This window comes from the organism of the source record quoted next, unplaced genomic scaffold (assembly GCF_019419815.1).
Source record: "Pyrus x bretschneideri cultivar Hongxiangsu unplaced genomic scaffold, Pyrus_bretschneideri_v1 Contig124, whole genome shotgun sequence".
Lineage (NCBI taxonomy): Eukaryota > Viridiplantae > Streptophyta > Magnoliopsida > Rosales > Rosaceae > Pyrus > Pyrus x bretschneideri.
This window is the reverse complement of record NW_025999418.1, coordinates 500,208-565,639: the sequence shown is the minus strand read 5'-3', so window position 1 is coordinate 565,639 and position 65,432 is coordinate 500,208. Positions and strand designations below refer to the sequence as shown.

Here is a 65,432-nt window from a genome sequence, read left to right as displayed (position 1 = left end):
GGCTGTATTTATAGGCTAATTTTGCACAATTTCTGAAGGAAAAGGATTGCACAATCCCGTGGGAAAAGGGTTAAGTCTTGGCAAAAACCAAAGGGGAATGGGAGAAGGAGTACATGGCTAGGTTTTAGGGCCTTCTAGAAGGATAGGGGCGGGATACTTGTAGGGGGAAGATAAGGTGTTCTAGAAAGAGTGTTTAGGGCATATTCCTAAACCTAAAGGGACAAGAACACACAACATAGGTATAGAGGAAGGATTACAACTCCTAAACCTACAAGGAATGGCCTACATGCGGCATACAAAGGGTTTATGCTTCTAGAATCTGAATTAGGTGTTTAAATGTATAACTAATCCCTTCTAATTAGCTAGATTTAAGTCCAAACCTGATTTGGATAGGATAAGATAGGATAATGTTAGAGTTAGGAAAGGATAAGGTTGGTTAGGATAGGATAAGATAAGGTTGGATAAGGTTCCTTATTTCTTGCTATTTCCTTATCTTCTTTGCATTGGAACTTCTTTCTCCAGATTTGTAGCCTTTCCTAGCCCTTCTTGACTTCAATTTCGTCCATCCTCATTACTCCATAGTTAAGCTATCCAATCCATGCCCAAAACTGCTCTATTTAGCTTCAAAATGCCCTTTCTTGCTTCTTTTGCCATTAGGATCTAAAAACATATGAAAATAGCTTAAAAGACTAAAATAAATAGTAATTAACTCACTAAATGCAAGGAACAACATAACTAAGTAGCATAAATATGCTCCTATCATATAAGGTCTCTTAAATGGTAACATAGTACCACTCACACAATGATGCGTGTGCCTATTCCCTTAATCAAGTTGGATAAACCTAAAGTCGTTGCTAGAGATGTGATTTAGGTATAAAGTTAGTGTGCATAGTATCGCATTCATCCAGACAACTAACTTTTCCACATTCATACCTAATCATGTGTTTAATTGAATTCAGTCACATGTATACAAGAAACATGATTCAAGTAACTCATATTCAAGGGCAATATTGATAAGATTATCCATAACTAAAACAAACACCAAACTTGAATCCAAGAACATAGAAAAATGTTCACAAAGTAAATGGTTATACTAAAAGGCTTTGGCTAATAGGGTCGTCTGTGTCAAAATTTTGCTCTTCCAATGGTGTTTGATGGAGCAAAAATTAGTCCCACATATTGACTACGAGAATGGTACTCTTCAACCACATTAGTAAGGGGCAAGAATAGGTGTATAACCAATGATCTCTTCCATCAAGATGGAAGTAGCTTCTACAGGGTTGAGGTTTGGGGATATTATCCCTTATTCTTGAAGTTTTAAGTCTTAGGAGTCAAGGATCACGTTTTAGGCATAATGCCCAGCCCTTGGTAGGCCTTGATCTACCATATGTTGCGAAAACAAACCTTAAAGTGGGTGAGAGATAGATGTGTTCGAAAGGTTTCGGCGCGAATCTTGGGGAGGTTTGTTTGGTACGCCTCTATTGAAGCAGAGTATACATTTCGGTGGGCCCCAGCTGAAACTGGTAGCACTAGTCGGTAGACTCCAGCGGAAGCTAAGTCTATATTGTTATCTCACATTTGTGGTAGTAATCAAATCCAAGAATTTGATAAACTTTTGTTCTCTACATTGCTGCTTCAAGAGCGAGTTAGAAAAATGAAGGACGAGAAAAGTATTTTTTAAGTCAAAATTCAATCGGATTTATAAACTTCAGAATTGTACTCATTCATAGACGTAATCATGGTGTGCTTCAGGGAATGTATTTTATAATTAAATGGTTTGTAGGAGTGAGCTAAAAGAGCGATGGAATCCTCGTTCAGGAGGTATTCCATTTGTAATGCTTCTGGCATAAGTCTTCGCATGAAGATCATGGTGAAGGCTTATTCAACTCTTCCATGCTATTGTTGGCTTCAATAGTTTCTCAACTTCTTATAGTCGAGTGGGGGCGTCACGTCTTGTATCCACATAAAGTGATTTCAATTTGAAACTTCCAAAACAGTGAAATCGAACTTGTTACGGTGATTGTGGTTTAGGAAATAAAATTTCCATATGCATCAAAGTTAGAACAGACGGGTTCTAAGACATGGTTTATATGAAAAACGTCAGGTTTTCTTGAGTGTATTGTTTTATGAAAACTTCGGGTTTTGATAGGAGCATATTATGCACCTTAGTTTAGCTTGTTCTTGTGCATTTATAGTGTTTTTCCGTAGTAAAGTAGTCTTTTAAGCTAGTTCTATGTGTTTTTAGGTTTTAAGGGCAAAGTATGCAAAAGGATGCATTTTGGAGCCTTTTGGAGCAAATTAGAGCTTGGAATGTGACATCATATGCTTGGAGCCAAGAGGATGGACGAAATTGAAGATTTGAAGATGATGTTTCCTACTTGAACAAGGTTTCCTAGTCGAAGTAGGAAAGCGCCTAATTAAAAGATGAAATCCTAGTCAACAAAGGATTCTTAATTGAAGAAGGATTCCTAATCAACGAGGGATTCCTAGTTGAAGATGGATTCCTAGAAGAATGAAGATTCCTACTCAAATAAGGTTTCCTACTTGATGAAGGAAAGTCAAAATCCAAATAGTCTCAAGTGAAGCAACAAAGAAGTTTTCCAAGTCCAAGAAGGAAAAGGAGTCCAAGATGAAGAAGGAATGACGAAGACAAGGTTTCCTAATCCTAATAGGCAAAGTTTCCAAGTGCAATGAGGAGTCCTTATCCATTTAGGGCACTTTATCCATTTAGGATACCTTATCCTTGTTCTAGAAACCTTATCCATCCTTGCCGTGAGTTTTCCTTGCATTAGAGGGTTTCTAGAAGTCCTAATCTGCCCTATCCTTTAGTGCCGCACCTATCCCTTCTAGAAAGCTGATTTCCCTTGCCTTGCAAGGCATTCTAGAAGCCTTATCACCTCATCTCCTTACCTGCCGCACCTAGGAAGCATTATCCCTTTTTATTTCTGATTTCTAAGCCTATTTCCTGGTGGATTTGTGGGTTATTCAAGTCCATATCTGATTACCCTATGGTTTTAAGTGCCTATATATACTCATATTAACCCCTAGATCAGGGGGACCACCTCTCATACACATTCATTCATTCCAGAAATTCGTCCAACCCTCTCACACACCTTGCCGCAGCCACCAAACACCTTTCTCCTTAGTTTTAAGCTTGCCGCACCATCCCCTTCCCCTAAACACTACTACATCCCTCCATAACCATGCATCCAAACACCTAAGGCCCTAAACCTGTCCCTAGACCTTTGCCGCACCAAGGAGGAGGAGAAGGAAGCTCGGAAGTTCATGCAATTCGAGTTCGCGTCGCTGGAATTTCTAGGTGTTTCTTTTCCTTTGATTTCAATGTTTAATTTCAATTCTCTTTGTTTTGTGCGTATGAGGAACTAAACCCCCCTTGCTAGGGGGATTCGAAATACATTGTTATGCTTGCAATATGATGTGATTACTTCCAATTGCGTTTCATAAGTTGTGAATTCAATTTACTTATCTATGTGAATTACATTGATTTGTGTGTGTTGGTTGAGAGTGCACGCTTAATTATCATGCATAAATGGATGCTAGGATATAAGGAAATTTCACCTAATCGTTATGGAATTATATTCACAAGTAGTAAAGGTTGATGATCTCAATCGCGTTAAGTAAATTCTTGGCATAAGTTTCATGCAATCATAGTAACAAGTGCTTCGTCAACGCTTATGGTTTTCATAGAACTTAATGATTCTTGCTTGTATCTCTATTATGCAATCATGTAGGGGACTTGTGGGGAATGTTTTGGGTTGTCGTATGCAATCATCCAATTCAATAACGTTAGGAAAATCTGAGGGTTAATTAGTGCAATTCACGGTTAATCTGGGGCGTTGAGAATTCATGGTTTATTGAAAAGCAATTAGAAATTGTTTTGTGTGCAAGTATAACATGTGTGGAGATGAACCCCTTAGCTAGCTTCCCATCCATTCAATTCCATCAAATTCGTTTTTACAATCTGTTATAATTCAAAAAGTTTGTTTTGTTTTTAAATTCGTCCAAAACCATCCCCCTTTACTTTGTTGAGTCATAGTAGTTAGAAATCACTTTAGTTTGTGTTTTTAAGTGTCTTAGGTCAAGTTAAAACCAATTTTCGTCCAAAGTTGTGTCTAGTGTTCAAAACTGCCCAGATTGTGTTTTTAAGGCAGTTTTGAGTGTTTTGGTGCTGTTTTGAGTCTTTGGTTTGTTTGGTTGTTTTTAAGTTTAGTTTTGCATTCTTTGAGTCTAGTATAGTGTTTTAAACTTATTTTTATGTATTTGAGTCAGTTTTCAAGTGATTTTGCAATCCCTCCTAATCCCTGGCCTAGAACGATCCCTACTTACATACTTACTACAATTGACAAAAAGAGGGTTAATTTGTGTGCTTATAATTCTCACATCAGGTTTCAAAGGTACTACATTCAAAACTACAGTTTTGAGTTTAGTTATGAACTTTGGGTTCATAAAAGAAGGTACTTGTAAGAACACAAAATATAACATACAACTAAGTGTAGTGGATTTAGGTTGTTCCAGGAACTCAAGTGTGAGGGTTTTGGGACTAAGAAGGGAGTCAACAGTTCAAAGAAAAGAAATAAAATATTGAATCATTAATGTACAAAAGTGGGCTTCAGGCATATAATTTTGGATGTCATGTCAGATTAATGGACAACTGGTCACTTTTAATTAATTCAATAGATAGGACCATATGGGGTCAATTGTAGAATGAAAAATAATATTTGTCTATGCCATTTATTATTTAATGTTGGTTGCAGGCCACACAAGAAAAATAAGGCCCAAATTGGGCTTGGGTTAAATGAATAACAAACCCATATAAATCTGGGTTGCAGGCTCAAGCAAAGAAATAACCCAATAATAATTTTTGGATGTGAGGGACAGCAGCCCAGCATCAGGCTGGCTACGGGCTGAAACAAAAGATAAATTTAGGTGGTTCATGCATCATGAGGAATGTTTTCATGCTTCATAGTCATTTCAAATATCTTATTTTATTTGGAAAGAACCTGATTGGTAGAAAAAAATTGAGCCTTTGAATTTGTAGAAGATCCTTCATGGTCATTTCATATATCTCCAATGTGTTGTATCACATCCAACAAAGAAAAATTAAATTGAATCAATAGCATGTAGATCAATTCAATAAAATAATAAACTAATCATATAAAGAATGATTAAAACGTAATTACTCTCCTGATTGAAGGTCAAACTCTTTGTCGCACAATGTCAAGAACGTGCTGATACCGTTTTGGAGGCCTAATTTACTAAACCATATAACGGATTGAGAGAGAGGAGTGTGGAGAAAACAGATGTGTAATTGTGAGGTGTGTGTTATCTCACCCCATTGTGCCTTTATTTATAGTAGTATGGAAGGTAAATTCCCTACTCTAATAGAATTACAACTCTATAGGATAATATCTAGTCTAAGAGATATCCCAGATATAATAGGTAAATATTAGCCAAATCATTCAAAGAAATTAATGAATACTTTGTTATATAAGAAACAATGAATTTTGACCTTGATAATTAAATAGGCAAATGGTTTCGTATTGATTGAATTTTTGTAAGGATGATCTATGAATCGAGACTTACAAAATAGACGGTTCGGATCGTTAAAGTTCAATGTGGAGTGGGTTCCATTGGTATAAGAGCCAAGTGAGTGTTAATTGAGTTATCATCTTTATAACCACTACATTTGTTCTTCCTTCAGTTTTCATTTACAGTTTATCTTCTTTGTTAGCCTTCTAAGTAGGATTGTTTACTCTCAACCTAAACAGTAAGGCGTGTTCCATACAATAAGTCTATAGGATGGCATGAGCGGAGAGGGAATTTAGCAAATATGCGAGGAAGGTAAAAGCCAGTAAGATTTTTGTTGAAACCTTGCATTTTGAACCCTATGAGTAGATTATTTAGATCTAATTCAACTACCAGCACGAGCTCCACATCTAGTTTATGAAGAATTCCAGACATAGTAAATGAAGAACAAAAGTTAGAATTTCAAACAGATGACAGTGTTGATTTTGGAGATTGGAATATCTCCAAGGTTTCTAGTAAAAACATTTACAAAAGGAAATGGTCACCATGTCAAAACAATTGAAAAAGATTATACTCTTAGTAAAGAACATGAAACTTGTCAGTTATTCACACTAAAACAAATTAAAACTCATAGGAAAGATGGTTACAATTACATTCACATAGGTCTAGTCCAAATAATAGTCAAGCCCTTAACAAGAAAAGGCCTCAATACCACTATTTTGTTATGTCTTCGAGATGCAAGATTCACTGACTATAGTGATAGCATTCTTGAAATGATTGAGTCAAGTCTTTACAATGAACCAATTCATTTTGATTGTTTCCCAGGTCTCATGATAAGTCTTTCAGATCCCCACATGTTGAAAGCACTCACATTAAACATCAAAACTTAAGGGTACCAAGTTCTCGGAGGAGTTCAACCATTAGCTATAATTTTCAGAGTCTACTATAAAGTCACAGGAACAAACATGAATTTCCAAGCCTTAGTTAAAAGTCCTAGAGACCATGCACTCCTAATCCAAACTAATCAAGAAAACGCCAACATCAAAATACCCATAACCATTAGGTGGTCAAATATCAATTTGCCTTTAGATTGGTGTTTGATTAATGAAAGTTAGCCAGTTAGTATCCATAATAGTTTAGTCAACCTAGACAACATAGAAAAATATTTTGACAGAACAGTTAAAATCAATTTTGACTGTCCAACTAGAAAATCTAGTGTCCACTTAGATGAATTAGCCCAGTCACACAAATCTTTAGAACCAAGTAGGAATTCTTTTCTGGATCCACATTAGCCAATATGGTGGGTCGAGATCAAGATTTAATCAATTACTTAGTCAAAAGAAAATTAAAGGCAGTAGAAACTAGCTCAGCAGTCACCCAACAAGACTTAATCAATGGCCTGATTAACATAAAACTAAAGTCAATAGAAATAGCCTCTTGGGTTACTCACCCAAGATATCAGCCCAATACTCAGAACCAAGGATAACAAACCTCTCCAACAGAATCTGATTTTGAAGCAAGTCATTCAAACCATTCAAAGTTCAATGGAAGAAACTCAATGCTGACATCAAAGCCAGAGAATCCTTAACAGTCAACTCATCAGATCGTTTGGAAAGTAGTCTATTGTCTTTGGGAATGAGAAGATTCTTGGCCACCACCGCAACGGTCATATCATTCTTCATCACAGAGTCCCCAATAATAAGGGGACCAATAGGAGATAAAAGGATAGGCGCCATATGTTATCCTGAGGAGACATGCCTACCTCTCCTACAGCATTCAAGTCTAAATGACGGTTGGACGTGCTAAACATTATCAGAAAAGATGAAGAAAAAAACGAAGTACAGTAAGTCTCAGAAGTACGAAGATAAGGGAAAAATTCCTACAAGCAATAACTTTCAGAATGGACTCCTTGAACTTAATTGGTGCTCCTATAAAAGAAAGAGCCAGATCTTCAATAGGGCTGCTTGTTCAAAAATTGAAGAGGCACCACTCTCCAAATTTCGAGAAGCGGATTTCCTGAGTTAAAATTTATTAGCAATCTCCACACGCGACATCAGTTCCTCAGATACCAAGGACAACTTTGCCAAAGAACTCTGACAAAGTTAACACAGGTAAATGTTGAAGGCCCAGTTACCCTACTATTACCCACAAGGATAAAGGAATAGCACCACTGCTTGATTATTGGAAAATCATTATATGTGCCAACCTCTGTGCTCCGTGGCAAAACAGACTTGCAAAAATGCCCAACCTTTCTTCACATCTAAGAAAACAATCCCAACAAGAGTGCTTGCCCAGAAATCGAAGAGGCATCGCTCTCCGAATCTCGAGAACCATATCCCCAACAAGATTGCTTGCTCAGAAATCGAAGAGGCACCGCTCCCCGAACTTCGAGAAGTCGGATTTCATTGAATAAAATTTGTCCACTGTCACATCCCGGCCCGAGAGGGGACCACTTCCCTGGCCCGACACCACCGTAGCACGATCTTGTCCGTTTTGGGCTTACCATTCCCTCACGGTTTTATTTTTGGGAACTCACGAGCAACTTCCCAGTGGGTTACCCATCATGGGATTGCTCTAGCCCCCTTCTCACTTAACTTCAGAGTTCCTACGGAACCCGAAGCCAGTGAGCTCCCAAAAGGCCTCGTGCTAGGTAGGGATGGCAATATACATATAAGGATCACTCCCCTGGGCGATGTGGGATGTCACATCCATAATCCTCACACGCAACATCAGCTTTCTGGATACCACAGACCACTTTTTCAAAGTGCTCTGACAAAGTTAAAACACGTGAACCTTGCAGCGACCACTACATTGCTTTGACTGAGAAGGGTAAACAAACAGCATTACCACTCGCTATTGGGACAATTCCTATATATGTCAACCTCCATCCTCCGCAGCCAGGCAGACCTGCCAAATAAATAAAAAAATGCTCAACCCTTCCTCACATCCAAAATGGCACTCCCAATCTAGCCTCTCGAAATACTCTGTTTTCTTCTCCTTCAATAATACCCATGCCAACCAGCCACATCAGAGCAAGAATATCTCATATCATCAGGGTTGAAAGCAAAAGTATCCCATATCATGCTTTTTCCCTATCTTTTCCTTTACCCTTGCTCTTACCTGCAGGACAAGGAGAAAGAATGCAATCAGTCGGAACCTGAAATCAAACTTTCGATCTATAACTAATTGCCTGGAACCTTTGCCTAGTTGCTTGCCCAGCATTACTGTTTTTCAACAGGCTTACCTAGTTTCATGTGGACCAGTTGCCTTCTAGGCCATTTTCGAGCTAGCTCTGGCCATGTTTTGAACTCCAAAAAGGTAAAATCTTGTTTAACACTTTCCTAGCTTCGTTTTGATATGTTATGGGTTGAATTTGGTTGCGAAACGAGTGAGCTATCGCTGTTTAAAATTTACCTTGAAAATCTGGCCATTTTCTGCAGTTTCCAACAACCAGCGACCAAAAAAAAAAAAACCCGGATCCAAACCCATACACACTAGTCGACCTGTTGACATGGATCCGACCATCCATTTCAAAATTTGGAGGGAATATTCTGTTAACTTTAACAGAATATTTCATCTGAGGATGGAATATTCCATTAAAGTTAACTGTTGATCATTAGTTGACTTTTTCAAAAATTTCTTGGAAACCCTCCTAGGCTAATTTCGACACCCCGAGTTTATTTTTGGCATCTATTTAGTGAAATTCTAAAGTTTTAACGTAGTTAACCACCTTAGGGCTTGGTTGACTTTTTAGTTGACCATTGACTTTTTACAAAAATTACCCAAGACCCTTCTAAGCGTATTTTGACACCCTGATTCCAAATCCACACTCTTTTTTTCCCAAATTAAGTCATTTTAGTTGAGTTTTACTAATGGGTCCCAATATTATGCTTAGGTGCGATTACTATTAGAGACTCTAGCTTTCCTAGTTTGAACGGCTGCGACTTTGGAAGTATCTGTGAGTGGGTTTTTTCTTTTATATAGTATATATATTTGTTTAGTTTTCACATATATATTTAATGATGAATTTTCTACGTGATTGCCATAATTATATTAACGTTTATACGAAAGGTCGTATTGTTGAGAATTATGAAATTATTCTGAATTCTGGGAGATGCATATGTATGCATACTATTATGGGATGCCTTAATTATATTTGCGGCCATGAATAGTGTTATGTTGATTAAAATTATCAATTTACTGTTGCATGAACATATTTACGTTATCTTCTCCTTATGTGATGCATTGATGTTAGTACTCACCTGGGCCAGGGCCAGTCTTTCACATGTATGTTCACATCACACCGCATGCTCACTTTGGATCCATTATAGGTGCCAGTCCTATCCTAGATTGCTATAGGCAATTAGGATTCGTATGTGATGCGGATAGCGCCAGTCTTCACATGCTTGTAGTACACGATCGTAAATCATTATTACACCTAGTCATGTTTGGCACACCCCGACCATAGTCGAGGCATGCTGGCCGACACTTCAAGGTGACGTAATCAAAAAGGATAGTGATACATAAAATACAGAAAAAATTTAAACGAAAGCTAACATTTATTTAATCTAAAGTAGAGAGTGCGCAGTAGTGGGAAGAACGCATAAAACACAAGTGTTCTGAGCATAGATGACAGTATGACATAAGTAGAGAAGTAGAAACTAGTTAAGGTACTTATTACACAACCAGACATAAGCTCCTACATTTATTTGTGGAAATGTCAAAACTGCCAGAGATCCTTCTTACGCCATAGAGAATTCAACTAAGTCCTGGAGGGGCGAAAAATAGAAGGGTGAGTGGGAAAAAATAAAGGGCTTTTGCCGTAAAACACGTATAGCTTCTAGAAAATCATACTACGTATAAGTATGAAATCAAATGTAAATCAATAATAAATCTAGAAATACGCCAATCATAATATCTCAATCGTATCATAAGTAAAATCAAGTGCTCATCAATCTATGCTAATACACGAGTTTATGCAAAGGGAATCAGACATGAACACGAGTTCATGCGAGTACTACATCGGTGTAAGCATTCATGATGAGCAAGTATAATGTATATGAACATGCCATGACAATATATAAATCCTAACAATATAATGGCATTTTTAAAATTAAATAAAACATGGCATGATAGGCGTAAAATTAATCAAAACACTTGTGAAAACTATAAAACTTTATATATATATATATATATATTATATACAAAAACAAATGCCAACTCACTGATTTGTGGTCGGATCATAGCCTCCTAGCCTTGCTTGTCCTCATTCCTCCTCGGGGTAATTCTCACCTATAGGTGAAACAACTATACTAATTAATTAATTAGGACATACATTAAAAGGTTAGGAAAATCCCCCATAGTTTGCTCAAATGGAAGGTTTAAATGTACAAAAACATTCTACTCAACGTCACGAACCTATACGCGTCAACACACGTCGTATTGCATTGTAATCCCAAACTGAATAGGTTTTCCAACCTCTTCTGATTAGCTTAGGTATCCATGACAAATTGCTAGGTGTCACTCATGGTTTGTGGAAGCCCTAAAGGTGTATAATCGCTAAATGAAGAATTGAAAGTAAGTTTCAACTCACAATTGATTTGAAGAGTTTTAATCGCCCACTGCCTTGCTAAAAGGAACCTAATGGATCGTACACTGTGTAAGGTGATGATTGAAGGATATAACAAAGATGAGTAAAGACAATTAAATAATTTAATTGTATATGGCAAGGAATAATTAAAAGCTAATTAATCTAGAACGAAAGGTTCCTTTTAGGCCTTAAGTTAGTTTTGGGTTTCGGGACACAAAAGGGTTTTGGTCCACAAGGCACATAAGGTTTAAGTTGTGTGACAACTAAAAGAGAATGGGCAATTAACCCACTAACAATAGGGAGGCCGGCCATGCTTAGAGAGTGAGTGGGTTTTGGACTTATTACAAGTTTGCCACACCAATGAAGGTAGGTATAAATGTGACTTTATAGCCTTTTCTTCATTAGGGTTTTCTAGGATGAAAAGTGAGAACAACTTTCTCTCTTTTCTCTCTACAACAGTCGGCCACCATGGGAAAATTTACTAGCATCGAATTATTCCATGGTCACTCATCTTCTTCCTCAACCATGCTTGGTGTCGAAACTTAGAGGTCTCCGACTGTGGTGATTTTTGGAGAACCCAATTCTTCCTTCCATATCCAAGAAGACATGGAGCCAAGAAGCAAAGTTCCTGCATCTAAATCCATGGAGTCAAGGAGCAAGGAGACTAAGGAAAGAAGGCCCTCACATGAGTGAATATCCTTTGCTAAGCAAAGAGGTGCTTCAAAGGTATAAAGTTTCTCAACTTACTTTGTTTTGAGTTGAGTCTTGGTTCACCACAACTACTAGGTTTTGAATTTTATGGTTAAAGTTTTCTTTTTGAGTGCATACAAGCATGATTCCACCTTTTAATTGTTAATTGCATGCCTAGATGTTGCTCAAATGAACTAGTTTTCACAAATATTTCCTTTAAGTGGTATCAGAGCCTAGGTCTAGTAGTTGATGAATTGTTTTGGGTTTTGTAGTTCATAGTCTTTGATTTGAATGTTGTAATTGTTACAAGCTTTATTCTTGCTTCTTTGAATGTAAAGTTTGCTTGAAAATTTGCCATCTCAAATGTTGTAGATGTAGTTCATATGAGCATGAATTTTGGAGCTAAAATTTGGTGCCATGTTTATGGGGAAATTCGGCCATATCCAAAGGGTGGATTTTTTGGTTCATGTTTGTCTTGTTAAAAGTGTTTTAAAGTGACTTTTGAAACCCCTAAGTACCCTAGGATATTAACCCTCTTTTGAGTAGTGAAAATTTGAGTTTTATTGAGTGAAAACATTCATGGAGCTCTTATGGGTTTTCATGGATGTTCTTCAATCTTCTTGCTTTGTTCTTGTTGTTCATACCAAGAACAAAAAGTTTGATGTTTTGATTCAAAGTTGTTAGTTGTTTACATAAAGTTTTTGTTAGTGATGGATGGTATGGTTTTTTCAATCAATACCCATACTTATTTTATTATTCACACCATGCCATTCACTTACAACTTTCAATCACCTTTCAAACACACAAATCAACTAACACACACCATCACTACATAGCATGGCCGGCCACCCCTATAATGGGGGTACTTTTGGGGCTTTTATGCAATTATATAAAGTTTTGATACTTTTGTGTTTTTGTACTTTGACCCGAAAGTTTAGATTTTTACATAAAGGCCCAAAATCACTAAAGGACAAATTGTTTTGCTCCTTTAATGAAGTTTTTGCATCTGTTAAAATTTTTGGGTTCTAGTTGTAATTACATGAAGTAGTGGACTTTTGTGGTGTTACAAAGTGACCTCAATAGTTTGTGTTTTGCAATATAGCCCAAAAGGTTGAGGTTGTTGCATTTTTGGCCTAAATTAGTTAAGAACAAAATAGTTTTGTATCTTTAAATGAGAATTGGATTTTCATTTCATTTAGCTCCATCTAAATCAATTCTATGGATATAAAAACCAAATGACAATGTTGCATTCAAGTTTAATTAGTTAAAGCATTAATTAATTATAGAAAGGGTGATTGTGAACCTAAGCCTACAATAATTGAGCTATGTGAAAGGCCATCTCTCAAATTTGTTTGAACCATGGGAATTTGTAGATTAGATTTTGGTTGTAATTTGATATGATCAAATGTTGTAAAAGAGCATAAGCTCTTCTTTACTTTAAAGTAATTTGTTTTGATCAAATATTGTAAAAGAACATAAGCTCTTCTTGACATTGAAGTACTCCTTTCTTGTTTTATTTGATATGCATGAAATTGGAGTAGTAGGGTCCAACGCCCAATAAGAAAACACGCCTTAATGTGAATAAACGCGTAACTAAAATCAATCACCATCCCTAGACCGAGATCCAACACTAGGCTCGTGTTGGATCAAATCAAAGGTTCATAGTCATCCTAAGGCCCTAAGGCAACTATATAGTCCATCAATGAATGCAAAGCTTATGTTAATAGTACCATATACTCATGCCTTAAAAACCATTTTACAAGCATAGTGGGAGTATCATATACTTCTAAATCATTCACATGGACCAATAGTTGTAATAGGACCAAATTGTTTTAATAATATTAAAATGCATGATTATAAGTGATGAGACCTAAAACCCTTAACCAAACTGCTATTAAGTTGACAAGTGTTAGAGTGCTTTGAACACTCTTTCGTGGCCTTTCACCGTGGTAGGCTCCAATCATTTGTGACTCGTACACCGACTTCACCCTATCATGGGGGAGTACAAAGTGCGTGCTTACACTCAGGAGGAGTCCTATATGCATACATTTGTGAAGGTAGGCAACAAGAATGATCAACATCACATCATTATGAGGTTGTTCTTGAACCTCTACCCGAACTTGCATGGTGGGAATGACTTAACTAAGTGCAATGAAGCCAACATCATATCATTGTGAGGCTTCATTCTGTAGAGGCCAAATAAGAAGGGTACTTACATGAGATGTAAATGAGTAAGTGTACTCTCTCATTATTATTGATGCTAGCCAACATCATATCATTGTAAGGTGGGTGTGTTAATAGTGAGCCTCCCATACCCAACTAAGAGTTTCCTCCAAAACTCTCGAATTCTAATAAGGGATATGGAATTTGTCAAAAATAGTCGGTGGTGCTATTTGATTAAAGACCCAGATCAAATAGCTCAAAAATCAATCAATTTATATTTGTTATGTATTTATTTACTGATATATTTGCAAACTCTATCCAAAACTTGACAAAGAAAAGCTAAAGGCTTTAGTTTCCGGACTTGGTACCACAATCCCATAGATTGTCTTGAATGGATTGTATATGTACCTAAGTAGTCTCATCCTCACAATCATCCTATTGATAATGTATCATCGGAAGAACATGTTAGATAAGTCTATCATAAAGAGGACAACAGTTTTAGTGTCATAATTCTTCCATTACAAATCGTTGTATGAAGAAATAAGAGTTGCTTTGAATAACCCTTAGTTAACATAAACACTAGTGCTTGTTTCTTTGTTAAATGAACAAGGAACTTGAGAAGTAAGCACAAGGGCATGGACACTCTATGTGCCATGATTCTTCACTTACAAATTGTTGTATGAAGAAATGAGAGTTGCCTTGAACAACTCTTAAAAGTTTGTAAGCATGTTTAGAACATAATGGTTGACTGACAAAAATAGTCCGTCAACATAGACTTATGATGATTTTGAATCTTTGCGCGTTGAAGTGTTAAACCACTTCAAGAGACGGAAACTGGGCAAGGACTTCACCTTTGTGTCCTTATCCAAATGGTTCACTAAGTTTATTGTAAACTACGTGTCCAAATCGTTTGATGTGTATAACACAATTGAAATAAGTTTCAAGAGAGATAGTGGGAGTTTAGGGACCATGACTATTGTAGTTAATGCAGAAGTCAAATGAAGAAGACGAAATAACTCCAAGGGAACAAAACTTTCTTAATGAAAGGATGGACATTGGAAAGGGTATTTGCAAAAAATGTCTTGCAAGTGTCAATAACACACCTTTTGAAGGTGTTGTAAATTGTTCTTGAATAGTTCAAAACAGTTGGTTCTTCTACTCGAATGCTTGATTCTGTATTAGTAACTATGTTCTAAAATCGTTGTAAAAGTGTGGCTAATAAGAAGTAGAAGATTAATGAGAGAAGAGAAAGTACTTCACATTCAAAACGTGAATAAAATATAGATCTCTGCGAAAGCATATAGCACTTACTTCCTTATATGAACTACCAAAGAAATTGGAAAAACAAAGATTGTCTTTGCATTCCAATTTGAATAAGGAACTTAATTCTATCACTATACGAGATAGATGAAAGTTCTGTTGGACAAGACAATGTTCTTTATTAATGAATGATTAGATTATTGTAATCTGATTGATTGTCTCTATATTAGAAATGATGTGGTAGTTAATTGTTTGGAATATAATGATGCTTCAAACCCAAAAAGGTTGCAAGGTAGTGACTAATCCCACTAAGTTGTGAAACCTCTAAAAACATAAATTACAAGTTGGTCATACATGGATGCTTTGGATCGTTAGATCCAAATCCGATGCCTTCTTGTTCAAATTGTATAGAGGTGAAATGTTCAAATCTTTATTCTTTTGGAAAGAAGAAAGAATCACAAAGTTCTTGAGGATAATTCACTTAGATGTTAGTGGTACTTGTCCACAACATAATACTACTCATGTTGTATAACATTCACTAAAGATCGCTCTCAGTTGGACTATCGTTTATTTTGAATAAACACAAGTCTGAATACTTTGCAAAAGGTTTCAAAGAATTCAAGAATGAAATTTGATGAGTAAGACGTCTAAAGTATTTACTCCTTAGATTTGATTCAAGGAAAAATAACACTGTAGAAGAGTTTCCTTGAAAGATATCAAGGAAAGTAGCATCATAAGATAATGGATTTCTCCATTGGGAGAAGAACAAACTCGAATAAGATGTAGTTCGTTGGATGTTATCAATTACCCATATATAGGGTACATATACTTCTAAGAGAATATGATTGTCAATTAGAAGATCTTCCAAAATTTTCATGACTCCGTAGGATGTAGTTGGAAAGAAAGACAAGTCTTAATCATGTTAAGATTTGAGGTTGTGTGCTAATAATAACTAATATTTGTTTGATAACAATCTTGTGGGATATCCTTAAATTAACCTATGGATATCACTTCTATAAACGAACTAACAAATGTTGTTTGTTGGGTAGTTCATTGTAATCTTACAATAGGATTTGCCTAAGATAGAGCAAATGAACTAGAGATAGAATTCAAAGAATGGGTTCTTTGAGAGACAAGATGATAATCAACAAATATAGCAACCTAGTTCCTACAACACAAGCTCCAAAGTAGTCGAGAAGGATCTACAAACTGTCTCAGTTGAATGGTTTGAACTTTATGACTATGTCATAGAGTTACATCTCTTAATTCGAAAGTAATAAGAATGAAAATCCTTATGACTATATTGAGTGTATATACAACATATACTCAAGGAAATGCTATAGTATCATTTGACCCGAAATAATGAAAACTTCATAGCTAATTGGTAGCTGAAGGTGACTACAATCAACGAGATTGGTTGACTTGGAAGAAACCATCTTTGACGTAGTCTTGGTTTCTGTTAATTCGAAGATTGCTAGTTACAACTAAACGGTGATTCAATGTTCGGACATTATATGGGTTTCCGAAACCATTATCAAGATAGTCTTGATAATATATGTCTAAGACTAGGAATCACAAGACATAATCTTAGCAATCTAGTGGGATCTATAAGTGTCTTATGAGAGAAAGATCAAATCGTTTGATTTCTCACAAAGATGTAAATGAATCTTTTGTTCACTAGGTTTACAAAAGATTAGTGGGAGTTAATCATATTCCTAAATTTAAACATATATATGATATATTAATTTTGGAAATGAAAGGAATTCTTCTTCAGTAAAGTTATGACTTTAAACATTCTATAACGATAGAATGTATATGGGAGACATAGTCTATATACATAGGATGGAAATCTATAATGATAGATTTCAAGATATAATTGGATTATCTCAATTGATAGACGATAGATGTAGGAAGTTTCTTGAATAAAGTTCAAATGAGAGGACAATTCCAGTCAGACTGGGAGTTTCTCTTCTAAAAAGGAATGTACCCTTTCGACACCCAAAGAAGCATAAAGTGTAAATAGAATCCTTTATGCATACATAGAAAGGTGATTTACGTATTTCAGATTGTATGAAAAACATTGATATGAGTTGTGCCAAGATCGGTACAAGACGATATCAGTGCAAGCCCAGGATCAGAACCATGGCAACTGTCAAGTGAGTCCTTAAGTATTTGAGAAATACTAGAGGATAGATGCCTCAAGAATGAAGAAGAATTAGAGTAATGCAATGAAAGCATAAGTGTATTAGATTATGAATCTAATATCGTATCCATCATTGGATTTCTCTTCATTTTGAATGAAGAGACAATTGGATATCTCTTTATTATGACTAAAGAGATATTTGGGTGGAAATGTTAAAAGTAATGACTTTAGTGTGTTCCATCATGCAAAATATATCACCATATAGAAGCTTACAACATTGTTGTTTGGATGGAAAGGTCATTTATGAACTCTCCATTTTAGTTCCAACCAGAAAGTGTCTCTAATATGCCGACACTACGACATTAATAGGGCGATTGCTCAAGCCATGGAATCAAGGTGTCATCAAGATCCGAACTCAAATGAGAAATTGAACCACATGATTGAGAATCATGTGTAATGGTGACGTCGTTATTCTCAAGGTTGCTTCTATGGATAACATATAGATATCCATTGTCTAGGCCTACTACTCAGCCATTTTTTGAAATGAATTCAGAAGAGGTATCATTATTGATGACCAAGCTAATTGGCTTTAGTGCAAGTGGGAGATTGTTGGAAATGTGCCCTAAAGCCAATCATATGATGCTACTTTACGGACATTTCACGTGATAAACTAATCTAGTTTAATATACAAGGCAAAGATTATTGTTTAAAGCCGTCCCATGTACATGTTGTATGCTTAACCGATAAGTCCAAGGAATATGTAATTGGGAGAATGTGATCTAAAGAAGTTAGATTCATGAGACCATTCTTTTTCGTATACATATCCTAAACATTCCTGATCATAGGATTGCCAATTGGGCATTGAAAGTCCGTTAAGATCAGTACGCGCTATGTCTTCTATTAGGGAGAGTGACTGGTCTCGAGTCATTGGTGTGATTGACACCAAGACATCGTAATTGTCTTGTGGTTAGGTCCTTGATCTTTGACTATGTCAAAGTCACTCCGTTAACGGGTGCCCACGACATAGTTGGGGTTAAGCCACTTAGCCAGGGAGGCAAGTGAATGCGCAACAAGGGATCTCTAACCTTCAAATCGTTTGAGGGGGAATATTCTATCATATGATTAAGAATCTCTAACCAGAGTACGAATGAGATTTAGGAAGTCGTTCCAAATCACATTCAAGGTAATCATATAAGTAAGAAAATCACATTAGATAGTAGACATGAATAAACTATCAAACCAAACATGAATAAACTATCAAACCAAACAATGTGGTCAAGAGTATTGTATTAGAGAAAGATCGTATTGCATTGTAATCCCAAACTGAATAGGTTCTCCAACCTCTTCTGATTAGCTTGGGTAGCCATGACATACTGCTAGGTGTCACTCATGGTTTGTGGAAGCCCTAAAGATGTATAATCTCTAAAGGGAGAATTGAAAGTAAGTTTCAATTCACAATTGATTTGAAGAGTTCTAATCGCCCGTTGCCTCGCTAAAAGGAACCTAATGGATTGCACACCATGTAAGGTAATGATTGAAGGATATAATAAAGATGAGTAAGGACAATTAAATAGTTTAATTGTATATGGCAAGGATTAATTAAAAGTTAATTAATCTAGAATAAAGGTTCGTTTTAGGCCTTAAGTTAGTTTTGGGTTTCGGGACACAAAAGGGTTTTGGTCCACAAGGCGCATAAGGTTTAAGTTGTGTGATAACTAAAACATAATGGGCAATTAGGTAGGTATAAATGTGACTTTATAGCCTTTTCTTCATTAGGGTTTACTTGGATGAAAAGTGAGAACAACTTTCTCTCTTTTCTCTCTAGAACAGCCGGCCACCATGGGAAAATTTACTAGCATCTAATTTTTCCATGGTCACTCATCTTCTTTCTCAACGATCCTTGGTGTCAAAACTTAGAGGTTTCCAACTGTGGTGACTTTTGGAGAACCCAATTCTCCCATCCATATCCAAGAAGACATGAAGCCAAGAAGCAAAGTTCCTCCATCCAAATCCATGGAGCCACGGAGCAAGGAGACTAAGGAAAGAAGGCCTTCACATGGGTGAATATCCTTTGCTAAGCAAAGAGGTGCTTCAAGGGTATAAAGTTTCTCAACTCACTTTGTTTTGAGTTGAGTCTTGCTTCAGCACAACTACTAGGCTTTGAATTTTATGGTTAAAGTTTTGTATTTAAGTGCATACAAGCATGATTCCGCCTTTTAATTGTTAATTGTATGCCTAGATGTTCTTCAAATGAACTAATTTTCACAAATATTTCCTTCAGAGGCTGTGTTGGAGAAAAGGAAGTTCGTGCCTCCTTCCTTAGCTGGGCTCGCGGGCCACTGGGCTTGGCCCATATGATAGATGAGAAAGTGAGAGAGGGAGGCATGGGGCCACTAGTCCCCTTTCTAGCTGGATTGGGCTATGAGGCCTATGGGCCAAGAGAGATATAGACCAGGCTGTGGGGCCTGGCGTGGCTGCTGAGCTCCTGCAGTCTTAGGTCGTGGGGCCTGATGCGCCTTTGGAGAATTTCTTCAAGCATGTCTTCTTCAAGTCACAAGGGTGATGATGGTGTGCTGCCGTTGTATCATCAAGGGAGGTCTTTAGGTAAGGTGGGCTACTTCAAAGCTACTCACTTCAAAATTAACTTTGATGATTCGTTCAGAGATTTACTTATAACATATAGGCATGTCATTCCATCTAGGGTGCATGTGAAGCGCATCAAGGAGGGGAGCATTAGTGAGCCATGTAGTGGGGCTCAGAGAGCTATCAAGTTTCACCCATACTACTTAGTGTTGGGGTTTACTTTTCCCATACAGCGTTCTTCCAATAAATGCTTTGCTCCATGAAGTGTGCCCCCACTCAGTGTTCCCTAAATGCGGTTCGTCTTTGACTTGGATTTAATTATCAACAAATTTGTGTACTTCTTTGACATAGGCCGCATAGATGGAGTTGGGTAGCTAGGATCCCGCCACAGTTAAAATTCTCCAATGCCAATGTTAAATTCTCAAAAGTTAAAATTCTCAAAAGAAAATGTTTAAGAGTTTGTGGGTAGCAAACGACTTAACTTTTTAGTGGGATAATAGGGCTATTTATAAGGGAGTGGGTGATCCTATTTGGAGAATAGTGGTAGGCCATATATAGTGTAATTGGGTGAATAATTGCAAGATATTAAGTGAAATAATATTTTACAATTAACATAGCAATTAATCCTAAATTAAATATGAAATTTGGAAGTTACCTTTTGAATAAGGATTTGATGAGGAGTGACGAGAGGGATTTGAATAAATATCATTTTGATCACCTTTGACTCCTCATTGGTTGAGCCTTTATTATCCGATGCATATGTGTGTGAACCCCAGTGTGCCTCAAGTGTAATTTTGTCATTTTCACCCAAAAGTTCGCGTGTCACCTCTATAATTTTCTTGATTATTTTTTACTTCACAACTGGATTTTGGTGACAAGGAGGAAGAGATGTACAGTAGGTGAACGAAAAATCCCATAGTCGCCAACTCTAGATATGTTGCACTGACGAGTCATCTGGGTTAGGAAATCGAGTCGGTCTACCCGATTGCCCTAAATGGGTCTCGGCTCTTTGGTGGGTAGATTTTTCTTTTTGGGCTTGTGGAATTGTTCTTGTCATGATGTTGGTTGTGTTATCTACACTGATGAAATTGGTGCCTCGTTGGTCTTTATGTGTATTACAATTCCTATTCTTAGACGTATCTGAAAAGTGTTCCATGACTAGTCTTATTGATGATTATGTGTGTAGAATCTGTCATGTGACACGATTGAAGTTCTTGGATTTCTATTCGTAATCGGTTATGAAATGATTGAACTTTTAGTTGCCGTGATCGAAATTCTTTTGGCTTTGTAGTATTTCCTGTCATTTTTATCACTCCGCCAAAATAATGGCTTTTTGATTGTCCATGTTGACATTATTTTTTGCTTTGGAATTGTTTTGGTTTGAAAGCACCTCGAATTTAATTCAAGATGTCCTCTTAAAGTTTGTTAAACGTAAAATTTTAATTATTTAATCAAAGAAAAAGTTAGATTAACTAAATTGGAACTATGTTTTAACATAACACCACTTACCTTATTTTGTTCCTTGAAGTTTTTTTCTTTCTTGTTTCACATAAAATTAGAAAAAAGGAACGAAAAGACTTGTATACCCTTAAATACGTGATGTAGTGATATGTACCACAGAAGGACTCCTTATCGTCTTGTTTTCTCTGTTGAGGATTTAATTATCTGTGTTTTTCTCCATCAAGATTCAATTGCCATGGCTTTCTCTGCAAGTGGTTGTACTGGTACCCTCTCTAAGAACCCTTTCTCATCCTTGTCTCCTGTCCCACGAACCCTGGGAAGAAACCCTACTCGTCTTTTGTCCATTAAAGCTGTAAAAGCTACAGAACCAGAAGCCAATAATAATAATACCGAGAAAGCGTCTTCGTCTTCCAATGCTCAACCTTCGACCGCGACCGCAGCTTCTAAGCCGCCTCCCAAGAAGAAGCCTGTCTACTCCAGTGAGCACTGTGTCCTTCAAATTTAATTTCTCTAAGCTAATTGAATTTTATGCAGTTAACTATACAACAGTTGTTTGTTTGTTTGTTTATTAAATTACTTTTATTTTCTTTGGGCAGTGAAGAAGGGTCAGATTGTGAGGGTGGAGAAAGACAAGTATCTTAATAGTGTTAATGTGAGTACAAATTTAATTACTAATTTATTCAAAATTCTTAAGAATAGATATTTTATATTTTTTAGTGGTCGGAGAGTTTATGTAAAATACCCATCATTGCACAAAATGTAAATATAAATATTATTACATGCTTTTTGCATCGTTAGGAGATGGAGTTTTTACATTTTTCTCATTAGAGTAGAAATCACTACACATTTAAAAAATGTATAATAAGATGTAAATGTAGTTTTTATATCGCGGAAGCCAGAAATTAAGCTGCCAAAATCTAGTGTTAAGATTTATATATAATTGTGCATAATCTAAGGTGTATAATATATGCATGTGATGTTCAATTATCCTACTACACAATGATTAATAATTATCGATCGATATCAACCGAATATTACTTTATTTTTTGTTTGGATTTATATACTAATAAGATGGATGTTTGCACAACTTATTTCAGTATCTTTCTGTTGGACATCCACCTTATTACAAAGGATTGGACTATATTTATGAAGACCGCGGTGAGGTATAATCCTCTTCAAACTTTTAATTCCAACACAATACTTGCCTAAAGGATGTACTTTCTTGTCCACTGAAATCTGAAAAATGATTTTTCATCGTATACATATCATATTTGGAATCGTTTTTCAGTCATTCATATGTATGTTGAATAAATGGAAAATTTTATCAAAGTAGTTAACAGTGTTTAAAATATCGGTATTAGTAAAAAATTTAATATGTAAAGTAGTGGATTATCGATGGATATTTCAAATATTGATATTGAAATCGGTTACTTCTGTTGAAAATGATGGAAATTTAAAATGAAATTTTAAGAATTGTCAAACATTAGTTTGGACGAAATATACGAGTTTCTCCTATATTTAACATATGTGTTAGAAATATCGACGATATTTGTCGATTTTAGTCTAAACTTAAGAGTTTATCCAATATAAGGTGAAGTCTAGACTTCAGCCATCATTTTCATGTATTTCTCTGGTTTTTTGGATATTTTCAAATAAATATTGACCATATCAAATAAATTTTAAACACTGGCGGTTACTAAAACCGTCAAATGATCAATGGAAGATGATTAAGCAAATGAACAGTACATAATTAACATTATTTGTGAAAATGATTCTTGTACATGCATTTCCATGTCTTTTGAGTGACTGAATGAAACCTTAATTTTTCAGGTATTGGATTTGCGTATTTTTGAGACAGGAGAGTATGCACTTGTAAGGAAACTTTTTTTTTTTTTTCATTATTTTTGTTTAACTAAAAAAACATTCATTCTATAAAAAGGTAAAAATAAAAAGGACTAAATGACATTAATAATTGTGTTACAGGTAGCATGGGTTGGGGTCCCAACTGCGCCAGCATGGCTTCCAACAGACATGCTTATCAGGGTACCTGCGTGCTTCTTTCTTGCTAAGTTGGAAATTAGACTAGTTTAAAGTATCATCTCACTGCTTGGCGCTTTTGAGCTTGATCTTGTAACTGACTTTTGTGTTATGTTTGCAGTCAGACAAACTCGATTATGAGAGGCTGTGATACAGGATCCAAATGCATTAATCGATCATCACCTGCGGCGTTATTGTATCTTCTTTATCACCTTCTGCTACAACTCTTACTGTATTTTTTTGTAAAGATCGCTCTAGTCGACCGATCAAATGCACACAAACAACAGTATGTTTCTCTGCATTGTACCCAAGGATCGCCAGAATAATTTTTTCCACAAAGCAGACCGGAAAGATAGATCGTTCTATGTTGTCAAATGGGTCAAAACCGAGTGCCAGAGAATGAATCTGAACATGTCTTAATTGAAAGATGAGTATTCAAATATCCTCTTAGCACGCTTGTGGGCATTCATAAGTTCAACCAATGAAGGAAGCGGCTGCGGCACAGGCACCTTCACTGGCCTGTATAACCTTCTCAATCTTTCATTGAAGTACTGTGATGACCCAATGACAATGCCATTGGTTTTCTGAGCTTCTAACGCTTCCTCACCGGGCTTTTCGCATTGTACTTCACTAATACCACTCTCTACCCTGGTCTCTTCCCTCTGGCCCGACAACTTTTCTCCTACTCTACTGTCAACATCTTGTCTTCGTTCATCTTTTATGTACACAGTTTTCTTCTCTTCCTGCTGAATACCCAATTCTTCAAAACCGAACCTAGCTTTACCAAATAACGTGACAGACAATCTTTTTCTTGGAGGAGAGAAATCGAACAACTCTTTCTGGGAAGCAGATATCTTTACCGGTAGCGCTTGAGAATATGGACGATGTTGAGTAGGCTCTTCAGACGCTGGAGAGTCCACAACTTTAATTGATTGATAATCTGTACTTGAAGAAGGTTCCACACTAATGTCTAGAAGTTTCCAAACAGGATCGTCCCAAGATATTTTAGAGCTACAACAGTGCTTCTTAACATAATGCAGCTCCATAGCCCTGCAATTAGGGGTCGTTGAAACAACCCATTTAGGCAGTAGAAGCTGCAGAGAGCACTCTAATTCTTCCCTTGATGAGTGCATTGAATAACAGACATGCCAAACACCAAATTGGTCCCTTACTGCTTCGTTAAATTTCAACATCCTTTGACTTTCATTACCTAGGAATTCTCCCTCGCAAGCATACCACTGTGCTGAAGGACGGATAATGAGAGGTTCAGGCTTTAAGTTAACTTGAGCCTTTGCAACCTTTGCTTTTGCCCTCTCATAGAGTTTTGGAAATCCATCAAGCAGCTGGAAGCGTGAAGATGGATCTTGAGAGACAATTTCAGGAGCTATGACTGCCAGAGCATCAAAACACTCAGGATTGGTCACTTTATCAACATATATCTTCGATCCAAATGTGCGGAACACACTAGTCAGTATCTCTTCCTGACCAAGAAGATCACAAGCTAAATACACCTCGACTGCATTAGGATGCTTCCATATACAATTAATTACCTATGTCAAATGAATAAGAGGAAAAAACAACATGAGAGAGAGAGAGAGAGAGAACTGAATGGTTTAAACCAGTGCTAAGATCACAAACTCGTAACTTTATCATGAAATCCCAAAAAATCAAGTAATTAAAATGTAGAGAGAGGGAGGAGGAGGAGGATGTTGCGGGGGGGGGGTGGTGGGTGGGTGGGTTGTGCTAGAAAAAGGGAATGCAAACGCTAATTTATTTCAAGAACAAATATAGGAGAAAAATGTTTTCGTTTTCATATGCTCACTACTAATATGCCACCATATGGAAGAATTCTCAAATTCAGCAAATATTCATTAAACAGAGTGAACAATATCTCACACCCCATGCAAATAAAAATTATTAAAAGATTTAAGAAAATATTAAATAACAGGAAAACACAGAGAGAGAAGAAAACAGCAGCATACGAATTTAACAATCAGATACGATTAAATCACAAAATGAGTCAATATCAATATTCTCATAATCATTCTTCATTAAGTAGGATAAATGGTTACGTATAAAAGCGAAATCAACCAAATTTGCAGTCATATGTATGCCTAAAGAAAGATGAGAATTGTAGTCTAAGATGTAATAATGCAGTTTCTAATGCTTTTGTAACTCTTAGTAATCATCAGATGTATGTTAAAAGAGATAAGATGGCTATGTTTCACAATCTAAAGACACTTCAAAAATAGGAAATTGTTAGAAATGTGCCCTAAAACCAATCATATGATGATACTTTACAGACATTTCAAACTAATGTAGTTTAAAAGTAAAGGGCAAAGATTATTGTTTGAGCCGTCTCATATAAATGTTATATGCTTAAACGATAAGTCCAAGGAATATGTGATTGGAAGAATGCGATCTAAAGAAGTTAGATTCATGAGACCATTCTTTCGTTGACACATCCTAAACGTTCCTGATCATAGGATTATCAATTGGGCATTGACAGTCCGTTAAGATCAGTACGTGCTATGTCTTCTCTCAGGGAGAGTGACTAGTCTCGAGTCATTGGTGTGTGTGACATCAAGACAAGTACGTAGGTGCTCAATAGAGAATGAGTTCACTGAACACGATCAACGAAGAGTTCTCATATTCATGTCACATGAGAACTCATGGTTGGGATAATGCAAATTAGTCTTTTGACCTGAGGCATCACAGTTGTCTTGTGGTTAGGTCCTTAATCTTTGATTATGTCAAAGTCACTCCATCAAGAGGGTGTCCATGGCATCGTTGGGGTTAAGCCACTTAGCCATGAAGGCAAGTGAATGCGCAACAAGGGATCTCAAACCTTCAAACTGTTTGAGGGAGAATACTCTATGATATGATTAAGAATCTTTGGCCAAAGTATGAATGAGATTTAGGAATGTGTTCCAAATCACATTCAAGGTAATCATATAAGCACAAGACTCACATTGGATAGTAGACATGAATAAACTATCAAACCAAACAATGTGGTCAAGAGTATTGTATTAGAGAAAGACCGTATTGCATTTGTAATCCTAAAACTGAATAGGTTCTCCACCTCTTCTGATTAGCTTGGGTAACCATGACATGCTGCTAGGCGTCAACCATGGTTTGTGGAAGCCCTAAAAGTGTATTATCACTAACGGGAGAATTGAAAGTAAGTTTCAATTCACAATCGATTTGAAAGAGTTTGAATCGCCCACTGCCTCGCTAAAAGGAACCTAATGGATCGTACACCGTGTAAGGTAGAGATTGAAGATTCAACGGAGATGAGTAAGAATAATTAAATGGTTTAATTATTTATGGCAAAGATTAATTAATATGATTATTAATCAAACGAATAAGTTCGTTAAAAGACCTCGGGATAGTTTTGGACCTTAAGGCCCAATGGGCTTCGAACGTCAAGTCCATTGACTTAAGTTGTATGACAACTTAATGAATAATGATTCACAAAAGCCCAAATAGCCCAATAAATCCCCTTAGGCCGGCCATTTAGAGGAGGGTAGTGAACTTGGCTTAATTGCAAGTTTGGCACTCCATTGTGAGGTGGTATAAAGACATCTTTATAGCCATTTCATCCTAAGGGTTTTCTAAGGAGTAAGGATGAGAACACAAACTCTCTTTTCTCTCTAGAAATGGCCGGCCACCATGAGGAAAACATCTAGCAATCTTACTTCCTCAAGGTCACTTATTTCTTCTACAATATGCCTTGGTGTGGAGACTTAGAGGTTCTCAATTTTGGGAACTTGGAGAAACCTTTTCATCCATCCAAATCCATGGATCTAAGATGCAAGGAATGAAGACCCTCTCTTTGGGTGATTAGCCTTTGCTTATGCAAAGAGGAATCTACAAAGGTATTGATTTCTCAACTCACTTTGTTTTGAGTTGAGTCTTGGTTCACCTATCTACTAGGTTTTGAAGTTCATGGGTTAAGTTTTGTTTTTGAGTGCATATAAACATGATTCCGCCTTTTAATTGTTAATTGCATGTTGTTGATGTTGCTCAAATGAACTTGTTTTTCACAAATCTTCCTTCAGAAATATGGTAGGTTACTTCAATAGAGCATCGCTTGAAAAATTTAATGTCCTAAAGACGGTCAGAGGTAATCAGCCATAGAGAGTTTTTGGTAGGCCAAAGTATAGATTCCCTGTTTTTTGTGTTGGCACATTCCATATCCAAACAGATTTAACATTCTAGCATGTTGCAGTCTACTGCTTCACCATACAAGAAAGAAATATTTTGGAGTTTAAGACACGAACTGCAGTGAAGAACTAAAATGGTTCAAGTTTCATTCTAAAGATTTAGGTTATTAACATACAAATTATACAAGTAATGAAGGTTTATTACTACCGCTTTAGCATATTTTATTTGGGAGCAAAGCTGTTTTATTGGAAGGTATGAAGTCTAACCAAATTTGTGTAGCAGCTGCAGATCATAGCTTAAGATAGTACTATGAAAATTTTGCTTCAGCTGCAAAATTGCCATTTGAACCCAATTTTACTAAAACGTTTCCTTTTTCTTGTCCCTCATACAAAATTTGGATTGGTCTAATGAGTTAAAACATTATTTTTACTTTTCTAATTAGTATTTTATATATATTAAGATTTTGGTTTCTCAGTGTCCTACAATTTCAACAACTTTCATTCCTATCTTAAAGCCTTTGGAGATTTGAGAAAACTTGTGTGAGCATGTGTGTGTGAGCACGCACGATGTTCTATGCATTGTGAGAAAAGAAGAAAGCCTTAAGAGAGGTTCAAGAGAAACTTGTTTTGCCTTTAAATATTTTTTAGGCATTTCATTCATGACCACAGCCTTTATGTTAAAACTTGATATTTAGAACCCTTTTCAATACCAAAAGAATTGACTGAAAAAGACAAGCTACTCGACAAATCTTGTGCCTTGTGGATAGTCCAACAAAACCGAATGATCCCTGAAGCATATGTGCCATGAACGAGAAGAGTTGGAGCACATGTCTTGGATCAACAAGAAAAAGTGTGGATTAGGAATGAGGATGTACTGAAATTTTTAAGAGCGGTTGGTGAGAAAAAAGTGTTAAGGGAGAAAATCCAAAAAAAAGTGTTAAGGGAGAAAATCCAAACACACATCAATAGTTTCTTACAATCAACCCAGAGTTGATTAGGAAAAAATCAGCATCAGGCTGCACTGGACTCATTCTGGCTGACCACACACGTACACACTCCAGCTGAAGCTCAAAAGAAGTTTAGTCTTTAGTATCCTTCAGTTTTGAATCTTTTGATTAACGTTCAATAATACAAAGTAGTTACTTTTATAAGGATTATGGATAGGACCCAAGTTGATTCTCTCGAAATTCTCAAAGACACAATTCAGGACAAACGAAACTAACACATTGATTAAGGACATGGAGGGACTCAGACCCAATGAATATAAGATTCTAAGATAATAGGCCTAAAATTCATGTGAATTCATTAATTAGATGAGTCGTTACAAATTCTCTGAATTATATAGTGCTTGGCACTTGGATGAGTTTATTTATCACATTAAAGATTCAAACTAATGGAAGACGTGGCACAAAACCGAGTGCAATGGCGTTCTAGGATTCATCCAGCAGGCCCCATTTAGTGGGATAAGGCTTTGTTGTTGTTGTTGTCGTTGTTTATTCAAGATTCAAACTTAGCTCATGCATGAAATTGTAGTCCTTTACACAATGAATGTAAGTCTAACTGTAGTCTTTTACTTTTATTTTCCTCAGTGTTGCCTTACTTTGAATGGGATATTTTTAAAGTGGATTAAGCTACTCAAAAGCTTATGTGTGTATGCACCTATATGGTCGAGGTTGTTCACATGGAACTGTGTAAACTCTGTACAGGAGACCTCTAAAGGGTCGATTTGGGTCAATACGTCAACCTTACACGTATTCCAAATATGATCAAGTCGATTTTGTCAATCACCTCAGCCACAACTGGCCTTTTCTAATTTCTAGACAAAGTTTGTAGAAAACTTGTGTGACTTTGATTGATTACCTAATCTTTTTTTTCATAGGCTAAATTGATTAACTACGATTTATGAGAGCAAACTCTCCCACTCTCTAGGCCAAAGTTGGTACAAGCATAAAAAGGTTGCATCGTCGGAAACTAGATTTTTTCACAAAAAATGCTTACACATATGTACCATTCCAGGTATAGTTTTGACCTATGCAACAAAATCAGATAAACATGAAAATAAGTAATTAAATGTCTAGGCTGTAATTAAATGTCTAGGCTGGAATCTTGAATAGACTGATCTTTGGCATTCAAGAGTACCTGCTGAATTGCTGACTCCTTGCTGGGGATTTTTTGAGTGAATTTTCCAAATGTGCAGTCTAGAAATACATAATCAAGTTGACACCTAGGCTTGTGTCCTTTCTCCCCAAGGTACTTGGCTGGTAGACTTTGCAGACACTCAGGTGTGAGTCTGCAATCCCCGGTGTGGAGAATATTACCGAACTTGCCTTCGAACAAGAACATTACGGCTCCTGAAGTTCACACAACCCACATCAAACAGGGTATTGTCTGTCAATAAAGCTATCCTCAAGTCAACTATAAATTGTGTGAGGTAATTAGAAGCAACCCCCACCACCGAAAAAAACCCCTATCCGATCCCCGCCCATATTCAAAACAGATTACATCCAAACACAGGCACGAGATTTTATCCTTTAAACAGATAGATTCACATAAGAAATCATCGGTTAAAAGGATATTCTCGTTCAGAACATTTCAACGACTTCAATTCGCTTCCTTGGCACAATGAGCGACAAATAATTTGAACTTTGAAGAGATCATTTAACTGAAGCTTAAATGTCACAATTAAAACATGAAACAAAACAATTTGGACACAAAATTAAACAACCGTGAGTAATATGCAACTACAATTGATCTGAAAACCAATGGAATATATAGGTGAAGAAATAGTGAAAAGCTACCAGGACAGTGATTGGCGTCCAAGGCCGTAACCGTGAAGAGGCCATCAGGGTCGTCAATGGCCACGGATTGCCCAACCTCAAAGCTCACAAATAAAGATTCATCAAGCTGCAAAAGGCAGAAGGCAAAAATAATTAAAAATGAAAACCTAGATAGATGGATAGAAGAAAACAGAGAGAGAGAGAGAGAGAGAAATGATGAGGTTTGAAGAGAGACGTTGGGGAAGAAGCGGAGGAGGAGGGTTTGGGTGAGGCGGGTGGAGTAGATTGGGTAAGAGGAGTGGGCAGAGATGCCGAGGGAGTGGTCCTTGTGGGCATGGGTTAAGAAATGGTGCCTCTTCCTCTTTGAACTTGGACTCCATGTATCCACCGAGAACGGTACCCCTTTCGGCATTTCTATTGGCATTTTCTTTCCCCCTCTCCCTCTCGCAAAAGCTTCCACCGGTAGAATTTAGAAAGAGGAGCGAGGTTTTGGGAAAACGATAGAGATTAGAGGGGTAATTCCGGAAGCATACGCTGAGCTGGTGTTTCCCACCGATAAAAATTTGACACCTGTTTGTTTTGTCTTTTACACAATATTTCGCGAGAAATCGTACTTTACGTTGATGCACTTAATTGTGGTCTTTGATTTTATTTGAAGATCATTTTTAATGAAGATGGTTAAAGCTTGATAAGTCAAAAAACAATATGATTTGTTTAAAAAATAATTGTGGTCTTTGATTTTATATTTCTTATCTTTATGCAATTTTGATAATTTTTTAAATAGAATTTTTTAGTGAAACGTGTCGAGGTATAATTATTTAATTAGGAGAAGCATCCAAATGAAACGAAATGACCTGCTTGCGTTGATGTTTAATTCATTTGGAGCAAAGCAAGCATATGGCAACATGCAGTCAGCCTCTTGAGTCATACAAATGGATATGCTTCGGAAATACATACTAAAAAATTAATTTCCTAATGCCAATTTGCCGTGCCATGGATTCTAAACACACATGCATTCTTCGGCAGCTGGGCCCAGGAAACGGGTTGGAAGGGGGGCTGAAGTTAGCCAGCCCGATGGTCATTCAGCTATTAATTGGCCAGGTGGGCTCCACATGTTTATTGCCCAGCCCTCAATTGGAGTTGGGTTTTTAACAAATTGGGCTAAAGAATGACCTATGTCCTTTTAGCCTTTCATTGAAGATAGCCTTATAGTTCTGCAAAGAAATTATTTTTTAATACATAGTGTTAGGACATATTTATATACCATCTCCAAATGAAATGAGTTATTTTTTAGCCGCCTTAATAATTTATTATTTAAAGTTTGTTCTTTAATTTTATTAGTTAATTGAATTAAACTAACATATTAAAATAAGGTTTTCGGACATAAGGTTTCATGTTATTAAATATTTTAATTTTAATACAACTTCATTGAAATACAACACCTTAAATATTAAAAGTACAACTTAAATATTAATAGCGTATTTGAGTTAAATAGAATGTGAAGAATTGAAATAAAGATTCCACATCGCCCAGGGGAATGGATCATGTAAGTTTTATAATTATATTCTCATCTCTACCTAGCACGAGACCTTTTAGGGACTCATGGGCTTCGGGTTTCATCGAAACTCCAAAGTTAAACGAGTTTGCGCGAGAGCAATCCCAAGATGGGTGACCCACTGAGAAATTCTCATGTGATTTCCTAGAAACAAAACCGTGAGGATGTGGTAGGGGCCCAAAGTAGACAATATCGTGCTATGGTGGAGTCGAGCCCAGGATGTGACAATTTGGTATCAGAGTCAATCCCTGGCCAGAAGTGTGTCGACGAGGACATCGGGCCTCTAAGGGGGGGTGGATCCTATAAGCCTTATATGTATATTCCCATCTCTACCTAGCATGAGGCCTTTTGGGGACTCATAGGCTTCGAGTTCCATCAGAACTCCGAAGTTAAGCAAGTTCGAGTGAAAGCAATCCCAAGATGGGTGACCCATTGAGAAGTTGTCGTGTGAGTTCCCAAAAAAACAAAAAAAAAAAAAAAAAAAAACCATGAGGGTGTGGGGTAAGGGCCTAAAACGGACAATATCGTGCTATGATGGAGTCGAGCTCGAGCTGTGGTGGGGGCCCGGGCCGAGATGTGACAATGGAAGGGTGAAAAGGATGTGAGAAATGATGTAGAAATGGCCTAGGTATTTATAGGAAAAATATTAGAATTTTTAATTTTTCTTTTCAAAATTTGTCTTAAAAAAAATTCAAAATCCAACGACTAGCTGATGTCAGCTTGAGCAAGTGGGTTACTAACAGCTGGGCCCAACTTTTCGGGCTAGCTGGCTAGTTATGTTTGCCCAGCCTGTTGGGCATTTGGTTGAGTTTTGGCCCAGCCCTTATTGGAGATGGGTTTTGTGTCAAAAAGGGTCATGTTTTGGCCTATAGTCCTTTGGTCGGTCCAGTTGGAGATGGCTTAAGAAGGGGCTACATTTGGCTTAGTCTAATGCCTCTTTGGCCAAATAATGGTCTGGTGGGTTCCATTGAATTATAGCCCAGCCATAAGTTAAAAATGCGTTTTTTTGGCAATTAGGCCATTTTTTTGCCTGTAGACTTGTAGCTCAGTTGCAATAATTGATTCATATTTAATGCTAGATTTGAAAACATTCAATGGTAGTTTAATTAAAAGAAAAATTAGGATCCAATCCTAGTCACAAATGTTCATAGACTGAAAAGTTTTCAGTTTTTTATCAAAGTCCCTTAACTTTGTACACCTCAACATTTTACTAATAACATAATTCCATGTCATCTTTTTTATTTTTTTTTACAACAAATTTCAATTTATAATTTTTCCACATAATCACCTTCAAAATGTTGAATAACATTTGTAAGTGAAAATCTCATAATTTTCTCACTCAAATTTCTGTGTAAATTCAAAGTCAACATTATTATATTGTATATGTATGCTCAAATTTAGATTTCGCCAAAAAACTTTTAAACTTTTTTTCTCCATGACCACCATATTGCAAAATCATAACAAATGGCTATTGTATTGCTTTGAACACAATTGTAATCTCATTGGGTACATTCTTTTTTCTTGTTCTTTAATCCATTTATAACATATTTTGACACATCCCGACCCATAATGTCCACGTGTCCATCTGAATTGTGATGTGTTGGCCGACACTCGGAGGGTGACAAAGCCATAAAGTAAGGTTGATCTATAAAAGTGAGGTTAAATTTAAACTTTAAATAAATAAACCAAAGTCCACAATGTGATTGGGTAGTAACCCTTATTACAAAACGTGAAGTTCAGAGCATAGTGCAGAAAAATAAAAGTTGTCTCATCCATAAAGGATGATTATTTAACACATAAGCAACCTACTTTGACGGAAGAATAGTCAGCTACTTCCACTGAAACCTCATACTCCCACGAGCTCAATCTCCATGTCCTGGAGGGGCGAAAAATAAGAGTGAGTGGGCCTATAAAATAAAGTTTTCTGAAACTTTTTGAAAACGTGTAACCCCTCGCTGTAAAACAAGTACATGATTTTCCAAAGTAATAATATAATAATAGGTAGTAGGGTGCTACTACGAAATATCTCATCATCAAAACTCAAATAGCTATCATAAACTCAGAGTTATGAAAATCATAAAAAATTCACTACTATGAAAATCACTACTCATTATCTATGTAGGCACACAAGTCATACAGAAAGTACCTACATGAATAGGCTGGGCGTACGTTTTACATTCTAGTACTACATTACATGAAGTTGGCGCTACGTGCATCACATATGAGTCCAAACAACAAACCTAGGGACAGGTTGGCACCTAACTCTGGATCCAAATCGAACGTAAATGGTGCATGTGAACATACCTGTGAAGCTAGTCCTTGGCCCAGGACAGTACAACTAACTAATAAACACTGTGCACACATGTAACAATGAGCAGATATAATGAATAAAGATGCCATGCCGGATTTTATACTCGCAGTTAATAAAAATATAAAGTGTAAAAAATCTAATAGAAGATCTAACAGTTATGCAGAAAATCACATATATATATTTATATATATTTAAAACCAAAAGACCCACTCACTGGTATGTCGCAGGGTCGTAGCCGACCAACCTATTCTGCTCACGATACTTCTCTGGGTGGTCCTCTCCTATATGGGAAATTACTATACTAATCATTAAACTAATAATAATTAATGCACAACACCTAGTTTCGCTTTAGTTTGCTCAAAAATGGAATTTGGAGATAATTGGTATTGAATTTGGAAAAATAGAGTGTGGAAACGGAATCAGTGCGTCGAAAAACTCTAGGAAGGGTCCCAGGCAATTTTTCAAAAAAGCCAACTTTGGTCAACTAACTGTCAACAGTTAACTTTAACGGAATATTCTCTCCTCAGAAAGAATATAATGTTAAAGTTAACTGAGAGCTAACAAAATAGTCCAAAAGAATATTCCATTCTAATTCCAGAAAAGGATCCGGGTTGGATCTAACCCACAGATCTGGGTTGTGGGTTTAGGCCAGTTCCAGTTCCAGTTTTTTTTTTCTTTTTCTACTTCATCTAGTTTGTTGCAGTTTTTTGTCTGAAAATCTAGGGAGGAATTCAAATGCTCCATTCGAAGCTATTTCACAACCAAATTTTGCCCATAATATATCAAACTAAAGCTTAGGACGAGAGGAATAAGATTATACCATTTCAAGATCAAAAGTTGGTCGGAGGTCGTCAGAAAATGGTCTGAAAGTAATAGCCCGAGTTCGAGTTCTCCGTTTTCATCGGTTTTGAAGTGGATTTGGGCATGTAAGCTCAACCCGTGGCCTAGGGATAGTGGGAAGTCGTCCTACACCTTTATACTCAACCACAATAACAAGATTTCGTTGGGTTTAGTTTGGAAGAACCTACAACATGCCGGAAAATATGGTAGGCTAGGAACCATACTTCAAAACGCATAGAACCTTGCATGCATGCATCAACAAAAACACGATTTATATGTTAGAACCTATAATAATAGGATTGAGAACTTACCCAGGTGAATGCAGGAAATTTCACCAAACCTCAAACTTGTTGGAGTTCGTTCGTTTTCCTTTGTCAAAATCTGGAAAAAGAACGGGATGCATGCAAGGAATTAAGCCCTCAAATTAAACCACAAAATTTGCAACACAACAAGATTTAAAGCTCAAGAACACAACATAGTGACAGAAACATCACTTGGGTTCGAGATTAAGAGCTCAAGCTCTCGGCTTCAATGGTTGAACCTTGCACAATGCAAGGCCATTGTTAGTTTCCTTGAGCTCCAGAGATTCCAAAAATATTATTTTTGAGCATGATTTGAAGGTTTGAAGAGGAATGAGGAGAAGAGCTCATGGAAGAAAGCTGGAAAAGAGAGAGAGGAAGAGAGAGAGAAAGAGAGAGAGAGAGAGAGAGAGAGAGAAAGAGAGAAGGATAAAGAAAAGAGAAAGAGAGAGATAAGGTTTCAAAAAAAGAAAATATGGGAGAAAGAGAAGGGCCCGGATGTAAGTGGGAGATGTTAGAAATGTGCCCTAAAGTCAATGATATGATGATACTTTACGGACATTTCACATGCTAAACTAATCTAGTTTAATATAAAGGGCAAAGATTATTGTTTAAAGCCATCTCATATAAATGTTATATGCTTAAACGATAAGTCCAAGGAATATGTAATTGGGACAATATAATCTAAAGAAAGATTCATGCAACCATTCTCTTTTGTATACATATCCTAAATGTTCCTGATCATAAGATTGCCAATTGGGCATTGACAATCCGTTAAGATCAGTACATGCTATGTCTTCTCTTAGAGAACGTGACTGGTCTCGAGTCATTGGTGTGATTGACACCAAGACAAGCATGTAGGTACTCAATAGAGAATGAGTCCACTAAACGCGATCAACAATGAATTCTCATACTCATGTCACATGAGAACTTATGGTTGGGATAATGCAAAGTAGTCCTTTGACCTGAGGCATCACAGTTGTCTTATGGTTAGGTCCTTGATCTTTGACTATGTCAAAGTCACTCAATCATTGGGTGTCCACGACATAGTTGGGGTTAAGCCACTTAGCCATGGAGGCAAGTGAATGCACAACAAGGGATCTCTAACCATAAAACTGTTTGAGGGAGAATATTATATGATATGATTAAGAATCTCTGTCCAAAGTATGAATGAGATTTAGGAATTCGTTCCAAATCACATTCAAGATAATCATATAAATAAGAGAATCACATTGGATAGCAAACATGAATAAACTATCAAATTAAACAATGTGGTCAAGAGTATTGTATTAGACAAAGACCGTATTGCATTGTAACCCCAAACTGAATAGGCTCTCCACCTTTTCTGATTAACTTGAGTAGCCATGACATACTGCAAGGTGCCACTCATGGTTTCTGGAAGCCCTAAAGGTGTATAATCACTAAAGGGAGAATTGAAAACTAAGTTTCAATTCATAATCAATTTGAAGAGTTCTAATCGCCCACTGCCTCACTAAAAGGAACCTAATAGATTGTACACTGTGTAAGGTAGAAATTGAAGAAACCACGGAGATGAGTAAGGATAATTAAATGGTTTAATTATTTATGGCTAGGATTAATTAATATGTTAATTAATCAAGCGAATAAGTTCGTTTTAGACCTCGGGTTAGTTTTGGGCCTCAAGGCCCAATGGGCTTCGAATGTAAAGTCCAATAACTCAAGTTGTAGACAACTTGAAAACATAAAGGGCATGAAAGCCCAACGAACCCACATGGCTAGCCATAGAGAGTGTGAGGGAGAATTGGTTTTAATTTCAATTATGCTACTCAATGTAAGTGGCTATAGAAAGGAAATTATAACCCATTCCCTCATTAGGGTTTTCAAAAGAGAAAATAGAAAAACACAAAAAGCTCTCTCTTCTCTTAGGAGGCCGGCCACCCTAGGAAAAAGGGACTAGCATCCATTTCTTGCTAGGTCACTCGTCTTTTCCTCAATGCTCTCCTTGGTGTGGAAACTTAGTGGTTCCCTTTCTTGGGAACTTGGAGAATCCATTCCTTCATCCATATCCAAGAAGTCATGGAGCCAAGAAGCAAAGTTCCTCCATCTACATCCATGGAGCCAAGGAGCAAGGAGACTAAGGAAAGAAGGCCCTCACATGTATGAATATCCTTTGCTAAGCAAAGAGGTGCTTCAAAGGTATAAAAGTTTCTCAACTCTTTTCTTTAAGATTTGAGTTGAATCTTGGTTCACCACAACTACTAGGCCTTGAATTTCATAGGTAAAGTTTTGTTTTTGAGTACATACAAGCATGATTCCACCTTTAATTGTTAATTGCATGCATAGATGTTGCTTAAATGAACTTGTTTTCACAAATTTTTCCTTCAAGTGGTATCAGAGCCTAGGTCTAGTAGTTGGTGAATCCCTTTGGGTTTTGTATTTTTATAGTTTATGATTTGAATGTTGTAATTGTTACAAGCTTTATTCTTGCTTCTTTCAATGTAAATTTTGTTAGAAAATTTGCCTTCTCAAAAGTTCTAGATGTAGTTCATTTAAGCATAAATTTTGGAGCTAAAATTTGGTGCCATGTTTATGGGGAAATTTGGCCAAATCCAAGGGGTGGATTTTTGGGTTCTTATTTGTCTTGTTAAAAGCGTTTTAAAGTGACATTAGGACCCTTAAGTACCCTAGGATGTTAACCCTCTTTTGAGTAAGTGAAAATTTGAGTTTTATTGAGTGAAAACATTCATGGAGCTCGTATGGGTTTTCATGGATGTTCTAATCTTCTTGCTTTGTTCTTGTTGTTCATACCAAGAACAAAAAAGTTCGTTGTTTTGATTCAAAAAGGGTGTTTGGTTGTTTATTTGTTTTTGTTAGTGATGGATGAGATGTTTTTTCAAACAATACCTATACCTTTTTTACTATTCACACCATACCAATCACTTACAACTTTCAATCACCTTTCAAACACACAAATCAACTCACACACACCATCACTACTCACCATGACCGGCCACCCCTATAATGGGGGTACTATTGGGGCTTTTATGCAATTACATAAAGTTTTGATAAATTTGTGTATTTGTACTTAGACCCGAAAGTTTACATTTTTACATAAAGGCCCAAAATCACTAAAGGACAAATTGTTTTACTCCTTTAATGAAGTTTTTGTATTTGTTCAAATTTTTTGGGTTCTAGTTGTAATTACATGAAGTAGTGGACTTTTGTGTTTCTACAAAGTGACCTCAAAAAGTTTGTATTTTGCAATATAGCCCAAAAGTTGAGGCTATTGCATTTTGGCCCAAATTAGTTGAGAGCAAAGCAGTTTTGTCTCTTTAAATGAGAATTGGATTTTCATTTCATTTAGCTCCATTTAAATCTATTCTATGGATACAAAAACCAAATGACAATGTTGCATTTAAGTTTAATTAGTAAAGCGTTAATTAATTAAAGAAAGGGTGATTATGAACCTAAGCCTACCATAATTGAGCTATGTGAAAGGTTGTCGCTCAAATTTGTTTGAACCATGGGAATGTGTAGATTAGTTTTTTTTGTTGTAATTTGATACGATCAAATGTTGTAAAAATAAGCTCTTCTTTACTTTATAGTATTTTGATTTGATCAAATGTTGTAAAAGAGCATAAATTCTTCTTTACTTTGAAGTACTCCTCTCTTGTTTTATTTGATATGCATCAAATTGGAGTAGTTGGGTACAACGCCCAATAAGAAAACACGCCTTAATGTGATTAAACGCGTAAGTAAAATTAATCACCATCCCTAGACTGAGATCCAACACTAGGCTTGTATTGGATCGAATCAAAGGTTCATAGTCATCCTAAGGCCCTAAGGCAACTATATAGTCCATCAATGAATGCAAAGCTTATGTTAGTAGTACCATATACTCTTGCTTTATACAAGTATAGTGGCAGTATCATATACTACTAAATCAATCACATGGACCAATAGTTGTAATAGGATCAAATTATTTTAATGAGATTAAAATGCATGCATATATGTGATGAGACCTAAGAATCCTTATCTAAACCGTGATTAAGTTGACAAGCGTGAGAGTGCTTTGAACACTCTTTCATGTCCTTCCACCGTGGCAGGCTCCGATTGTTTGTGACTCATACACCGACTTCACCTTATCATGGAGGAGTACAAAGTATGTGCTTACACTCAGGAGGAGTTCTATACGCATAGGTAGGCAACAAGAATGATCAACATCATATCATTGTGAGGTTGTTCTTGAACCCTTACCCGAACTTGCATGGTGGGAATGACTTAACTAAGTGCAATGGAGCCAACATCATATCATTATGAAGCATCATTCTCTAGAGGCCAAATAAGATGGGTACTTACATGAGATGTAAATGAGTAAGCGTACTCTCACATTATTATTGATGCTAGCCAACATCATATCATTGTGAGGTGGGCTTAGTAATAATGAGCCTCTCATACCCTACTAAGAGTTTCCTCCAAAACTCTCAAATTCCAATGAGGGATATGGAATTTGCCAAAAAATAGTGGGTGGTTCTATTTGATTTAAAGACCCAGGTCAAAAAGCTTAAAATCAATCAAGTTATATTCATTATGTATTTATTTACTGATGTATTTGCAAACGCTATCCAAAACTTGACAAAGAAAAGTTGAAGGCTTTAGTTTCCGGACTTGGTACCACAATCCCATAGATTGTCTTGAATTGATTATATATATACCTACGTAGTCTCATCCTCACAATCTTTCTATTGATAATGTATCATTGGAAGAACATGTTAGATAAGTCTATCATAAAAAGGACAACACAAACAAATGCTTATTCCTTTGTTGTATGAACAAAGGAACTTGAGAAGATTAGCACAAAGACATGGACACTTTTAGTGTCATAATTCTTCCATTATAAATTGTTGTATGAAGAAATAAGAGTTGCTTTGAACAACCCTTAGTTAACGCAAACACTAGTGCTTGTTTCTTCGTTAAATGAACAAGGAACTTAAGAAGTAAGCACAAGGGCATGGACATTTTATGTGCCAAGATTCTTCACTTACAAATTGTTGTATAAAGAAATGAGAGTTGCCTTGAACAACTCTTGAAAGTTTGTAATCATGTTTAGAACATAATGGTTGATTGACAAAAATAGTCCATCAACATGGACTTATGATGATTTTGAATCATTGAGTATTGAAGTGTTAAACCACTTCAAGAGACGGAAACTAGGCAAGGACTTCACCTTTGGGTCCCTATCCAAATGGTTCACTAAGTTTATTGTAAACTATATAGTGAACAATAGTCGCACGCTCTCCAAATCGTTTGATGTATAAAACGCAATTGAAATAAGTTTCAAGAGACATAGTGGGAGTTTAAGGGACCATGACTATTGTAGTCAATGGAGAAGTCAAATGACAAATAACTCCAAGGGAACAAACTTTCTTAATGAAATGATGGACGTCGGAAGGGGCATTTGCAAGAAATGTCTTGCAAGTGTCAAGAACACACCTTTCAAAGGTGTTGTAAATTGTTCTTGAATAAATCAAAAAAGTTGGTCCTTCTACTTGAATGCTTGACTCCATATTAGTAAATATGTTTTACAATCGTTGAAAAAGTGTGGCTAATAAGAAGTAGAAGATTAATGAGAGAAGTGAAAGTACTTCACACTCGGAACGTGAATAAAATATAGATCTCTATGAAAGCAGATAGTACTTACTTCCTTATATGAACTGCCAAAGAAATTTGAAAAACAAAGATTGTCATTACATTCCAATTTAAATAAGGAACTTAATTCCATCACTATAATTTTAAGAGATGGATGTATGTTTTGTGTGACAAAACATTGTTCTTTATTAATGAATGATTGGATTATTGTAATCTGATTGATTGTCTCTATAGTAGAGATGATGTGGTAGTGTTAACTGTTTAGAATATAACGATGCTTAAAACCCGAAAGGTTGCATGGTAGTGACTAATCCCACTAAGTTGTGACACCTCTAGAACATAAATTACAAGTTAGTCATAGATGGATGCTTTGGATCATTAGATCTAGATCCAATGCCTTTTTGTTAAAATTGTATAGAGGCGAAAGGTTGGAATCATTGTTCTTTTGAAAAGAAGAAAGAATCACAAAGTTGTTGAGGTTAATTCACTCAGATGTTAGTTGTAATACCTTGAAAATTTTAGAAATTATGTGGATATTCATGTTATTGTTTAGGTGGAGTATATCAAAAATAGATCGATTTATGGTTAAGAAATTTGAATGGGCAAAATGTGAAATCCCACTTCCGGATTAAGAATTAATTATGTTGTATAATTTTCGTGAAGTGGGGAATGACGAAAAATGCCCTATTTGGTTAGCGTAATTATACGAGGATGTATTTTATCCTCATATATTTTATCGTAATTCTTGATAAATTTGAATAGAGGACGACCTTATGAGCGTGTAGGTGCAAACAGATCTTAATTCCAAGTTAGAATGGAGAAGTTATGAGCCTCGGAAATAGTGAGACCTTTTAGACACGTGGACTTACTATTAGTAGTAAGTCTCTATAATTAGACAGCCAAAATTAGGAAGTTTCCAAAAAGAGGAAAATTGACCCAAAAGGCCCAGAAACCCCAACCTAATTCGCAACCTAGTTGACTCCTGCGACATCCCATTTTCTGACGCCGATTCTAGCCAACTCCAGTGTAGTTTTTCGATGCCACCACCACCTCCTTGAAGCTCTCACTCCCCTCTACAAAATCCAACTGAGAACCACCTTGATTAGCCACCATATGTGGCGATGTGAGGCCATGAAAACTGACGAAAACTAATGGTGCTCTGGCCACCCTTTTCATTTTTCTAGTGAATTAGCAAAGCGATGGCCGATGCCACCACTTGGTTTTGTAGCTCATCATCCCAGGAGTAAATCCTAACTAGCTTTGATCCTGTTGGACCACCATGGATGACGAATCGACACCGGGAAGTTTTAGGCACCGACCGGTTTTATTAATGGAATTGACCCTCTTACGTCCACTTTTGGACTTCGTGGCAGGTATAAAACCTGTTCCTCTTGTTAACCTCTATTTTCATATAAATTTTGGTAGAATTTGGAGTTAGACGAAAAAGTGAGTTTCCGATCGCCATAAACCACAACTCGTGGCGGTGTGTGGGGGAGAATTTGCTTACATGGATTTTGGTCAGCGGGACATCCTTGATGTCCTGAGCCCATATCCAAAGTCCATTCGTTGAAATTTGATGCGATGATTCGAATATTCAAATTTTTGGATAATTGTATCGTTGTACGATTTTTCGTAATTGACGACCATTCAACCGTTGTATCATCACCAAACTTTAAGACATTATAGTACATAATATTTGAGGACCTTAGGAACTTACAGATTAGGAATCTAACATACAGATTTTCTCGAATTGGATTTGCAAGTTAGTAAATTAAAACGTCGACCACCACTCGAATGTTGTGATTGGCGGAGATCCGACCGTTGGATCGAAATGAAATTTTAGTATGTTGTTCTATAAGCCTAATGTGAACTGTGAATGGCTTGATCCCTTGGTAGGGTACGTAGGCAGTCTAACAATAAGGTTAGATGCAGCCATAATAAAATACCTGAGATTAATCTTTTAGTGAAATTTGCTAAGAAAATGAATTTGGGGCCTATTTGAGTAATTAGCTTTCGAATTAGAAATTTCTGGTCGTTACAAAATTGGTATCAGAGCGAACGATCCTACTTCCTAATTTGTTATGTTCTTGAATTCTTATTGCTGTGAAATATGATATGAAATGTGAATGCATTATTTCATAAATTTTGTGAACAATATGCTATGTGAATTATGATTTGCGTTGATTTTGCATTATTCATAATTTATATGACTATTGTGGCATTAATGTGAGATATATATGTGTTTTGAATCTCGCACTAGTAAGAGGGAATATATACATATATTTATATATAGTATCGTGTTTGATGATGTGAAATGTGATTGCAGTGATATTGCAATATTTCATCAGTTTTATGCATCATAAGGCACTTATGTGAAATGCATGTGCATTGTGAATGCATTATCTCAAAATTTTTGTGAATGAAGTGGCTTTCATGTGATATGCATGGTGACTGCATTATTTCACAATTTTGGTGAACGAGTTGGCATTCATGTGATATATATGGTGCGACTCCATTGTGATTATGGAGTTCAGTTGGTGGAAATTATGATTGCATTGTGGTTACATATTTCACAATTTTGATGACCTGAGAGTGAAAGGGACTGTGAGGTTCCCCTGGGTTTCGATCCCTTAAACCTTCAGAGGGTGTTATATGGTCAGGCTACTCCTGCGAGATAGTTTATGTGGTATAGCCGTTGGAAATGGACACTCCTAGATTGAGAGTTACTAGGAGTGAGGGGCACCGTGTGCTACCTTAGGTTTCGATCCCCTAAACCTCTGGAGGCCTACACGGTCAGACTTGTGCAATATCCTTTGGGGAGGGTACTAGGTTCTAAGGTGTAGGATTAAATGGACACTCTCGTTACCCTACTTTGTGCTGTTGTGGTCAGATTGAAGTGAGGGTAATTGGCCCATGACCGGTCATTAGGTTGGATTATGTTGGCACACGAATTCTGAAGGTGAATCGTGGTGATAGCTATGTATAGCCAATAATGGTAAGTGTGATTGTGATTTGAAATTCCAATGATTTGGTGGGAATTTCTTATATTTGATTTGCCAATTTAAGTGGTTTGGCTTGAAATTGGGATATGCACTTAGCCATTGATGATTATGGCTTGGTATTGTGTTAATTATTTGGCCGATAAGGGATATGGTTTGAATTTATGATATTTGTTTGTAAGAATGAAATTGGTAAAATTTTCTGATGTTGATATCGCCAGTGATTGTGGCTAGAAATTTCAAGGAAGAATCATGGTGACGGCAACTTATATCCAATGATGGTAAGTAGTTTACCAATGATTGTGATATTTATTTTGCCAACGTGTGTGGCTAGAATTTTTGAAAATTTTCCACCAATTAATGTAGTTGGAATTCTGAGATATGTGTGAGAATCATGATACTAGATTCGTTGAATTATTTATTTTGAGCTTGAATAAAATCATAGATTTAGGTTATGATTTTATTCACTAAAAATGGAATGGTGGAATTAGGTCTAATTTCTTTTTCGTTTTTTGAGGGTAGAAATCTCTAGGACGAGATTTATTTTAATGGGGGTTAAATGCAATACCCTGAAAATTTTAGAAATTATGTGGACATTCATGTTATTGTTTAGGTGGAGGAAATCAGAAATAGATCGATTTATGGTTATGAAATTCGAATGGGGAAAATGTGAAATCCCGCTTCCGAATTAAGAATTAATTATGTCGTATAACTTTTCATTAAGTGGGGAATGACGAAAAATGCCCTATTTGGTTAGCGTAATTATACGAGGACGTATTTTATCCTCATATATTTTATCGTAATTCTTGATACATTTGAAAAGAGGATGACCCTACAAGCGTGTAGGTGCAAACGGATCTTAATTCTGAGCTAGAACGGAGAAGTTACGAGCCTCAAAAGTAGTGTGACCTTTTAGACACGTGGACTTACTATTAGTAGTAATTCTCTATAATTAGACAGCCAAAATTAGGAATTCTAGAAACAGGAAAGCTGATCCAAAAGGTCCAGAAACCCCAACCCAATTCGCGACCCAGTTGACTCTCGCAACATCCCATTTTCTGACGCCGATTCCGGCCAACTCCGGTGGAGTTTTTCGATGCCACCACCACCACCTTGAAGCTCTCATTCCTCTCTACAAAATCCAACCAAGAACCACCTTGATTAGCCACTGTATGTGGCAGTGTGAGGCCATAAAAATCGATGAAAACCAATGGTGCTCGGGCAACCCTTTTCATTTTTCCGGTAAATCGGCAAAGCGATGGCCGATACCACCACTTGGGTTTTGTAGCCCATCATCCTGATAGGAGCATATTCATGCGACTTAATTAGCTTGTTCTCGTGCATTTGTGTTGTGTTTACTTATCTATTTTAGTGTTTAAGGCCACTTTTGTGTATTTTCAGATTATAAGGCCAAAGTGTGCAAGAAGATGCAAATTGGAGTCTTTTGGAGCGAAAGAGGAATGAATGAGTTGAAGACTTGAAGAAACGACGAATTCCTACTCCAACGATGAATTCTTACCAAAACGAGGAATCCTACTCAAACAAGGTTTCCTATTTTAGGAAAGTCAACCCTAAGTTTCCCGTTTTGGTAACCTTTCCTAATCTTAAACGTCCGTATTTTTTATCCACTTTGAAGTCTTTGTAGGCGCTTTAGGACACAAAACGAAGGCCCTAGGGCCCTTAACACCCTTTGCTGTGGGCTTTAGCCCAATTCCCTTCCCTTGCCGTGCAAGGGGGGGCATTTTAGGCCCATTTCATGCATTAAACCCTAACCCTAATCACCCTAATTACAAGTAGCCGCACCCTATTCATCCATTCTTTCAGATTTTCAGCCATAAAAACCTCTCTAGCCGTCACTCTCCCTTGAATCCATAGCCTTTGATTCATTCATACAAAAAACCATCTCAGCCATTCACTCATAAACCCTAAACTACAACCTTGTAGCCGTCACTTCCCACTCATTCTAATCAGCCACATTCACATATCAATCCGTGAACTCCCATTCACTCCCATTTCCTTCCCCTAAGCTTTGCATTCCATCACCCCTTCTCCATACAACCCGTGCATACCATTCACCCTAATTCATTCAGCCACTCTCTCCAATTAATTCCCTAAGCCGTCACCCCCCTTTCATTCATTTTCATCCTTCAAACCCGTGCATCACACATCTCCCATACATTCAATCCGCAGCCACCATCACAGAATCTCTCCCATTCAACCCAAAACCCGTGCACCTTCCCCTCCATTCCAGCCACTTCCAAGCCTTGCCGCAGCCATCTCCACCACTCCTCACACAATTCCACACCATCCCCCACCTTCTACCACCATTGCCGCACCCTTAAACCACCCTAAACCCATCTATAACCCAGAAATTCACCCAAAATCATCCAAAACCATCTCTGCCGCAGCAAGGAGAAGAGGAAAGAGGAGCTTCGACGCGCATCAATTCACGTGGATTCGTTGGGCGTTCTAGGTGTAATCAATCCTTTGTGCTTTATGTTTAAATTCAATTGTATTTCTCTTTCTGTGAATATGAGAGGCTAAACCCCTAATTAGCTAGGGGGTGATTCAAAACCATGTTATTGCTTGCAATATGAATTGATTACATTTGGTTGGAATTTCATAAGTTGTGGATTCAATTTGTTTAACTATTTGATTGATAACTTATTTATGTATGTTTATTGAGAGTGCACGCTTAATTTTCATGCATGAATATGACGCTAGAATATAAGTGAGTTTCACCTAATAGTTATGAACTTATATTCACACGTAGTGGAGGTTGCTTATAAACAATTGTGTTAAACGAATTCTTGGCACTAGTTTCATGCTCATCATAGTAACGAATGCCTCGTCAACACTTATAGTTTTCATGATGCTTAATGATCTGTGATTGTATCTTTATTGTGCTTTTCACGTAAAGGACTTTTGGAGAATGTTTTGAATTGCGTTGTGCTAACCCATCCAATTCATTAACTTAAGGAGAACTTGACGGTTAATTTAAGCGGACCTAATTAACCCGGAGTGTTGAGTTTCATAATTTATCGAAAGACCAACTGAAAATCAAAGTGTATGCAAGTGTAACATGTGTGGAGAAGAACCTTCTAGCTAGCATTCATCCATAGTTTCATCACATTCATTACAATCTGCCTTTAAACTACAATCTGTGCATTTAATTTATTTTCGTCAAAACCTCAATCCCTCTTTACTTTAGTGTCCAAATTAGTTAGAAAGTATCTTAGTTTGTGTTTATAAGTGTTTTGATTCAAGTTGTTACACAAATTCGTCCAAATTCACCAAAGTGCTCAAAACTGCCCAGAAAGTGATTTTAAGGCAGTTTTGAGTGTTTTGGGGCTGTTTTGAGTCTTTTGATTTGTTTTAGTGTTTTTATTCTTTAGTTTTGCATTCTTTGAGTCTAGTTCAGTGTTTCAAACTTTATTTTACGTTTTTGAGTCAGTTTCCAAGTGATTTTGCAATCCCTCCTAATCCCCGGTTAAGAACGATCCCTACTTATTTATATACTACAATTGTCACAAGAGGGTTTTAATTTGTGTGCTTACTTAGTTCGCATCACATCCCAGGAGTAAATCCTGACCAGCTTTGATCCCGTTGGACCACCTTGGGCAATGAATCAACACCGGGAAGCTTTAGGCACCTACCAGCTTTATCAGCAGAGTTGACCCTCTTCCCTCCACTTTTGGCCAGCGTGTGGGGGAAAATCTGTTTACATGGATTTTGGTCAGCGGGACATCCTTGATGTCCTAAGCCCATATCCAAAGTCCGTTCGTTGAAATTTGATGCGATGATTCGAATATTCAAATTTTTGGATAATTGTACCGTCGTACGATTTTTCGTAATTGACGACCATTCAACTGTTGGATTGTCCCCAAACTTTGAGAAATTATAGTACATAATATTTGAGGACCTTAGGAACTTACGGATTTTCTTGAATTAGATTTGCAAGTTAGTACATTAAAACGTCGACCGTCGCTCGAATGTTGTGATTGGCAGAGATCCAACTATTGGATCGAAATGAAATTTTAGTATGCTGTTTTAGAAGCATAATGTGAACTATGAATGGTTTGATTCCTTAGTAGGGTACGTAGGCAATCTAACGAGAAGGTTAGATGCAACCATAATAAAATACCTGAGATTAATCTGTTAGTGAAATTTGTTAAGAAAATAAATTTGGGGCCTATCTAAGTAATTAGCTTTCAAATTAGAAATTTCGAGTTGTTACATTAGTGGCAATTGTCCACAACATAATACTAGTCATGTTGTATGACATTCACCAAAGATCACTTTCGGTTGGACTATTGTTTATTTTGAATAAACATAGGTCTGAATACTTTGCAAAAGGTTTCAAAGAATTCAAGAATGTAAGTTGATGAGTAAGATGTCTAAAGTATTTACCTCCTTAGATTTGATCCAAGGAAAAGTAACACTTTAGAAGAGTTCCCATGAAAGATATCAAGGAAAGTAGCATCATAAGATAATGGATTTCTCCATTAGGAGAAGAACGAACTCGCATAAGATGTAGTTCATTGGATGTTATCAATTACCCATATATAGGATATATACTTCTAAGACAACATGATTGTCAATTGGAAGATCATCCAAAATTTTCAGGACTCCATAGGATGTAGTTGGAAAGAAAGACAAGTCTTAATCGTGTTAAGATTTGGGGTTGTGTGCTAATAAGTAATATTTGTTTGAGAACAATCTTGTCGGATATCCTTAAATTAACCTTTGGATATCACTTCTATAAAGCAACTAACAAATGTTATTTGTTGGGTATTTCATTGTAATCCTATAAGAGGATTTGCTAAGATAGAGCAAATGAACAAGAGACGGAACTCAAAGAATGGGTTCTTTGAGAGACAAGTGATGTGATATTAACTAGCACACAAATTAAACCATATAATTGTAGTATGTGTAAGTAGGGATCGTTCTAGGCCGGGGATTAGAAGGGATGTTAATCTACACAATTTAAACTTTAAAACACTAAACTAGACTTAAAAACATAAAACTAGACTCTAACAACTCAAAACAAGCTAAATAGACTCAAAACACACAAATTAAGTTAAATTGACTCAAAATAGGTACTAGAAAGTGATTTGGACGAAAATTAAACTAAAAAAAAAAAAAATCAAAATACTAAATGGGGATAGATTCTAACTAATTTGACACAACAAAGTAAAGGGGATTGGGTTTTTGATGAATTTAAAGTAAAGACAAGTAGATTAAAGACTTAAACAAGTTTGGACGAAATTGGGTGAAATATGGGTGAATGGCTTGCTAGAGGGTTCATCTCCACACATGACACATATGCATACAAATCGATTTCCAGTTATTATTTTTATAAATCATGAATGACAACGCCCCAGATTAACTGTGAACAGCACTAATTAACCCTCTGATTTTCTTTAAGTCATTGAATTGGATGGACAACGCATCAGTAACCAAATTATTCTTCAATAGTTCCCTACATGAACAACATAAAAGAGATACAATCAAAGATCATTAAGCTTTGTGAAAATCATAAGCATTGAAAAGGCATTCGTAACTATGAATTGCTTGATATTCTTGCCATGGATTTACTTAACATGATTGTGACTAGCAACCTCCACTACTTGTAAATATAAGTTCATAACTATTAGGTGAAATTCCCTTATATTCTAGCATCAAATTCATGCATGCAAACTAAGTATGCATCCTTAATCAACATACAAGAGTAAGTTATCAATCAAACAAATAAGTAAATCGCATTCATGTTTTACGAAACAATAACTGGAGGAAATCAATTCCTATCACATATATGTTCATGACTTTGAATCCACCTCTAGCTAAAACGAGTTTAGTTCCTTATGTTTGCACTTAAACAAAGATAAATTAAATTAAACATTGAAAGCAAAAGATAGAATACACCTAAGAACGTTCCAGCACTCCAAGCTTGAATGTGATGGCACGGCTAAGGCTCTCTTCTCCTTGCAAAGCTACGGCACTAGAGGGATTTGTGTGATTGATGGTTGTGTGGTGTGAATTGTGGTGAAAGGTGGGTGATATTTATAGGGTAGGGATGCGACGCATTGTCATGATTGGAGAGGGATTGATATGATACAAATTCATGTAGAAAAAGGATTACACAACCCACTCCAACAAGGATGCAACCTGTGGCAGATTCTAGAGCTTCTAGAAGGGTTGTTGCGGCACCTTTTTAGGAGAAGAGATAGGCCTTCTAGAACTAGTTTTTTATGTGTTCTAAACTGAAAATAACTCCCCCTTGCAGCTGGAATTAAGGTGAAATAGGATTAGGATAGGATGAGATAAGGTAAGGTTGGATAAGGTTTGGATAAGATAAGGTAATTTGGATAAGGTTTCCTTCTTTATAGCTGATTCCTTATCTTCCAAGTCTTTGATTTAATTCTTCCAGATGTTAAGCACATTCCTAGCCCTTCATGAACTTCAAACTCGTCCATCCACCTTGCTCCATATGCAAGCTATCCATTCCAGCCCAAAATTGCTCTAAAATGCACCAAAATGCACTTTCTTGCCTCTTTTGCCATTTAAACCTACAAACACACGAAAATAGCTTAAATCACTATAATAAATAGAAACTAACTATGTAAATGCAAGAAAACAAGCTAACTAAGTCACATAAATATGCTCTTATCAAATTCCCCCACACTTAGCTTTTGCTAGTCCCCGAGCAAAACAAAGAAAACAAAACACAACCTAAACCTTCCACCAATTGCCTCAGGGATTTCCAATGAAACATGACGTGTTAAAAATCACTACTCATATAGATTTTAGCCATCCCTACTCTTGAACTTATACTTAACCGCAGTCACCACTCACTAGTTTGCATTTAATCAATTCAAACAGCATTTTCTGACTACACTCAATTCCTCAATTCCTCACCAGATATACTCTCCATTTTCACACAAATTTTCTGACTACACTCCCTACACTAGGTATATGTGAAAAGATTGATGTAAACATGTAGACTAACACTCACATATGTTATAACAAAGAAGGCACTTTCTGGAATTATTAACATGTATATGATCTCATGAACAAAATGCCACTACTTAGATGCGAGAACCAGGGATACCATATGCTCATACCAATTCTAAACTCCACATATTGAAACACATAACAATCAAGATAGAAGTCTAAGGGTTGTAACGAGGCTATGGTACTGGCTAACAAAGAAAGGTTAGGATAAACAAAAGTTCTTAAAGCAATAGTAAGCAAAGTAATGAAATAAACACTTAGAATTCAAAATTCAATTTTAAATGCTGAAATCAACTTTAAACACCCATGGGAGATTCACACAACACTTAGGGCCAGATTCAAACTTTTGAACCCTTTCTTCAACAACCAGTACTTGTGAGTTCATTCTCACTTATTTCTCAACTTTTTTTTTTTTTTTCTTGTTCTATGCCCTTTTCTCTCTTTGGCACACAAAACGTACACCTTCATAGTTTTTCCAAAGAAACACCTTCCCCCACACTTGTTTTTTTGCAAATTGTAGATCAAAAGGAATTCCCTCTAAGTCATGCTTCACTATCCTTTAAGAACAAGGGTATGGATAGTCCTATTCTAGGCTAGGTAAGGATAATGCATGCTAACAAAGAAAATTAAGCTAACTAAGGCTCAAAGGGGTTAAACCTACAATACTTATGCAAAGGGTAAGACTTTTTGGCTCTGGTTTTAACTAAATAACTTCATCTTGTTATATGTTATGCACTCAATTTTATGCTTTGAATGAAACGGACATGAGTTCTAGTATTTGGAACTATAATGATGAAAACGCATTCTAAGTAGTAACCAAGCAAAGAAATAATGAGATCATGCAACGACTTTAGAAAACCAAAAATCAAGATTAATAACTCTCCAAACAAAATATAGGCTCAAGTCTCTCAGGGTTGTAGCGTTAGTTTGAGTTTCTTCCTTCAAGCATGTTACAAAAACTGATTTCTTTTTCTCTTTGTGATTACATGTGCATTCGTAAACATCAACTACAACTAAACATAAACCAAAGAGCATATCAAACTTCCATCCATGTTTGTAACTTTCTTTAACATTCATGCAATTGAAAACCAAATCCTCATCATTGTGTTGGAAGGTACCTTAAGACACAAACACACAAAAACGACTCTTTTTGGTTTTTCAAAGCTTTTTCGAATTTTTTTTTCAAAATTTTCGTATTTTCCTTTCAAAACACATTAAAACACTTCAAAACATAATAAAAACACTTAAAAACACTGAGTAACAACTTTAGAAGTGATAAGTGATAAAATCTGATGAAATTCATGAAAAACACTTTGTTTACCCCCCCTCCCCACACTTAAACCAAACATTGTCCTCAATGTTTCAAACATAGACTCACACACAAACAATTAAACAACAACTAACAAACATGATAATTATGGCACAGTAAAAGCAATAAAGAGTAGGGTAAAACAAAGCAAATCTGTTTGTAAGAGCTAGAGATTCCTAGGTCTTCTTTATTAGAACGCATGGGTTGCCTCCCAAGAAGTGCTTGCTTTAACGTCTTCCAGCCAGATGATACCTCCTTTTAAGCTTCATTGTAGCCCACGACATGGAGGGGTACATCCTCCACGACATGCTCCTCAAAATATTCATAATAAGGCTCAATGAATGGAAGGGGATAGTGATCCTTCCTGATTGTGGTGTTGAGCTTCCTAAATTCCATGTAAACTCTCTCACCACCTTGGATTTGATTGGGAATCTGCACCAAAGAAGGTAACAACCTATTTGTTGAAATGGGAATTGGAATTGGAATAGGTGGCTCACCAATATATTGCGATGAAGGCTCAAAAGTAGCAGCATTGTCAACAAAATCACTAGGAGTGCTTTCGGCCAAATTGGGTGTTTTAAGGGTAGTGGCGTGTTCCTTGTGCTCTATTCCAATTCTCTCTTCGTTGGTGGTTCGAAATGCATCCTTCTTAATTGGTGCTGAACGTTCATGCCCTATATTTTTAATTACATCAATGGCAAAACAAGAACGAATATCATTAGGATTCTCAATAGATTCAGAAACTTTAAAGTTAATCATATCGCCACCAAGCTCCATAGTTAAGGCTCCCTTGGCCACGTCAATCTTGGTGTGGGCTGTTTTCATGAAAGACCGTCCAAGTAAGATTGGCGATGGTGGAGAGTGGGCTGAGTCCTCCATGTCAAGCACATTGAAATTTGCAGGAAATATCAAGTGGTCTACCTGCACCAAAACATCTTCCAGAACGCCTTTCGGGTATGCATTAGATCGATCGACTAATTGAATAATAACACCATCATTTTTAAGCTCTCCTAGATTCATAGATGCATAAACAGAATATGGCATGACATTAATTGATGCACCTAAATCTAGCATAGCATGTTCAAACCTTATATTACCAATTACACAAGGGATAGTGAAACTACCTGGATCTTTGCATTTAGGTAGCAACTTTCTTCGCAACATTGCAGAGACATTCTCACTTGCATGTACCACATCTTTCTCCCCAATCCGTTTCCTTGTTGTACAAAGCCTTTTCAAAAACTTAGCACACTTCGGGATTTGCTTTATAGCATCAAGGAGCGAGATATTGACGTGCACATTCCTAAACGTCTCCAGAATGTCTTTTTCATCCTTTTCGTTCATAGATTGCATAAATCTGCGAGGGAAAGGCACATTGGGTGGAATAACGTTAGAAACAATTGAATTTGGACCTACCTTAGTTGAATTGGACTGCATAGGGTGCTTAGGGGGCTGCGGCAAGGGTTGCTCCACCCTTATCATGGCCTTGTCTTGTTCCTCTTCTTTATGCAGCATCTTTTCATCCTCCTTTTGGCTTGATCTGGATGGTTGTGGGTCAGTTCCAACTTCCTTGCCACTTCTCAAAGTGATAGCATTGGCGGTTTCAAATCTTCCCCTTGGATTCATAATGGTTGAACTAGGCAGTTTGCCTTGCTCTTTGAATTGGCCCATGAATTCCGCCATTTGCCCTATTTGCTTCTCTAATTCATCCACCTTTTTGGCTTGATTTTCCATTCTCTGCTTCAAAGTGGTAAGTAATTGAATAACTTTATCATTATCCAAAGACATACCTGAATTTGGTTAGCCCGAATGTAATTAGGGTTGTGTTGTGCATATGGCCTTGGAAACATCCCAGGAGGTGGTGGTCAAAATCCCTCTTGTTGTTGAGTTTGTTGAGGCTCTCTCCACTTCATATTTAGGTGATATCTCCATCCCGGATTGTAAGTGTTAGTGTATGGATCATATTTGGGCTGATTTTGGCCTTGATACCCAATGGCGTTCGCACTTTCCCATCCCCCATTCTCTATCAATTGAGGGCATTGTTTAGAGGGGTGTCCTTGTATTGAGCACACACCACAAGTACATGTTTCTTGCACTTTTGATCCTTCAACAAACTGTGACAAAAGAACAATAAGATTAGCCATTTGGGATTAAAGTTCAGAAATTGTACTTACCTCATTCACTTGGGTTTACCGTGGGGGGTCTATTTGTCTAACTCCCTCATATTGTTGTGCATTCAAGACTCGATTGGCTATTAGGATGTTGGCAGCAACTTGGGTTTTGTCAACCAAAGCACCTCTTGCCAAGGCATCTAGCATTTGTCTATCAAGTGGAAGGAGTCCTTCGTAGAAATATTGAATTAGAAGCTCTTCCTTCATTTGATGTTGTGGACAAGATGCAACTAAAGTCTTGAAACGCTCATAATACGCTTAAAGGATTCTCCTTGGTTTTGTTGAATTTCACTAATCTTCTTCCTCAAAAGAATGACCCTTGAAGTTGGGAAAAATTTCTCTAAGAATACTGTCTTCATGCTTTTCTAAGAAGTGACGGTTCCAGGTGCTAATTCATAAAGCCAATCTTTAGCCTTTTCCAAAAGAGAGAATGGAAAGGCTTTCATCTTCAAAATATTGCCATCCACATTAATGGGTGTCATACTCGAGCATACTACTTCAAATTCCTTCAAATGCTTTTTCGGGTCTTCCATAGACAACCCATGGTATTTGGGAATGTGATGCAGCAAGCTAGACTTCAATTCAAACTCATCGGTCTTGTCCAGATTTGCCTAGGGTATTGAATGCAAATAGGCACGACATTGTCCAACCCCAAGGCTGAAAGTTCCTTGATCGTTTGATTGTCCACCGCCATGTCTTGTTCTTCCTCCTCTTCTTATTCAAATTTAGATTCAGAGTTAGAACTAGGTGGATTTGGTTCTGGTTGCTTCCTCTTCCTTCTCAAAGTTTGTTCAAAATCGTCGTCAAACTCCAATGTATGTGCATGAACAGGTTGAGAACGTCGGAGTCATACACTAGTACCTAAAACAAGGAAAACAAAATAAAATCAGAAAACAAAGAAAAATATAACAAAAACAAAGGGGAGACTAGCAATTATGCTAATCCCCGACAATGGCACCAAAATTTAATGTGATATTAATTAGCACACAAATTAAACCTTATAATTGTAGTACGTGTAAGTAAGGATCGTTCTAGGCCGGGGATTAGAAGGGATGGTAATCTACACAATTTAAACTTTAAAACACTAAACTAGACTTAAAGACAGAAAACTAGACTCTAACAACTCAAAACAAGCTAAATAGACTCAAAACACACAAATTAAGTTAGATTGACTCAAAACAGGTACTAGAAAGTGATTTGGACGAAAATTAAACTTAAAAAAAAAATCAAAATGCTAAATGGGGATAGATTCTAACTAATTTGACGCAACAAAGTAAAGGGGATTGGGTTTTTGATGAATTTAAAGTAAAGACAAGTAGATTAAAGACTTAAACAAGTTTGGACGAAATTGGGTAAAATATGGGTGAATGGCTAGCTAGAGGGTTCATCTCCACACATGACACATATGCATACAAATCAATTTCCAGTTATTATTTCTATAAACCATGAATGACAACACCCCAGATTAACAGTGAACAACACTAATTAACCCTCAGATTTTCCTTAAGTCATTGAATTGGATGGACAACGCATCGACAACCAAATTATTCTTCAATAGTTCCCTACATGAACAACATAATAGAGATACAATCAAAGATCATTAAGCTTTGTGAAAATCATAAGCATTGAAAAGGCATTCGTAACTATGAACTGCATATTACTTTTGCCATGGATTTATTTAACATGATTGTGACTAGCAACCTCCACTATATATAAGTTCATAACTATTAGGTGAAATTCCCTTATATTCTAGCATCAAATTTATGCATGCAAACTAAGTATGCATCCTTAATCAACATACAAGAATAAGTTATCAATCAAACAGATAAGTAAATCGCATTCATGTTTTACGAAACAATAACTGGAGGAAATCAATTCATATCACATTTATGTTCATGGCTTTGAATCCACCTCTAGCTAAAACGAGTTTAGTTCCTCATGTTTGCACTTAAACAAAGATAAATTAAATTAAACATTGAAAGCAAAAGATAGAATACACCTAAGAACGTTCCAGCACTCCAAGCTTAAATGTGATGGCACGGCTAAGGCTCTACTTTCCTTTCTCCTTGCAAAGCTGCAGCACTAGAGGGATTTGTGTGATTGATGGTTGTGTGGTGTGAATTGTGGTAAGAGATGGATGATATTTATAAGGCAGGGATATGGCACATTGTCATGATTGGAGAGGGATTGATATGATACAAATTCAATTACAAAAAGGATTACATAACCCACTCCAACAAGGACAACAGATTCTAGAGCTTCTAGAAGGGTTGTTACGGCACCTTTTTAGGAGAAGAGATAGGCCTTCTAGAACCAAGTTTTTATGTGTTCTAAACTGAAAATAACTCCCCCTTGCAGCTGGAATTAAGGTGAAATAGGTTTAGGATAGGATGAGATAAGATAAGGTTGGATAAGGTTTGGATAAGATAAGGTTTCCTTCTTTATAGTTGATTCCTTATCTTCCATGTTTTTGATTTAATTCTTCCAGATGTTAAGCACATTCCTAGCCCTTCTTGAACTTCAAATTCATCCATCCACCTTTCTCCATATGCAAGCTATCCATTCCAGCCCAAAATTGCTCTAAAATGCACCAAAATGCACTTTCTTGCCTCCTTTGCCATTTAAACCTATAAACACACGAAAATAGCTTAAATCACTATAATAAATAGAAACTAACTATGTCAATGCAAGAAAACAAGCTAACTAAGTCGCATAAATATGCTCCTATCAACAAGATGATAATCAACAAATATAACAACCTAGTTCCTACACCACTAGCTCTATGGTAGTTGAGAAGGATTTATAAACCGTCTTATTTGAATGGTTTGAACTACATTGAGTGAAAATCCTTATGACTACATTGAGTGTATATACGACATATACTCAAGGAAATGGTATGGTACCATTTGACCCGAAATAGTGAAACCTTCATAGCTAATTGGTAGCTTAAGGTGACTACAATCAACAAGATTGGTTGACTTGGAAGAAACCATCTTTGACGTAGTCTTGGTTTCTGTTAATTCATAGATTTCTAGCTACAACTAAATGGTGATTCAATGTTTGGACATAATATGTGTTTCCGAAACCAATATCAAGATAGTCTTGATAATATATGTTTAAGACTAGGAATCACAAGTCGTGTAAGTTGTAGAGATCCATTCATCCATCATGAATCTTAGCAAGCTAGTGGGAGCTATAAGTATCTTATGAGAGAAAGATCAAATTGTTTGATTTCTCATAAAGATGTAAATGAATCTTTTGTTTACTAGGTTTACAAAAGATTAGTGGAAGTTAGTCATATTCCTAAATTTGAACATATATATGATATATTAATTTTGGAAATGAAAGGAATTCTTCTTCGTTAAAAAGACTTTAAACATCCTATAATGATAGAATGTATATGGGAGACATAGTCTATATACATGGGATGGAAATCTATAATGATAGATTTCAAGATATAATTGGATTATCTCAATCTTTATTGATAGACGATAGATGTAGGAAGTTTCTTGAATGGTAAACTTCAAATGAAAGGACAATTCCAATTAGACTAGGAAATTTCTCTTCTAAAAGGGAATGCACCCTTTTGACTCCCAAAGAAACGTAATGCGTAAATAGAATCCTTTATGCATACGTAGAAAGGTGATTTACGCATTTCATATTGTATGAAAAACGTTGATATGAGTTGTACCAAGGTTGGTACAAGACGATATCAGTGCAAGCCCAGGATCATAACTATGGCAACTGTCAAGTGAGTCCTTAAGTATTTAAGAAATACTAAAGGATAGATTCCTCAAGAATGAGGAAGAATCAGAGCAACGCAATGGAAGTGTAAAGGTATTAGATTATGAATCTAATATCGTATCCATCATTGGATGTCTCTTCATTATGAATGAAGAGATAATTGGATATCTCTTTATTATGACTAAAGAGATATTTGGGTGGAAATGTTATAAGTAATGACTTTAGTGTCTTTCATCATGCTTGCAAAATATACCGCCATATAGAGCTTACAACAATGTTGTGTGGATGGGAAAGTTCATTTATGAACTCTCTATTTGGTTCTAACTAGAAAGTGTCTCTAGTGTACCCACACTACGACACTAATGGGGCGATAGCTTAAGCCAGGGAATTAAGGTCTCATCAAAATCCGAACTCAAATGAGAGACTGAACCACATGATTAAGAATCATGTATAATGGTTACGCCGTTATTTTCAAGGTTACTTCTATGTATAGCATATAGATATCCATTGTCTACGCCTACTACTCAACCATTTTTGAAACGAATTCAGAAGAACTATCATCACTGATGACCAAGTGAATGCACGACAAGGGATATTTAACTTTCAAACTGTTTGAGGGAGAATACTCTATGATATGATTAAGAATCTCTGGCCAGAGTATCAATGAGATTTAGGAATCCATTCCAAATCACATTCAAGGTAATCATATAAATAAGAGAATGACATTGGATAGTAGACATGAATAAACTATCAAATCAAACAATGTGGTCAAGTGTATTGTATTAAAGAAAGATCGTATTGCATTGTAATCCCAAACTGAATAAGTTCTCCACCTTTTCTGATTAACTTGGGTAGCCATGACATACTGCTAGGTGTCACTTATGGTTTGTGAAAGCCCTAAAGTTGTATAATCACTAAAGGGAGAATTGAAAAGTAAGTTTCAATTCGTAATTGATTTGAAGAGTTCTAATCGCCCACTGCCTCGCTAAAAGGAATCTAATGCATCGTACACCGTGTGAGGTAGAGATTGAAGAAACAATATAGATGAGTAAGGATAATTAAATGGTTTAATTATTTATGGCTAGGACTAATTAATGTGTTAATTAATCAAACGAATAAGTTCATTTTAGAACTCGGGTTAGTTTTGGGCCCCAAGGCCCAATGGGCTTTGAATGTCAAGTCCAATAACTCAAGTTGTATGACAACTTGGGCCTCAAGGCCCAATGGGCTTTGAATGTCAAGTCTAATAACTCAAGTTGTATGACAACTTGAAAACACAGAGGGCATGAAAGCCCAATGAACCCACATGGCTGGCCATAGAGAGTGTGAGGGAGAATTGGTTTTAATTTCAATTATGCCACTCAATGTAAGTGGCTATAGAAAGGAAATTATAACCCATTCCCTTATTAGGGTTTTCAAAAGAGGAAAGAGAAAAGCACAAAAAGCTCTCTCTTTTCTTAGGAGGCCGGCCACCCTAGGAAGAATGAACTAGCATTCATTTCTTCCTAGGTCACTCATCTCTTCCTCAATGCTTTCCTTGGTGGGGAAACTTAGAGGTTCCCTTTCTTGGGAACTTGGAGAATCCATTCCTTCATTCATATCCAAGAAGTCATGGAGCCAAGAAGCAAAGTTCCTCTAGCCACATTCATGGAGCCAAGGAGCAAAGAGACTAAGGAAAGAAGGCCCACACATGGGTGAATATCCTTTGCTAAGCAAAGATGTGCTTCAAAGGTATAAAAGTTTCTCAACTCTTTTGTTTAGGATTTGAGTTGAAACTTGGTTCACCACAACTATTAGGCCTTGAATTTTATGGTAGAGTTTTGTTTTTGAGTGCATACAAGCATGATTCCGCCTTTAATTGTTAATTCTATGGATAAATGTTGCTCAAATGAACTTGTTTTCACAAATTTTTCCTTCAGGAGAGAAAGGAGAGTGTAGTGAGAATTGATGTGTGATTTGATGGGACACATAAGGGGTTTTAAAACCCAAACAAATAAAAAAAATTATTTCCACTTGCATGCCTTTGAATTCCCATAAGAAACAAGTGCAGGCTTTTACATTGGACGAAGGCTAATTTCTTGTTCCAAAAAGAACAATGCAATGGTGCACGCTGCACAAGAAAATTAGGATTTATCTCAGGTAAATTTACATTGCTTTGAATGTAACTTGTTCGTTACAACTCCAAATTGAATTCCGTTTGCGGCTACGTGTTCATAAAAATAAGTACTATTCAGAAATAGTAAAAGAAAACTGGGTAGTGAAAGGAAAATTGAGGTCTACATGGAAAGCTTACGTGGCATCTTAGCGGCATTTTACAAATTTCATTACTATCAGGAATAAAATACATTAAATTTCAGGACGAGATGTCACATATTTCATGTCATCTTTTTTATTTTATTTTTTACAAATATTTTTACTTATAATTTCTCCCACATTTTCACGTTCAAAAGGTTGAATAACATTTGTAAGTGAAAATTTCAAAATTCTCTCACTCAAATTTATATTTATATTCAAATTCAACATTATTATATTGAATATGTATCTTCAAATCCAAATTTTACCAAAAAAGATTTCAAACTAACATCATGTCACATCTCGGCCCAGACCCCCACCACATCCCAGGCTCAACTCCACCGTAGCATGATATTGTCCACTTTGGGCCCCGACCACGCTCTCAAGATTTTGTTTCTGGGAACTGACACGAGAACTTCCCAGTGGGTCACCCATCCTAGGATTGCTCTCGCCCGAACTCGCTTAACTTCGGAGTTCCTACGAAACCTAAAGCCAGTGAGCTTCCAAAAGGCCTCATGCTAGGTAGAGATGAGAATATACATATAAGGTTTACAGGATCCACTCGCCTGGGAGATGTGGGATGTTACAATCCACCCCCCTTAGGGGCCCGACGTCCTCGTTGACACACATCCAACCAGGGATTGGCTCTGATACCAAATTGTCACATCCCAGCCCAGGCCCCCACCACATCCTGGGCTCGACTCCACCGTAGCACGATATTGTCCGCTTCGGGCCCCGACCACGCCCTCACAGCTTTGTTTCTGGGAACTGACATGAGAACTTCCCAGTGGGTCACCCATCCTGGGATTGCTCTCGCGCGAACTAGCTTAACTTCGGAGTTCCTACGGAACTCAAAGCCAATGAGCTCCCAAAAGGCCTCGTGCTAGGTAAAGATGGGAATATACATATAAGGCTTACATGATCCACTTCCCTGGGCGATGTGAGATGTTACACATCATATTGCTATGAACACAATTTTAATTTCATTGGGTACATTCTTTTCTCTTGTTCCTTAATCCATGTGCACAACTTTTATTCTATACTACCATTGGAACATGTTCTTCTAATTTTTTTGTATCGATGTATAACTTTTTCCTATAAGATTTATATAGTATGTACCCTTAAGTAATTTGGTCTTATGGTTTGCTTCCCTTTTTCTATCCTTCAATCATTTTGGACATTAAGAATTTATATGGGTACATTGTTTTTTTTTTTTTTCACATATAGATTTTAATGTTGAAATTGTATATGGGTACATTCGTATAGGAACATTTATCTTTTAGCATGACATTTTTCTTATTAAATTACGACGACTACTTCCATTCAATAAAAAAAAACATTTCTTTTGAAAACTTATATCCTGATGCTTGCTGGGCTTTGCCCATGCCTCAGCGCATCTCGCCAGCCTTTGCGCTGCTAGGCTTGACCTGTCCCAACCCAAAACCTGAAAGCCAGCTTCAGCTGGGCTTCCCCGTACTAACCCGCAATCCAGCCTTGGGCTAGGCTTACTGGTGTTCTTTTTTTTTTGGTCCAAACCAGTAGCCCTTGCTGCTAGGCTCACCCTAGAACCAACCCAATAGCCTGCAACCATTATTAGGCTACACCCGCATCCCTTCCCGAGGCCCAATAGCCTTCAGCTTTGTTATAGGGCTTAGACCCGCACCGTAGCCAGCCTAATAAGGCTAGGACGTGTTACTTTTTTGACTCAACACCAACTTTTGGCATATCTACGTTATAAGTCATGCCCAAATATTTTATTTCGGGTACTTTGGCTTATGCTAATTAAATTTAATTTAATTATCACTTGGTTTATCGCCAACCAAAGCTAATATGACCCCGTTTGTCATTATTTTTATTTCCACAATCGACCCTCTTTGGTCTCGATCTATTTAATTAATTAAAAGTGACCAACAATTCATTAATCTAATAATTAGTCCAAAATTATTGGCCTGAAAATAACTTTTGGACATTAATGATTCAATGATTTATTTTTCTACATTGAACGGTTGGCATCCTTTCGTAGTCCCAAAGCTCTCACACTTAAGTTCCCGAAGTAACTTAAATCAGCCTATGTCATTCTGTGTTCTTGCAGGAACCTCTCCTTTATGAACTAATCGTTCATAAAACTAAATTGAACCTGTAGCTTCATATTTAGTGCCTTTGAAACCCAAAGTTTTCATTCAAAACTTACCACATGAAACCTGTAGCTGTCATGTTTAACCATGTGACTAACCATGTTTTTATTGTACCCTCCGCTTTAGGGACATGCGAACTGGAAGAAATTCCGCAAAGGCTATTAGAGTCACCATTGAGGAACCTACTGACGACAATCTCGTCGATGAAACTGAGAAAGCTATTGCAATAATCATCATTCTAAGACACATCCATAATGCACTGCAGACCGAGTACCTCGCTGAGAAACCCATGCACCTTCTGGCTTACTTTGGCCAATCGTTTCGATCACCAAGAAGACATTTACTTGCCTGAAGCATGACACGACTGATAGCATTTACGCTTCCAAGGCTTTAAGTCCATGAATGAATACAACTCTGAAGTTTGTAGAATCCTATCACTACTTAAGTTCTGTAAAGTGGACTTAACAGATGAAGATCTCTTGGAGAATACCTATTTGACTTTCAATGCCACCAATATTGTCTTACAACAACAATATAAGGCACAAAAGTTCACCAAATTTTTGGATTTGATCTCTGTTTTACTTCTCGCTGAAAAGCAGAACTAGCTTTTGATGAGAAATCATCAAGCTCGACCCATTAGCTCGAACCTTCGCCTAAAGCGCATGCAACTAATTCTAACAGCCACAAACAACGAAAGCATCGTCATGGCCATGGTAATGGGTGGCAAGCCCACCTACGAGCCCAAGGTCAACAAAGCCAAGGCCCACCCAAGGAAGGAAATGATGTGAAAATTAACTTGACACACAAATTAAACCCTATTTGTGACAATTGTAGTATATATGCAAGTAGGGATTGTTCTAGACCGGGGATTAACTAGGGATGCTAATCAACACAATTAAGACTCAAAAACACTAAACTAGACTCTATAGACTCAAAACTAACTTAAAACACTTAAAACAGCAACAAACACTCAAAAAGACTCAATTTTAGACCTAACAAGTGATTTTGACGAAAATAGAACTTAACTTGACTCAAAAGACTAAAAGAAAAAGATTTTGACTCAAATAACAAGATTAAATGAAAGGGGGATTGATTTTGATGAATTTAAAACTTAAAACAGAAATTTTGTATAAAACACTTTGCAAAAACGAATTTGGGTGAATTAAATGGGTGAAAGGCTAGTTAGAGGATCCTTCTCCACACATGATATATGCATACAAACCAATTTCCAGTTATTATTCCTTTAGACTATGAATGACAACGCCCCAAGTTAGTTGCACCGCACAACTAACCATCAGATTTTCCTTATTCCATTGAATTGAATGAATACGCATTACAACCAAATTATCTTTCTCAAGTTCTTTATATGAAACGCATAACAAAGATACATATCAAAAGTCATTAAGTTTTGTGAAAATCATAAGCATTGACAAGGCATTCATCACTATGAAATGCATGAGACTCATACCAAGGATTTACTTAACACGATTGTGACTAGCAGCCTCCACTACTTGTGAATATAAGTGAATAACTATTACGTGAAACTCCCTTATACTCTAGCATCAAATTCATGCATGCAAATGAAGTGTCGACCATCAACCAACACACATAAATAAGTTTTAATAACTTAGATAAGCAAATCACATTCAAGGCCTAAGAAACAATAACTGGATGTAATCAATTCATATAAAACATATAATCATGGCTTCGAATTCACCTCTAACTAAAAGGAAATTAGTTCCGCATGTTCATCATAATTGAAAACCAAATTAATATAAACATCAAACTAAAACTAAGGATAGAAAGAACCAAGAAATGCTCCACACTCCAATGGCATGCATGACACTCCCTTGGATGGCAGATTGCACAAGTCCTCATCTCCTTCCTTCCTTCCTTGCGGCACTAGGGTGATGTGGTGTGAATTGTGGTGTTTGATGGCTGAAAGTGTGAATGAATGAATGAGTGAATTGATGGTTTGAATAGTACGGCAAAAGCTTAAATTTATAGGCCAGGTTTTGCACAATTTTTTAAGGAAAAGGATTGCACAATCCTAAGGCAAAAAGGTTAAGGCTTGATAGAAACCAAAGGGGAATGGGATAGGGAACACACGGCAAGGTTTTTGGGGTTTCTAGAAGGATAGGTGCGGCACTTTTCTAGGAGGAAGATAGGGCTTCTAGAAAGGTTGTTTTAGGGCAGATTTCAAGACCTAAATGGACAAGGACTCACGGCATAGGTATAGAAGAGGGATTACAACTCCTAAACCTCCAAGGAATGGCCTCCATGCGGCACACAAAGGGATTAGGCTTCTAGAATCTGAATTAGGTGTTTAAATGTATAACTAATCCCTTCTAAATAGCTAGAATTAAGGCCCAAACTGATTTGGATAAGATAAGATAGGATAATGCTAGATTTAGGAAAGGATAAGGTTGGTTAGGACAGGATAAGATAAGGTTGGATAATGTTCCTTATTTCTTGCTCTTTCCTTATCTTCTTTGTATTTGAACTTCTTTCTCCAGATTTGTAGCATTTCCTAGCCTCTCTTGACTTCAATTTCGTCCATCAACTTTGCTCCATAGTTAAGATATCCAATCCATGCCCAAAACTGCTCCAAATGATTCCAAAATGCACTTTCTTGCTCCTTTTGCCATTAGGACCTAAAAACATACGAAAATAGCTTAAAAGACTATAATAAGTAGTAATTAACTATGTAAATGCAAG

General features: G+C 36.7%; 2 protein-coding genes across 4 annotated transcripts; one reads left to right on the top strand and one right to left on the bottom strand.

The window, feature by feature from the left end:
• Positions 1 to 21,619: 21,619 nt before the first annotated feature.
• LOC103963151 (NAD(P)H-quinone oxidoreductase subunit O, chloroplastic) lies at positions 21,620 to 23,849 on the top strand. Of its 2 annotated transcripts, XM_009375929.3 has the most exons (6): positions 21,620 to 21,916; positions 22,034 to 22,089; positions 22,535 to 22,600; positions 23,268 to 23,309; positions 23,421 to 23,480; positions 23,596 to 23,849. In XM_009375929.3, the coding sequence occupies exons 1-6, from the start codon at positions 21,673 to 21,675 to the stop codon at positions 23,623 to 23,625; spliced, it is 498 nt and encodes a 165-aa protein (XP_009374204.2). In that variant the 5' UTR covers positions 21,620 to 21,672; the 3' UTR covers positions 23,626 to 23,849. The 2 variants fall into 2 exon arrangements, with proteins under 2 accessions (XP_009374204.2, XP_018506903.2); XM_018651387.2 differs by having other exon boundaries at positions 23,421 to 23,849.
• LOC103963150 (5' exonuclease Apollo) lies at positions 23,706 to 30,903 on the bottom strand. Of its 2 annotated transcripts, XM_048578564.1 has the most exons (4): positions 30,653 to 30,903; positions 30,439 to 30,544; positions 29,780 to 29,991; positions 23,706 to 25,024 (listed from the first exon to the last, which is right to left on the bottom strand). In XM_048578564.1, exons 1-4 carry the CDS (start codon positions 30,839 to 30,841, stop codon positions 23,891 to 23,893), a joined length of 1,641 nt encoding a protein of 546 aa, XP_048434521.1. In that variant the 5' UTR covers positions 30,842 to 30,903; the 3' UTR covers positions 23,706 to 23,890. The 2 variants fall into 2 exon arrangements, with proteins under 2 accessions (XP_048434521.1, XP_048434520.1); XM_048578563.1 differs by having other exon boundaries at positions 30,439 to 30,903.
• Between the last annotated feature and the right edge of the window lie 34,529 nt (positions 30,904 to 65,432).

What these genes read in the sequence shown, in the direction of transcription:
- LOC103963151 (XM_018651387.2), top strand. Translation starts at nt 21,673, where the DNA reads ATGGCTTTCTCTGCAAGTGGTTGTACTGGTACCCTCTCTAAGAACCCT. An exon ending in GAAGAAGCCTGTCTACTCCA is followed by an intron (nt 21,917 to 22,033) that starts GTGAGCACTGTG and finishes TTCTTTGGGCAG; the next exon opens with TGAAGAAGGGTCAGATTGTG. An exon ending in AGTATCTTAATAGTGTTAAT is followed by an intron (nt 22,090 to 22,534) that starts GTGAGTACAAAT and finishes AACTTATTTCAG; the next exon opens with TATCTTTCTGTTGGACATCC.
- LOC103963150 (XM_048578563.1), bottom strand. Translation starts at nt 30,841, where the DNA reads ATGCCAATAGAAATGCCGAAAGGGGTACCGTTCTCGGTGGATACATGG. An exon ending in GGACGCCAATCACTGTCCTG is followed by an intron (nt 29,992 to 30,438) that starts GTAGCTTTTCAC and finishes TGTGAACTTCAG; the next exon opens with GAGCCGTAATGTTCTTGTTC. An exon ending in AGGAGTCAGCAATTCAGCAG is followed by an intron (nt 25,025 to 29,779) that starts GTACTCTTGAAT and finishes CATTTGACATAG; the next exon opens with GTAATTAATTGTATATGGAA.